At 39.2% G+C, this 72,089-nt stretch overlaps 3 protein-coding genes and 1 long non-coding RNA gene across 4 annotated transcripts in view; 3 read left to right on the top strand and 1 right to left on the bottom strand.

Moving 5' to 3' along the window:
• The window catches only part of LOC108681749, a 26,793-nt gene extending 16,961 nt beyond the window's left edge, over positions 1–9,832 (top strand). Inside the window, exons 3-9 of the mRNA XM_047879611.1 lie at positions 2,642–3,303; positions 4,316–4,333; positions 5,589–5,718; positions 7,069–7,178; positions 7,759–7,952; positions 8,550–8,689; positions 9,709–9,832. Of these exons, the coding sequence (XP_047735567.1) occupies positions 2,673–3,303; positions 4,316–4,333; positions 5,589–5,718; positions 7,069–7,178; positions 7,759–7,952; positions 8,550–8,689; positions 9,709–9,832 (1,347 nt within the window). The 5' untranslated portion in view covers positions 2,642–2,672. The remainder of the gene's footprint in view (positions 1–2,641; positions 3,304–4,315; positions 4,334–5,588; positions 5,719–7,068; positions 7,179–7,758; positions 7,953–8,549; positions 8,690–9,708) is intronic.
• A 3,149-nt stretch (positions 9,833–12,981) lies between these two features.
• LOC108681750 lies at positions 12,982–47,032 on the top strand. Its single transcript, XM_047879612.1, has 22 exons — positions 12,982–13,013; positions 13,351–13,532; positions 14,295–14,437; positions 14,624–14,726; positions 15,187–15,544; positions 16,767–16,858; positions 17,352–17,537; positions 18,020–18,139; positions 18,697–18,884; positions 23,159–23,182; positions 27,338–27,514; positions 28,683–28,880; positions 29,081–29,204; positions 29,797–29,912; positions 30,265–30,475; positions 31,366–31,637; positions 32,175–32,254; positions 32,702–35,281; positions 35,890–36,053; positions 39,224–39,247; positions 40,370–40,387; positions 43,275–47,032. Exons 1-22 carry the CDS (start codon positions 12,982–12,984, stop codon positions 47,030–47,032), a joined length of 9,150 nt encoding a protein of 3,049 aa, XP_047735568.1.
• A 6,336-nt stretch (positions 47,033–53,368) lies between these two features.
• On the top strand, positions 53,369–60,440 carry LOC108681756. Its single transcript, XR_001931523.2, has 4 exons — positions 53,369–53,390; positions 54,049–54,183; positions 57,382–57,482; positions 60,044–60,440. It is a non-coding gene; the product is annotated as an uncharacterized LOC108681756 (long non-coding RNA).
• Positions 60,441–69,509: 9,069 nt separating this feature from the next.
• LOC108681752 (helicase POLQ-like) overlaps positions 69,510–72,089 on the bottom strand; it is a 25,676-nt gene continuing 23,096 nt past the window's right edge. The window contains exons 18-19 of the mRNA XM_018170820.2: positions 71,989–72,089; positions 69,510–71,122 (exon numbers count right to left, since the gene is read on the bottom strand). The exon at positions 71,989–72,089 is cut by the window's right edge and continues 34 nt beyond it. Of these exons, the coding sequence (XP_018026309.1) occupies positions 71,015–71,122; positions 71,989–72,089 (209 nt within the window). The 3' untranslated portion in view covers positions 69,510–71,014. The remainder of the gene's footprint in view (positions 71,123–71,988) is intronic.

Below are 72,089 nucleotides of genomic sequence, written 5' to 3' on the forward strand. Positions count from 1 at the left end.
TTGTTATTAGTTACAAACTGCAACCTCAGCTCAGCTACAGTCATGGAAATATTTTTTTTACAGATTTCACGTGAATTCTTTTGTTCGTTTTCCAAATTCCACGCTTTGGGTTCATTAAATTTGTGTTCTCACTTCTGGTATAACGGAATTTTGTGTTCGTTTAGATAATTTCTGTGTAGGTTTTTATAGAATTTTGGGTGGTGGTTATAGAAAATTTCGTGCTGGATTTTGCTAAATTGGTTTGTCGATTTGCAGAAACTTTGCTCATAGTGTGAGCAGAATGCAATAGCGTTCATTGCTTACACTCAAACGTACGTGAATCGTGGTTACGCATTGAATTTTGTTATACACTCAAAAAAATAGAGAGACTTAGCAGTGATTCACTTGTTGCTCTCGAGTGGGTCATCCTAAACAAGTTTGGCCAAACGAAAAGCCGTATCAGTGCTACGTGCAGTAAATGCGTCACTATTCGGACATTATGACACATACATTTTTCTTATAATGTTTTTTCTCATACATCACTGTATGAGATGCGGGAGTTTATTAAGAATAAATCTGTATTTTCTGAATGTTGGTGCTGATGTAAGGAAATCAAAAGATGAAGAAGAAAATTCTGCATTAACAAATACAAAAAACATTCTGCGTGAAATGCACACACAGATTCTGCATGCTCAAGTAACTCCCGTCTAAAATTCTACACAAACTCAGACACTAACACAACACAAATAAATACAGAAACATATTCTCTACACAAATAACTCTACGTGTAGTGAGCATGACTTCGATTTTCTTTATAATATTGAATACCAAAAATATCTGTAGATTATTAAGTATAATTTAGAATAAATCGTTCTATATTAGATTCTTTTAATCTAGTCATATATTATTCATCCTTCATCAATACTTATTATCAATACTCTAACAATATTATATTATTCATTGCCAGCCGGTGAGATCAGGCGCACCTTAAATACATTACAATATTTATTCATTTTCAATTTTCAGTGTTCATTTTCTTTGTTTAAATTCCAAATTGATTTTTTGAATTAAAATTAATTTGATTTATTTGTTCTTCTCATTAGAGCTTCGCTACTAATTAACTTTGACCTTTCTTGTCACAATTTTTGTGTGTGTCTATTTTCGCTTGTATTTCTAGTTTTTTTTATCTATATTCTTATTTGTATAACAAGCTTTTCTTTACTTCGACTTATATTTTATTTAATATAATGATTTATTTCGTGTAATTTCGTCATACATTACTTGTCTATACTCGATAATTGTTCGAATTCATCTACTTTCCATTTTCGAATTCTTTTTCCGTGAGATTTTTAAACATTTTTTACAACTTCATTTGTCGTCACTTGCCTCACTGGTACTTTTCCCCTCTCCTTCACTCTCTTTCTCTCCTATGTCCCTCTCTATTTCTCTCTTCTCCCTCCCTCTTTTCTCTTCGCTCTACCTCTCTTTTTCTCCCCTCTCCCTCCCTCTCTTTTTCTCCCCTCTCCCTCCCTCTCTTTTTCTCCCCTCTCCCTCCCTCTCTTTTTCTCCCCTCTCCCTCCTTCTTTTCTCTCCCCCGCCACTCCCTCTCTTTCTCTCCCCCGCCCCTCCCTCTCTTTTTCCTCCCCATTCCCCCTCTCTCCCGCTCTCACATTGATTGCATTGAACACAAGGTCATCTACCCCTCCCCCCCTCCGTACGAACAACCCCCCCCATGCAACCCCTCCGATGCGCTATGCCCGTTACGTGCAACACCCGCGACATGTTTGTTGTCTATTTTTTATTTAATAATTTAAGTTTGTATTATTAGGTCTGCCTTTATACACGGTATTTATTTTATATTTACTGTTAATGTACGATATATTTACCCTTTATTTACTGTTTACTGTTACTGTATTTCGAGATTGTTTTCAGAGTCATTTTCCGTTTCAAAATTATTATTTATATATATATATCGATATATAAGGATACTATATTGTATTATTACTCATATTAATGTTTGTTCTCGAAACTCGTTGTCAATTCTATGTTCTTCAAAATTCTTCATCCTCATTATATGGATTCGGAATCTTCCATTCGATTTATTCTCTTTTGCTTGATATGTTTTATGATTAGTTATAGACAATTTGTTTGAGAATAATTTTTTTTGCAATCAACGTGTCTGTGAGAATAATGTAGTTATGTAGTTGCATTTTATCTATTACTCTGGTACATTACAAATTAAATTTCAAAGTTAACGTAATCTACATAGTGTCTTTTTCCAGTCTACAACGAACCAGCTGTTAGAAAAGCGGTTTTATTTATGAAAAATATTTATTGCCAGATATTTTTTTTTCTTAATTTATCACAAGTGTTCCCGCAGTTTCTGTTAAGAATCTCGATTGCGATCCCTTTACTCAAAGAAATGAGTTGGACTTTGTCCAATTCGCGATGTATTTTTTCCTCTTTTATGGGTTATGGGTAATTACCCATACCCATACCCAATGGGATTACCCTTTTATGGGTAATCCTGACAGGGTTTTGTACTTCAAAAGAGTGTATCAGAGCTACGTGTGTCATGATGTGGACAATATGGCCCGGTAATTTTTTTGAGTGATGGAAGAAATAAATTTTTACTTTTTCTCACTTGTTTATTTATTTGCAGGAAGGTTGGGACTGACGAAGAACATTTCGTCATGGCGATCCTCCGTACGACGGAAAATGTCTCCCACTTAGAAAATAACAGTAATAACAACGTAGATAACAGCTGCGATAACAACAACAACAGCTGCAATAACAACAGCAGCTTACCTGTTACCATTAACAGTGGATTGGTAACAGGAAACATCGGCGGTCATATGTTGAATGATGATCTAAACAGGAACAGTGAAGGAAATTTAGTCAACATGGACAACTACCGAAGAAATCCAAACAAAGAAACAATGAATGAAAAATTCAGAGAAAATATTTCAAGTCGCTGTAAAAAGATTAGAAAAAGTGACTCCGAAATAAATGAAATTTGTTCATCACTTCAAAGCGATCGTGTCAACTTGGCTGTCATAGATCGTGAAGCTAGAAGAAAAAAATTTGAAGATAACGATGAGAAAAGACGGGATGGTGAAAAAGGAGAAAATTGCAACAACCTGGATTGTGAAGGAGGAAAAAGAAATGGAAGTAGAGGTGAATGTGGAAGTAAGAAGGAAGTGAAGAACACGTTTAAGAAGGATTTAAGCGAAATGTTCTTCAGTAAAGATAGAACGAGAGGAACTCTACGCCTGCTGGTGCTTCTGCTGGTAGTTGTTCTGCCCAGGCCTGCCATCGCTGTCGGTGAGCTATCCCAAAAAATTTATATTTTCCAAATATTTTTATAATGAATTATTTATTGTTGCCGTCTTGTTTTTGTATGTAACAACTGCAATACTAATAATGTATGTATGAAACATGTTTGTGTACTAATAACGCATTAGCTTGTTTATTTTATCTGGATCGAATGAAAGATCTCAACCATTGCGAATGATTGGGCATACTTGTTTTGAGTTTAAACGTTGCTTGCAACGTACAAGCTTACCAATGAATTTCATTCACTTTCGAAAGATATTAATGTAATTAAAAATGATTCAGCTAATACAATTGACAATAGGAAAATTTACTGTTAGCCTTTTTTTCTATTTTATACATTCTAAAAATATTTTTATTTTAAGCGTGGCAATATATTGTATATTTTCAAAATAATTTTTTTCTCAAGCGTGAGATTTTCACACACATTTCACTAACGTGCAAAATTGATTAAAATTCACAACGCTTCGTGTGTTGAAACTCACGAATGCTTGCGCAATCAAATAAATGTCGGTCTCGGTTCAAGATTCCATAAACTTTTAGTCCGGGATTTAGGGTCGGTAATTCCATACAATTTGAACCCGAGTCATGATAAAAAAAAATTAAATTCCCGCGTCAGGGATAAAAAACTTTTCAGCCCTTGGTCAAGGGTTAAGAAAATTTTCTATGCCGGATCAATTGAGGACCAAAATTTCTTCAATACTAAATAAATTGTTAAATAACCTTCTTTATTAGTTCATGGTAAAAAATTTTAAATTCGATTCAGCTCAGGGATCAAAAACTTGTTAGTCCTTGGTTAGGGTAAAAATTTCCGTTGATTCAGGATTCACAGAAATTCATTCCCCCGTTAACTTTTTCTGTAATTGAGAACTTTAGGAACATAAAAGTTTTTTTGCCGTAACCTTGAATGTTTGCCAAAAAATTAGTTCGGTATAGAATTTGAATTAATTTTGAGGACTAACAAAAGCTTCCCTCCCTGCCCCCTCCCTCCCTGCCCCGCCAGTCTTCGAGAAGCTCGAAGGTGAGACTTCAGCACAAACTTTCTTGATCATTTCCTTATAATCTTTTCTGGACTTCTAATATTGTTAATAGTTCCTCCAAATGCCTTATTTCCCTATAATATTCATAATATTTCTTCCTAATTCTTTCCTTACTTCTGATATTTTATTCCAATTCCCTTCGTACTTCTAAAATATTTCTAATATTTCCTTATAATTCATTCTTAATTTCCTCATAATATTTCCTGTATAAGAAAATTGAATTAATCAAACTCCACTCAAAACGTTTTAATTTTTTTAACTTGAATTTCAGATCGGCTTTTCTTACCTTGAATAAAGATGAAGTAAAATGTAGAGCTCTATGTCAAGTTAGATATATTTGTTATTTATGATAAGCAATATCTGTTATGATAAAAAAATATCTAAAATGATCAGCAATATCGATCATAATAAGCAATATCTATTATGATAAGCAATATATATAAGGATAAGCAATATCAATAATGATAAGCAATATATATTATGATAAGCAATATATATCATGATAAACATTATGTAATGTGATAAGCAACATCTATTATGATGAGCTATTCCCCACAGTAAACCGTGCCTGACTGAACTTATTGTATTGATTTTATATAATTTAATATTGTGCTAGAATCCTCATGACCCCTCTTGACCCTCGTGACCCCCATGACCTATATGAACCTCAAGACCCCTCATGACCTAAGTAACCCTCATGACCCCTCATGACCTCTCATGACCTATATGAACCTCAAGACCCCTCATGACCCCTCATAACCCCTCGTGGCCTACAATGATCGTCATGACCCCTCATGATTCTAATAGCCCTTATGTCACACAGGGCCCCTCATAACCTATATGACCTTCTGGACTCCTCATGACCCTCAGGACCCCTCATGACCCTCATGACCCCTCATGACCTATATAACCCTCATAACCCCTCATGACCCTTCTTGAAACCTCATGACCCTCATGACCCTCATGACTCCTCATGACCCCTCATGACCCTCATGACCCTCATGACCCCTCATGACCCTCATGACCCCTCATGACCCTCATGACCCTCATGACCCCTCATGACCTATATAACCCTCATAACCCCTCATGACCCTTCTTGAAACCTCATGACCCTCATGACCCCTCATGACCCTCATGACCCCTCATGACCCTCATGACCCCTCATGACCCTCAGGACCCCTCATGACCCTCATGACCCCTCATGACCTATATAACCTTCATAACCCTCTTATACAGTGAGCATCCCGCCATCGCTGGTGGCGGGCCCGGCGGGGGGGGAGGTGCTGTACACCGTCAACCACGACCCCATGAAGGACCCCGACCCCCTGACCCTGCCCTGCCACGCCGACGGCATCCCAACCCCGCAGTGAGTGAAGAATTTTAGGCTTTTTACAATGAATGAATTTTTGAATTTATTACGCACGCTGGAATTCAATGAAAACGCTTTTCCGTTCAATCAGAAAAATGAAAAGCCCTTGTCCAGAAATCGATACCTTGTCACTTTTTTCAGTTATGTGGGTCATCCTGACCCACTTTGGCGCAGCAAAAGGGCGTTACAGTCCTAAGTGCAATAATGTGCGTTTAAAAAATACTTTTCAAAGAATACACTTCTAAAGAATCCAGTGTCACCGATGATGCACATGTACAATGAATTTATAATTTTATTTTCAAATGTTAAAAAAACAATTGTAATTTTTTTATATAAAAATTTTTAAAATTTCCAAATTATTTATTCTGTCAATAGATTCATGCGTTGTCTCCAACTTTACGCAAGTGTGCAAAATTTCAGGACGATTGGAAAGGTAGAAGTGTGTTAAATATTGATCCTAATATTTGTAGCAGACAGACAAACAAACAAGAAGAGAAGTTGAAGAGAAGTATTGAAATAAAGAGGATATCACTATTTGAACAATATTACTCATTCATTTTTCTGACTGGCAAAGAATATGCACTTATTATGCAGACCACAACACAACACATGAATTGTGACGTACATGTCACGCACTCATGCAGCACGCATGACGTCACGCACGCATTATCTGCAATCATGCAATTGTCGGCAATTACAGCGTTGGCAATTTTGCTGCTTACTGCCACAGTCCTCCTGCCCTTGCCACTGTGGCGTGATATAGCCACATTAACCGCTAGTTTCAATTAAGAATAGAAATAATAGGCTCAATTATTCCTAAATAACCTAATTGACAGATGTCAGTCGAAAATTGCAATGAAGCTCCCTCGAACTCTATAAATATGATAATAATTGCAGGTTTACGATTTCACTTAATTCAAAATCACTGAATATTACCATAACAGTATTGAAATTATTATATATATAGAGTTTCAGGCTTCATGGTAATTATCATATTTATTCCTACCTAAACTGTGTTCATGATTGTAGTAAACTAACAACAAACTTCTTTATAAGAAGTTAAGTAGTTATTTTCTTTTTTTGATTGGATTCTGCCGCCTATAATGCTATTCCTACCTAAACGGCTATACAACTGTCGCAGATATGAGTGGCTGAAAATCAGCGAGCTTTATAATGGATTTTTAAACATATATCTTGCCCTCAACATTGCTATTCCTACCGAAATTGCGTTAACTGCCAACAAAGGTTTATATAAGCCCCTGAATGTATAACGTTGTAAGATTTTTGAAGATGAATCCTGCCATTTACAATGCTATTCCTACCTAAACGGCGATTGAACTATCGCAGATATGCGTGGCTGAAAAATGGCGAGCCCTGGGAACCGCCGCCCGGAGCTGTCAACCGCACAGACGGTGTAGGCACGATCACTTTCCTGGACCCCCGACCTGAGGATGAAGGTACGCCGTACGAATAGCATTGATTAGGGGGGATGAAGGTACGCCGTACGAATAGCATTGATTAGGGGGGATGAAGGTACGCCGTACGAATAGCATTGAATAGGGGGATGAAGGTACGCCGTACGAATAGCATTGATTGTGGGGATGCAGGTACGCCGTACGAATAGCATTGAATAGGGGGATGAAGGCACGCCGTACGAATAGCATTGATAAGGGAGACGAAGGTACACCGTACGAATAGCATTGATTGGGGGGACGTAGGTACGCGGTACGAATAGAATTAAATAGCATATTTTCCTAAAATGACCCTTTTTTATACTTATGTTGGGTGACATCAGCTGTCCTAATGATGTCCTGCTGAAATAAATTTGAATGCATGTGAATAAATAATGAATAAATTTGAATGAAAATAATGAAATAAATTTGAATAAAAACAATGAAATAAATTTGAGTGAAAATAATGAAATAAAATTTCACTTGAGAACTCAATATAATGTTGAACGTTTTTGTTTGTTGCAAGTGAAAGAAATACAGCGCAATGTACACTCAGAAAAATGATTGGTACCGTCGTCACCCGCAGGCACGTACCAATGCGTGGCCAACAACAGCGCCGGGGTACTGTACACGGACGTGGCTGTGCTGCGACGTTCCCTGCTGGGGTACTTCCCCTCCCTCGACGCCCGCGTGGTCACCCTCAACCTGGGGGAACCTCTCACCCTCCCCTGCACTCCCCCAGTGGGCTACCCGCCCCCCTCCACCACCTGGCTGCTGCAGGTCAGTCCCCCAGTGGGCCACCCGCCCCCCTCCACCACCTGGCTGCTGCAGGTCAGTCCCCTAGTGGGCCACCCCCCCCCCTCCACCACCTGGCTGCTAGTCCCTTCATATATAATAAACTATTCATCATTTACTAAGTATAGCTAAATTCATCAATTCATAAATACTATTCATCATAATAAATTAATTAAAAGTATTGAATAGTTGTTAATTTTTAATTTATAGCTACTAAATCCACCGCAGTCGTATCTTCACTCAATTACCGAATAAAAAATTTTAAAATATTTTTTAATTGTTATTTATTATTTTCTGATTATTAATTGTTAATAATAATAATAAATAACATTATTAATGAATAATTACTGATTAATATGTAATTGTCTATTGTTAATTGAATAATTGATTTTTATTGATATCTAATAATATTTACTAATAATTTATTAACTGTTGGCTTATTAATTAATAATTTATTAATTATTAATCTATTAATTATTAATTTATTAACTATTAATTTATTAAGTATTAATTTATTGATTATTAATTTATTAATTATTAATTTATTACTTATTAATTTATTAATTATTAATGTTTATTCAGTCAGAGGACGGAGGGCTGCGTAACCTGGAGAACTCGCGTATCTCCATCGACGGCGCGGGTACGCTGCGCTTTGCGTACGTCGTCGCGTCTGACGCAACTGAAGACGCATTCTACGCCTGTGCCGCCTCATCTGCCACCAGGTACGTCGTGTTTGATTAACATTTATTTGATTGTTATTAGTTAATTATCAATATTTGATTATTAATTTATTGCAAATTGATTATAATGCGTCTGACGCAACTGATGACGCATTCTACGCCTGCGCCGCCTCATCTGCTACCAGGTACGTCGTGTTAATTAACATTTATTATTATTTGATTATTGTTAGTTAATTATCATTATTTGATTATTGTTTTTTTTACTAATTAATTATAATGTAATAAATGAGTCTAATTAATTATAATGAGACGCCACCGTGGACGCATCTTCTGCTACCACGTGTGTTGTGGTAATTATTATTATTTAACTATCATCAATACTTAATTATGGCTATTTAAGTATTAATTTATTAAGAAGTAATTATATTGCGTCGAACGCCACAGAGGATGCATGTGTGTTGCGTCAATAATAAAATATTATGTATAATTTTTCACGTTATTATAGCTGTTTATTTTTTTAAATGTTCATAGTTGTCTATGCTCTGAGAAAAAGAAATGGGTATTATTATCTAAATAGTTTACGTATGGGCAGCCTCCTCTGTTTTCAGGCCTGTAGCGTTAAACGGGAAATTATCTATGTAGTTAATGACAATGTGAATGTAAAGCATAGTTTTTAAGCATTTATTGCTGTCACCAGTTGAGAGGCAGTGCGTATTCCATTCATTGATTAAGTTATTTACACAATATCCTTAGAGTTATCGTCATATTTTTTATTTATATCAATTTTTTTGTGCCCCGATGGGGAGTTTACCTATTTCTATGTTTCACCCTAAGCGATGAATTATTAATTTATTTATATTAATAATTATATTATTATATATAATTATATATTTATATTGTCAACCTAGTGACACTTTCTTACCTACAGCACGAATAAAAAGCGGACGTCATTTTACCGGGCCAAACTAGGTCAGCGTGACCCACACAAGGGAAAAAATGCATAATTAAAGTATAAAACTAGCATTAAACTAAGTATTAAATGCATTAATAACGTTCACCAGCGCGCACGATTTGTACGTCGTGCGTGACGCTAAGGGCGACCTCAGCGTCACTGACGTCAAGCCTGCGGCCGACGGGAGCTGTGACGTCACTGATGATGACGTCACCTCCATCACCATCCCGTAACTAACGTTATATTTGTTGGTGACACCATTCTCTGTGTCACTACAAACGTTTGGTGATAATGGTTGTGGCGTATTGTGGCTAACACACATGTTGCACATGTGACGTATTGTGGCTAACTGTCACACTCATAACACGTTCCATTCGCGGTGGTAATACGTTAGCCGTGGTGGTAAACGGTTATGCGGCAGCTTTACATTTCTGCGTATTAATTTTTAACCCTCTACCGCCTGACATGAGTAACCGGAGCAATATTGCCACGCGCCTACTTCCCAAAAAGGATACGTTCTAGTGAGCGCAAAATAACTTGCACTGATGGTTTAAATGTTCTCTCTCTTTAAAATGTTATTTGTTGCGTACTAACGTCTTCAGGTTGCTACACTCAATAGATTACGTATAATTTGCCGCCACTTACGACAACTTTTAAATGTTCTCTTTTGCATACAAACGTCCTCAGGTTGCTACACTCAATAGTTAACGTATAATTTAAGTTGAAAGTTATGTTCCCGGAAAGTTACATACGGCGGTAAAGGGTTAAGGTTAACCGGTGGCTTCTTGAAAACTGTTTTGGTAGCTATGCGGTTTTAATGTAAGAATATACTTCTAATCTGGATATCGTTGTGTTTTTAACCTCAAAATATAGTTGTAATTTTGGTGGCGTTGTGGTTTTATTGTATGACTATTGTTATCTTCTTGACGTTGTGGTTTTATCGTAATAATATTATTTTAACCTTGGTGGCGTTATGGTTTCATTGTATATGAATAAGTATCTAACCTTGGTGGCGTGGTGGTTCTAATGTAAGAATATTCTTCTAACTTTGGTTGTATTTAATTTTAAACAGATAATATCATATTAATTATCCTGGTAGCATTTTGGTAACAGTTTTTCTAACTTTCTTCTCCCGCTTTTTACAGTTTAAGCCTTCGAAATACTGGTGAATTATTTGTTACTTACTTTAATATGAATATTTTTTTTTTGTGAGTGAGAATCAGGTAAGTTGTGATTCTTCAATAAATAACTTCCCATTTTGGTATTTGGCTGGAGACATTATCAATATTTATTTTGTGTGAAGAATTTTAACCTGGTCTCATGGTGCACATGTGATATGCCAAGTACATTCATCATATCTTCCTCAATGTGGTGACGATATCGATATCATCGGAAATGTTTCGGTGATCACATATATTATCAGTTCAAAACTTTTAAGATTACGATACAATCAATTGTATGTTTTTAATGCGGCAATGATTTGTAACCTAAATTTAGGTTACAATTTAGTGATTGTAACCTATATCTTACCCGGTCTTGTTGCCATTGGATAAGTTATTTTAGTTTTGTTCTTAGTTTTCCCCCAATGCTATTGGTTGATATAAATTTATATATCTAATGTCTTTGTGACGATCATAAAGAGTGTGTGTAGCATTAATTTTGTGTGTATTATGCTCTTTAATTATTTTTAAATTAATTTTGCCTAAATTTTTCGCTGTTTTCAGTTATTCTCACACAATGGATGACGAGATTTTGATTTAATCTTTTGTATTTAATTTATTAATTTTTTTGTTCCACCTGCTGGGGTATCGACGTCGTCCTCCCCACGAGTTCTTCCCTTCACTTTTCTTCCCCTCATTTCTTCATCACACTTTATTTTATGCTCCAATCATCTAATTTTCTCCTGCTTCTTCTCCTGTTTTATATTCGTTTTTCTTTCACTCATTCGAAAAACTCCCTTTTTATTTTTCATCCTTTTATTTCCTCCCACCCCTCTCCCCTTCTTTCCCCTGTGGGGATGTAGCAACGACCCCACGCTGTGGGAAGGCCTCACACTCAGGTGACACACTTATCCCTATAGTGTGTTAGGTGACACACTTATTTGCAGTCTCTTCCCCACTTGTTTCATTCCCCTGCTGATATACTCCCCAGCTGTTGTTCCTTAACTCATATTCCCCAACCTTATCCCCACCCAACTGACATGTTCCCCAGCTGTCATGTTCCCCAGCTGCCATCTTCCCCAACCTTATCTCCACCCAGCTACTTTGTTCCCCATCTGCCACATCCTTAACTGCTGCCTTCCCCAATCTAATTAGTCACAGGACAATCACCCCCACGTTGTGGGGGATTAGCGCGCCCCCCCCCCCCCNCCCCCCGCGATGTAAAGTCCATATCCTATCTCCATTTTTCCCATAAATATCGCCTGTACGATATCCAGTCCATATCCTATCTCCATATTTCCTGTACATACACTACGTCCCGATATCCAGTCCATATCCCATCTCCATATTTCCCATAAATATCGCTCGTACCGATATCCAGTCATATCCCATTTCCATATTTCCCATAAATATCGCTCGTATCGATATCCAGTCCATATCCTATCTCCATATTTCCTGTAAATATCGCACTTACCGATATCCAGTCAATAACACATGTCTCGATATTCATTGAAAATTATTTTCCAGGGCCTATACTTTCAAAATAAGTTAAGAGATCGTAAGTTCATCAGCCAATCATTGACGGCCTTTCAAGCCAAATCCACCAATCATAGACAAGAAAATAGAACGTAAGTACTTACGTCTACTTAGCGAGTTTTGAAAGTATGGCCCCTGGGCTTTCCTGCTCTCCCTTCATTTGCACTTTTACTCTTTATTTTTACGCGCTTGAATCCCTTAAAAAACAAATCGCATTTTTTTCCACTATTAAATTCCTCTAATTATTACGTTGCATACGTTTTCCTGATTTTCGTTTTATTTTTATTGATTTTGTTGTTTTTTTCTTTGATTATTAGTCTACTTTTTGACCAAGCGTTCAATTCTTTCCGTATTGTGTTCAGATTTACTTGCAGTTTCATTTCAATAGCGTTAATGTAAATGGAATATTTTTTATTGATTCAGTTACAATTATCACAGTGACGTACCATTATCACGGTGACGTACCATCATCATAGTGACGTACCATCATAATAGTAGCGTACCATTGTCATGGTGATGTTCAAATAGTGACGTACCATCCATTATCATAGTGACGTACCAATAGTAACGTACATTATCATGGTGACGTACCATCATCATAGTGACGTACCATTGTCATGGTGATGTTCATATAGTGACGTACCATCCATTATCATAGTGACGTACCAATAGTAACGTACATTATCATGGTGACGTACACCATCATCNACTCGGGCGTGTGAGTAGATTATTTATTATCTAGCTTCATTTTATCTACTGACGTTTGTCTTGTTGACTATTGTAACGATCACCTTCATCATAACCATTGCCATCATCATAACCATCATCATCATCATAACCATCACCATCACCTTAATCATGACCATTGCCATCATCATAACCATCACCATTACCATCATCATAACCATCACCATCATCATAACCATCACCATCACCATCACCATAACCATCACCATCATCATAACCATCACCTTCATCATAACCATCACCATCACCATAACCACCACCACAACCACAACCACCCTAACCACCACCATCACCACCACCACGACCAGGCCGACGCCGACGGTGCGGTGGACGGTGCAGGGGCGGGGGGGCGGGGCGCAAGTTCTGTCGTCCACGGAGTCTGTGCTGCGCGTGAGCCCCGTCGCCCCTGACGATGAGGGCGTCTACACGTGCCACGTCCACAACCCCGCGGGGGACGGCGGCACCCACGCCTTCAGGGTCAACGTGGAGGGTGAGTGGCGCCCACGTGGTCAGGGGGGTGAGTGGCGCCCACGTGGTCAGGGGGGTGAGTGGCGCCCTCGTGGTCGGGGGGTGAATGGCGCCCACGTGGTCGGGGGGTGAATGGCGCCCACGTGGTCAGGGGGTGAGTGGCGCCCAGGGTTAGGTTGTGGGGTTAGGTTGTGGGGTTAGGTTGTATGGTTAGGTTGTGGGGTTAGGTTGTATGGTTTGGTTGTATGGTTAGGTTGTATGGTTAGGTTGTGGGCTTAGGTTGTATCGTTAGGTTGTGGGGTTAGGTTGTGGGGTTAGGTTGTATGGTTAGGTTGCGGGGTTAGGTTGTATGGTTAGGTTGTGGAGTTAGGTTGTAGGGTTAGGTTGTATGGTTAGGTTGTAGGGTTAGGTTGTGGGGTTAGGTTGTATGGTTAGGTTGTATGGTTAGGTTGTATGGTTAGGTTGCGGCGTTAGGTTGTAGGGTTAGGTTGTATGGTTAGGTTGTGGAGTTAGGTTGCGGCGTTAGGTTGCGGGGTTAGGTTGTATGGTTAGGTTGTGGAGTTAGGTTGTAGGGTTAGGTTGTATGGTTAGGTTGTAGGGTTAGGTTGGGTCAAGTTATATTACACCAGAAGTTGGATTATGTCAGTTTAGCGCTTTGTAAATATTTTTGAGGAATTTGAAACGCTGCTGAATTTTCCGCTAATTACCGTGGGGTTATCCCAACGCCTCCCCCCCTCATTACCCTTACCCACTATCCCCACCCCCACCCTCGCTTTCCCCACAGCGGCCCCCGTGCTGGAGGAGGAGCTGCAGGACGTGAGCCTCCCCATGGGGGAGACGGCCTCCTTCACCTGTCGGGGACGCGGGGAGCCCAAGCCCTCCGTCAGCTGGACCAGGGACGGCGTCCCCTTCCCGGGGGGCGAGACGGTGGGGGTTGACGGTTGCGTTTTTTTATTTTATTTCTTAAATATGAAGCATTTCTTTACAGTGGACAAATTTGTAAAGCTTGATACTGTTTTAAACATAAGTTCTTTAATCAACTGTCTTTAAGTTTCATGAATAAATTTTGTGGGAAGAAAAATTTTCAAACCTGATAAATTTTCATGTTTTTAGATCGAGTTTACGTCGCTGAGGACGGAAGATAAGAGCGTGATTGCGTGCAACGTATCCAACGTACACGGCTACACGTACAGCACGGCCTTCCTCAACGTGCTTTGTACGTAGCGTGCACTCAGATAAATACATGGGTCATGTGTTGTCCAAATAGCGACACTCTTTCTTACCTTCAGCATCAGAAGAGAGCGGACGTAGCAATGTATTTTCGTCTGAGTAAAAAAGGGTCAGGATGACCTACATAAGCGCGAAAAAGTGCATCACTATTTGGACAAAGTCTCATTCATTTCTCATAGTGAGAAAGCACTATCATTAAAGAGTCTATATAAAGCAGGATGATAGTTTGATGATAATTCTAAACTTTCACGTAAAAGAATACTTTTGAATAAAATAGTCATGAAATATGTTTATCATTTGTTTTTGGTAGTAATAATCTTCAACTTTAGGTACGAAAAGCATTGACGACGGGGATAACAGATACTATCAACCCTATTCATTATTTTAATATACTTTTTTCAAGATATATTCCCCATAATTGTAAATTGAAATAACTTTTCCCCCAGCAATGCCCCCGGAGTTTGAGGAAAGTCCCGCGGACTCCCTAACCTTAGAGGGGAGTTCCGTCTCCCTCAAATGCGGGGCGTACGGCTCCCCTAAACCCGATATTGCGTGGTACAAAATCCCCCACGGGGATGACGAGAACGGCCACGGGGACGATGGGGATGACGGGGAAGTCCACGGGGACGATGGGGATCACGGGAACGGCCACGGGGGCGAGGGGGATGAAGGGGATGCCAAACACGACAAGGAAGAAGGGGAAGAACACGGGGATGAAGGGGAGGAGGAAGAAGATGGCGCTGAAGGGGAAGAGTTAATTACGAATGATCTGTACGAGATCAGCGATGGACAGCTTGTCATCAGGTTAGTCGGTTGTTGCCCCAGTAAAAACATTAACATTTTTGAAAACGCAGCTAGTTGTTCTCGAAGTAAATTTTTAGTTAATCTCATCTTATGACTATTTAGCGCATTTTCTCATTTATGGAAAAAATGCCTGTATTGTGCTCATCATGTCCGTCTGTCCGTCCGTCTGTCTGTCCGTCTGTCTGTCCGTCCGTGACCTCAAGTTTTCGTCGACGAGAAAATGCGCTCTCTGTCACTCACTGCAGTGACTGCTGAGTTATATTTTTAATCAGATTGATTTTACGTTCGTGGACAAGGATTTAGGCTGGATAAAACTCAGCTGTAATTATCCTTATGAACCTTTTTATCATTTATCAATTATCATTTATCAACTTTATATCTTAATACACTCTTCCCATGGCGCCGGTTTGCAGCGATAAATATCAAATTCTCTTCAGCATTTCGTTATCGCGGGTAGATATTTTTCGTTATCTCTCATACAATGCACATTTCTTAACTTTTAACACAATGCACATTTTCTTGCCTTGTTCCATTTCTTCATTCATGTGTCGTATCGAGGATATTTTGATAAACTTTTGTTCTAATAGTGCACATTTTTCCAATACTGCCAATTATGAATGATAATACAAATGATGATCTCCAAGAATATTTTTCTACGCATGAATAAAAGTGTTAATCCACATATATTGAGATATTCTTCATTTAAATGGTATAATTCTGTCAATCACACACGTCAATACAATTCTACGTATTAAAATTAGTCAATTTACGAGGTTTTTAGTATACAGCTGTATGAATTGTCTGGTCCATTTACGACCATAGTAGAATTTTCTGTATACTGCTGTATGAATTGTGTGGTCCATTTACGAATGTGGTAGAATTTTCAGTATACAGCTGTATGAATTGTGTGGTCCATTTATGACCATAATAGAATTTTTGGTATACAGCTGTATAAATTGTGTGGTCCATTTACGACCATAATAGAATTTTCGGTATACAGCTGTATAAATTGTGTGGTCCATTTACGACCATAATAGAATTTTCAGTATCCAGCTGTATGAATTGTGTGGTCTACTTATAATCTCCGGAACATTTTCTGTATAAAGTGTGTGGTCCATATACGACCACCGTAAAATTTTCTGTATAATGTGTGATGTCCACTTACGACTATCGTAAAGTTTTCAATATACAGCTGTATAAGTCATGTATCCTCCCCCCCGAGGTCTGTGTCGGCGGTCACCGAGGGCACCTACCGCTGTGTGGCCACCAACAAATATGGACAAGTGGCCGCCACTGCCGCCATCCACAGCAGAAGTGAGTTCTACACTCAAAAAAATTAATAGGTTTATTATCAAATATTTACACACCTTGTCACCAACAGCACGAGCAGAGAGAGCTCGTAGCACTGATACGCCCTTTTACCGGGTCAAACTGGGTCAGGATGACTCACATAAGAGCAGACGGGTGCACCGCTATTTGCATGGACAAAGTTGTGCATATTTTTCTGAGTGTACCGCGCCATATTGTAATCGAGTACCCTTTAGATGTCCGCGAATCGCAATTATAGCAAATATTTGCAATTTAAACTTTCATTGGACGCATTTATTTCACTCAGACTAACTTATTTTATTGAGTGCGTTTTTACAAATTTTTCTTACGCTAAAAGGCAAAGTATAATTTATTTACCCTAAAATGTGTCGCATTGTATTTTTACCCTAAAATGAGGTATTTTGTGTGTTTTGTACCTTAAAATATGAGGTATTATTAGTATTATTTACCCTAAAATGTGACGTATTCTATGCGGCAGCGCCAACGTCAGTGACGTTGACAGCAGAATCTGAGGTCGTGAAGGCTGGCAACGTCACACGTCTGACGTGCAACGTGACGCACGACCCTCGTCTCGACGTCGACGTCACGTGGAGCAAAGATGACGAGGAACTCAACGTGCACGACGATGACAGGATCCACGTCACCGACGAGACCTCAGAAGACGGTGAGATGTCATACCTGACGATCAAATTCAAAGTTGTAACTCACTTTTATTGACTTAGTTTCAATTATTCCTCGAAGAAATAGTCCTAAATTTAAATTCTGTACAATTCAATTCATCAAAAGCACTGTAATCGATTCTGTATAGTTCGATTTATTTCGCAGTACAGTACTTCGATGTAATGAAATAGTTTAAAATGCTGGATAACATCAATCCAAGTATTACCTTATCTGGACTTGTAAGCATTACAATTCTAGAACTTGTAGTCATTACAATATCAGAACTTGTGAGTATTACAATATCAGAACTTGTAGTCATTACAATATCAGAACTTGTAGGCATTACAATATCAGAACTTGTAAGCATTGCAATGTCAGAACTTGCAAGCATTGCAATGTCAGAACTTGCAAGCATTACAATATCAGAACTTGTAGTCATTACAATATCAGAACTTGTAGTCATTACANCCCCCCCCCCCCCAGCAGGGGAGGTCTCTGTGAGCCTCAGCATCAGCGCCTCCCACGGCCCCGACTCCGGCGTGTACAGCTGTGCTGCCGTCACCGCCGTCGACGACCGCCAGGACAACGCCATCGTCATGGTCGAGGGTACGTGACGGGTTCATCGTCATGGTCGAGGGTACGTGACGGGGTCATCGTCATGGTCGAGGGTACGTGACGGGTTCATCGTAATGGTCGAGGGTACGTGACGGGTACATCGTCATGGTTGAGGGTACGTGACTGGTTCATCGTCATGGTCGAGGGTACGTGACGGGTTCATCGTCATGGTCGAGGGTACGTGACGGGTTCATCGTCATGGTCGAGGGTACGTGACGGGTTCATCGTCATGGTCGAGGGTACGTGTATAAGGACTGGTATTGACGTGCATAATAATCTGGTCATCGTTGAATCATCGTCGGTTTGTGCTAAGACGTCTTAGCACTCTTAACACTGACCTCCATTTGCCTCTTCATACAAAAACGTACGAAGACAAGTATTGTCTTTTCATACAAAGACGTCTCTAACGTCCCAACACTGAAGTCCCCATTATATTTTCGAACAAAGACGTCCCCACTGCCCCAACACCGACGTCCTTCATTTTATTTTTGTAAATAGACATCCAAGACGCCCCTAAACTAACGTAAAACATATATGTTTCGCAATAGATGTACCCGCCGCCCCCACCCTCACGTCCCTAGACTGCGAGGGGGAGTCGGCGCTCCTGCAGTGGAGGGGGGCCGGGGAGCATCACGCCCCCATCCTCTCCTTCAAGATCCTGTACGACACCGACCTCCACCACGACCAGTGGAAGGAAGCCCAGGACGAACTGGACAGCGGCAGACACTCCGCCGAGGTTAATATGGACCATGTCTTATTTTTCTTGGTGTTGTTAGAGGAATATTTAGTTATCTATTCTCTCTTTAGATGAACCCTTTGTCAACTGACAGTAACTTTTTACTTTTCTTGGGGTTGTCAGAGGAATTCCTAGTTATCTGCAAATTCTCTAGCTCTAGCTGAACCCTTAGTTAATTTACAGTAACTCTAGTTACTATAGGGTTTTGGGTATATGAAAAGCGTTGTCGACGGTTACAGTATGCGTTGTCTGCTGACGCTGTTAAGGCTACGGACGAAGCCGTTCCCTACTGATGTCAAGTGTCTGATCTCGGTAATTTTTGTGACAATCATTGATGACAATTATTGGCTAGCAGAAGTGACAATTGGTTGAAACATTTAGTTAATAATAATCACCATGAACGAGAAGTGCCAACCTGCAGACGAGACAAAGTCATTTGAATTTTTCGTAAAAATCGGGATTGATGAGATTGATTTTACTTTTTAGAGCTATAAGTATTGATAGCATATGATGGATGCTACTTTCTATCGAATGAGAATTAAAAGTAATTGAGCATTCATTCAAAACTGGTTTATTTATACATATTTGTATGTTTATTTTTCAGTATAATAAAATATGATTTCAAAAACTATGTTCAACATTTAAATGATGCAAATTCGAGGCATACAAGACTACTATTCTCACAAACATTTTCCATATTCATTACATGTTTGAGAACATTTACTCGCATATATTGAGGGATGCTTGTAACTACATTCGCACAGTATAGACGAATTTTGGATTAATATATTTTTTATTCAATTTGTTTCAAAATTGTTAAACAGAACGGTAACGTTGATTTTTCGTAGGTGCACCGGGAAAATGTTACAGAAGAGAACGTCGTTTTTCTTATGCGAGTAATCATACCGAATTTGCTGAGTAAAGGGAGAGGCTATTGAACTGCTCGTTCTAGTTTGAATTTCTTCATATTTTGGAAACAGGATTTTGGAAGATAGCTTACTTGAACCGCGGTTTAACTGGGTTCTGGCTTGAACCCTTCAGAGGGATTAGTTAGTTATGTGCATGCCTTTTCATATTGCAATGTAATTTTATCCATTAGAATAGACGTGCATGCGGTTGCCTCTGCCCTATTTTTGTAGGGTCAGTTCCCAATTTAATCTTGAATGTGTCTCGAATTGATAATGATGTTGTACCCTTTTTTCAGTAGCATAATCCTAAAGTCAAACTTTTCATTTTAATTATTGTATTCGAGTCATATTTTGACATAGGGTAAGTAAACTTACGCTAGCAGTCTTCAAGTAGTTGAGTCTTATACAGATCCGTGTCTTCCGTAATTAATTCCAATATAGTCGCATGCCACTGCATCCCGTAACTCAGCGAGAACCAACCTGTAAAGATATCAATCAGTCGAGTGCGGTTGTCCACTTGAGGGATCCACGCCTATTTTGCCAATATCATTCAGTCTAGTGAGGTTGGAGCACCTGTCGGATCAACGTCTATTGTGTCAATATCATTCAGTCTAGTAAGGTTGGAGCACCTGTCGGATCAACGTCTATTGTGCCAATATCTGATCATTCAGTCGAGTATGGTTTTCCACTTGTGAGATTAACGCCTACTGTGCCTATAAACACCTAAAGGCTTTGAGCACCTGTCGGATTAACGTCGATTATGCCAATATCATTCAGACGAGTGCGGTTTTCCACTCGTGGGATCAACTCCTGTTTCGAATGACTGTCGAATACGATAAATGAGTTGTGATAGAATAGAATAAAAGTGTCGACATTGAAGAAATAGGCCTGTTGCCGATTCTTGAACTTCTCGTGACTTGATTCACAAGGGATCCGGCCTTTGGAACTCGATCTTTCCATAGCTGACGATTGATTGAGATAGCTGCTGGACTTATTGCTTGGTCCGTAAGTTGCTAGGCATTTTAAGACTGAACATATGCTCCTGCATAGCTTCGTCTAGTCTGTTTTTGAAGATGTTCATACTCGGAGCGTCAACGATGCTATCAGGGAGGCTGTTACAGAAAACATTCTTGGATGATGCGCAGTAATTGATTTTAAGAGGTTTGCTTATAGCTTATTCCATCTATCGATGTGATGGCAGCTGCGGTTTGAGTTCTTAGTTCATTCGCCGAAATATAACGAAACGAGGACATATAGTGAGCCGTTAATTTACATGCTAGGCGAGCCTATCGCGTCACCGTGCCAGAATCTGCTAGGCACGTTAATTGTGATAGGATCTGTACAAATGTTATTTTTTAAATATTATTTGTTTGCAAATGGAAAACTTGTTTGTTGAACAATTTTTCTCGACTTGTGAAATCTCCAAGGTTTCGCATGGTGGCAATTTTATTCCGCCATTTATTTTGATTTAAATGCACGAGTATAGTTAATTGTCATCAAAAATATTCTCGCCTGTCAAATACCCGTTAAGCCTAATTAATTTCCATCTTAATTTGTCCTTGAAGTTTCCTCTCATCCGCTTTCAGTTAGTCCTATTAATTTTGATTAGACTGAAAATAGCGCGTTTATTACACTTAAAATCCGTTTAAAATGGTAACCTTGAATTATTTCATTCCATTTACTGTCGAATTTGCCACAAAGTTGGAAACTTGTTTATTTTAGCAGAATAAATTTTGGTTACGTGACTTTGAAATCGGGTAATGATCATACATGCAATCATATTTTTTTCTTGACATTTTCCTTCTATAAATTAGATCAATTATCGAGAGAAGTCTCAAAGACTGATCCTTAACATTAGCTTGTCATAAAAAAATCGAACTGAATTCAGAACAAGATAGCAAAGTATCAATGCATAAAGTGGCAAAAATATTATTCGTATAAAGTCAGTGTATGTAAAAAAAAGTCGGTGTATTTTTCAATTGATAGAAACCACGGATATACTGTATGTAACATATAACGCAGTGCAAAATTATAGGTTGACTTCTTTCGGCTGTTAAGCTATTGTCGATAGGTCAGTGTCTTGAATACAAATAATGTGCTATCAATATAGAGGACTCGAGAACTTCTACTCTAGCGTTGTAGAGAACTCCTTCTCTAGCGATGTAGATGACTCGAGAACTCCGACTTTAGCGTTGTAGAGAATTCGCGAAACTCCTACTTTAGAGATGTAGATGACTCAAGAACCCCGACTCTAGCGTTGTCGAGAACTCCTACTCTAGCGTTGTAGATGACTCCTAGTCTGGCGATATAGAGAACTCGAGAACTCCTACTCTAGCGTTGCAGATGACTCCTAGTCTGGCGATGTAGAGAACTCGAGAGCTCCTACTCTAGCGTTGTAGATGACTCCTACTCTAGCGTTGTAGAGAACTCCTACTCTAGCGTTGTAGAGAACTTCGAATCTTGCTTGCTTGTACGAATTCTCAACGCTAGCGAGAATTTGGTTCAGGTATGAGCATCGTGATGACGCGTAAAATTATTATTTCAGATCTTTCAGGTTCAAACAACATAAAATATTACGGGATATATCCCGTTCTACGAGTTGATTGATTTGCTTAAATTTAGGTTGTAATACAAATAAAACACTTCTCTAGCAGGTTTCAGTATTGAGCAATCATAAAGCAGTTTTTTGAAAGTTTTTAAAACATCAAACACTAAAGAAGTTGTTACACTCCGAGAAATGAGTGAGACTTTTTTCGAATATCGATGCAATTTGTGCACGCGAGTGGCCCTTTCTGGCCCAGTTTAGACCGGAAATAGGACGTATCGCAGTGTTGCGTGCAGAAAAATTGTAAATATTTGAACAATACGACTCAGTCATTTATTTGAGTGTAGCCTATGATTTTGCAATATTTAGATTGATTTAACTTTCTCGTTTGTGTGACCAGTTTTCATCCTTATTCCAATACTATTATTATAAGAAACATTATCTAATATTCGCATCACACACCTTTGTGAAGCTCAAGGACATCAAAATGCGAAAGCTTAAAATTCATCCGTAAAATTACGAATACTACATTATTAGGGGTTGAATTATCCATCTTCATTTGGTGTTATTATTCCTAGAGCATTAACAATTTGGCGACTGATTATTGACTCTAAATGATAGTTTTGGTTTTTTCTATCACATTCCAATGAATTAAATATTAAATTGGTCCCTTTTACCTCACTCAGTTTAACGCTTATGATAATCCCCTCAAAACCTTTCGAGCATCCGGACCTCTTATTCAACCATCTAAAATTCTCACCCAAGCCTTAAAATTTTCTCAACTAACAACTTTACCCTCACCCTGTTCCTCCCTCATCAAGGCAAGGGTACACTCCACCGCAATCGTGAGTACCAACCCTCACTGTCCTCACCTTTGCTTGTCCACTCACCCTCTTTATTGGCCGTTCTCTTACCACTTCCGCCGTACTATTCTCCCTGCTGCCGTTATCCTACTACTTCTCTCTCTCTCTCTCTCCCTAAAATATGCCTTCCTCCCGTCACTTCTGCTGTTGAACCTTCGAATTTCTTCCGTGCACCCCTCCTTTCTGTTTTCTATACCTCCCTTCTGCCGTCTACCCTCCCTACTTATTCCCGTTAATTCTGTTGTCTTCCCCTCCCTTCTTTGTGCTTCTCTCCGCTTCTCCCCTCCTTTGTGCTGTCCTCTCATTTATGTTGTCTTTCCCCTGCTTCTGCTTGGTTTGAAAGGCTGCCGTGCACCCCTCCTTTCTGTTGTCTACTCTTCCTTATTCTTCCCGTCACATCTGCTGTCTTCCCTTCCGCATGTAGGGTTCTTACTTCTGCCTTCTATCATTGCCTCCTGCTGTCCTCTCTTCTGCCATGTATCCCTCTCTTTTCGTGTCTGTCTCTCTCTTCTGCTGTGTATTTCTCTTTTCTCCCTTTATCTCTCCCTTCTAATTTCAATCTCTCCCTTTTGCGTCTACCCACCCTTCAACCGTTCTCTCATTTCTGTAGTCCTTCCACGTTTGCCGTTTATCCCTCCCTTCTACTGTTTTCTCACTTACGCCGTCTACCCTTCCTCTCTGCCACCATCTCTCTTCTGCTGTATAACCATCTCTTCTGACCTCCTCTCTCTTCTGACGTTCTCTCACTTTTTCGATCCACCCCTATTTGCCATCATCTCATATCTGCCGTTTTCATCTCCTTTCTGCTGCCCTCTCCTCACTAACATCGCCCTCATGTTTTGCGCACTTTCTAACTTGTGCCGTCTTATTATCTCGTTATGCATCTATTGTCCTCTAGCCTGTCCATTTTTTTGTTTCTTTCCTGTCAAATCTTTTGTTTCTCATGTCCCCTTCAATTCTGTCCTTCAACCAGTCAACTTCTCTGTTACTTCCTTCAATTCTGTTCTCTTGCTTGATAAATCATTGGTTTCTCCCGTCAATTGTCTTAACACTTTTGTTCCGCCTGTCAATTTTTTTACACCTACGTTGCCAATTTTGTCCTCCGGCCAGTCAAGTCTTCACAAGCCAACAAATTCTATCCTCTCGCCCGTCAAGTCTCTTCAAGCGCCTGTCAATTTTGTCCTCCCACCCGTCACGTCTCTTCACACATCTGTCCAGTCTGTCCGCCCGCCTGTCCACTCTCTTCAATGGCCTGTCAATTCTGTCATACCACAAAAAAAAAAAAAAACTCGAGATGCCATATAATACTGTGATACCACAGTATTATATGGCATAGATTATAATACATGAAATCCATCTATAGTGATGTCCCTTTTAGCCACCCACACTGTAAATTATCAAGTCCCCCTCACTTAACACGTTGAGTGCGATACGACTCACTAGGGTTGCCAGATGACCTAAAAACAGGGAAGTCCGCGGAAAAAGGCCTTTAATTCTATATTTACTAGTAAATTTGTAGGTTCCGGTTCAAAAATTAAATTTTAATTTTTTCGTTATTTTATATTTATTAATGAAATACCGCCACCATGGATTTTTTGCCGGCCAACGCAATGGAATAAAACTAAATCATAGAATTTGTCTGAAAAAAAACAACCCTGTAACCCACCGGTGGTGTGCAGCACTCAACGTGTTAAATAGAACAGAAGTCGGTGTAACCGGACCGAGTTCTGCGTAGCGATGCACTTTAAACATAGAGCACGATTGCCTTTAACCGACACCAGTGCTATCGCATAAGGTATGGGATTATGAAGCTAATGTTGCTTTTTAGTATCCGATTCAGAAAGATTAATTTTGAGCTCAATTTACACAATTCGTGACGAATAACGCAGAAAAGATCAGTCACGTTACCCTTATGAGCGTTCACGTACTTAGCTGAAGTTAACAGACACACGTTGAATTTAGACAATATCAATGACCTTAGATAAGCACGATGGGACTTTGCAAGCGTGTCTAGATTTGGCACAAAAAGCGAGATAAAGCAAGCACGTCTAGATTTGACTAACATGCTATTAAGCTAGCCGACCGACATTTAGCACGCAGGCGGTTTTTGGGAATGCACACAGAAATTTGCTCAAGTTTGCTGATATTTGCCATGCAAGCGCAGTTTGGTCAAGTTAAGCGCAAGCACGCTGTTCCGTCATGTTTGCTGATATTTGGCAAGCACTCTGATTTTAGTCACGTCCGTATGAATTTGGCGCGTTTGCTTAGCTTTAGGACGTTCATTGAGATTCCTGCGTTTGTCAGGATTTGAGGATTATACGCTTTCTGAGATTATAAGCGTAAGCTAAGACTTGACGCATGTTCAAGTTTGGCTCGTCCGTAGAGTTTCGGCAGCCATGCTTAAGTTTTACGAATCTACTTAAATCGTAAAATTTTCCCTACATTTTTACGCAATAAACTTGGACAATGAGAAATTTATTGTTTGGTGGATTATTTTTAACAAGACGTTTTTTTCAATAATAGTAATAATAAAAAAAAAAATTTTTGGATGCGTTACATTTTGCGATTGTATTTTTAATTTTACATTTTCTTTTAACCTATTTTTGAAGGCACGAAGCTCCGCTGCACAAAAAATATTATTCTATTGTGAAACTTAAATTTTGGTACCCGAGTTGTACTTTTTCCAGAGCAAAAATACATTATTTTCGATTTCAATCTAATTTTTTCCATTTAAATTAATTTTTTTTATGATTGATCTTTAGAATCTCTAACTTTATCCAGTTTTTTCAGTACATATATCTGTTCACTTCCACGCTTATAATGTTGCTTGCTTTACAGTTTCATCTCAATACGATCGCCCTGCATTAGTGTATACTATTACTCAGCAATAAGAACAATTAATTACACCTCAATTGTCTCTGAAATTAGTGACACATTTTATCAATTTTTGTAGTTTTCATTGCATTGTTGCATTACATAAGCAATTGTATTGTCATTCTGCACTCTTCAGGAAAATGACTGCTTATGCATCACTTACATGTGCTCTGTGGTCTCTGTTACTTGCATGTGCTTATTCAATTCCTTATTTACTGTTGTTTATGCTGCATATTATGTCGAGCAGGTAAAAACATGTAAGTTTGGCAGTTACTAACATTTTATACGTGGTTATTTTTTACTGAATAATGTATTTCATGCAAAATTATTATTTGCTGTATTACGAATCGTTCAGCATGAAAAATAAATCAAAGAAAGGTATTTTTATTTTAATTGTATGTGAAAATGTCAATTCTTTGGGATTTGATTTTTCCTGGCTTTAACATATTCCAAGATGTCATAATTTTGGTTGTAAGGTTGTCTTCTTTTTAAATTGCGAGAATAATTGAAGTAAATTTAAATATCAAATATTATTTATAGCCATGTCACCCTTTTACAGTCAAATAAAATGTAGTCATGAATCAAATCTGTACAATTAAGATTTCAGTTCACATTAACAGCAACTAGTAAAATCAACTTCTGTTGCGACGACTGGAGTAAAACCAACGTCGCAATTACTGCATGCTAGAGTGAACATCGTTAATGTGTTTATTTGCATTATTATTATCTAAATTGTGATCAAAATCGAAATTTTCATGCATTTGGGGTCAGAAGATGCTCTCATTGTCGCCTCACTTGTAACATTTTTTAATTGGAGTTATTTTGGAAATCGTTGTATTAATAAATTTTGTTTTTATATGCAACCAAAATGAAACGATAGCCAGAAACTAGGGCGGCACTCGAGCGTGGCCTGGGACTGCTACGTTCGAAACGCTTATAAAAAATTCCGAGCATATAGAGCGATGTCGCTGAAATTGATTTTTTATTAAAATTAATCTCGAGAAATCTATATGCGCATAATGTCATTGTTTAAAATAATAGTAAACTAATGTACATACTTGTATGCATTTTTTGCACGAATAAAAGCATGCAGTTTCATTTTTGCTATGTTATTTTGTCAAAACTTATTTATAGTGAACAAATAGTTTCCAATCCCAAATTAAAAACATTTAATTACATTTTTAGGCACAATTTACTCCGTTATATATTCGTCTACCGTAACATTTGACCCTAAATAAATAGATTTGTCAATTCTTAACGCAGGTCTCGGTTCGCCCCGGCCGTGAGTACCGCTTCCGGGTGGTAGCAGTGAACCGCGTGGGGGAGTCGCCCCCAGGTGCGGTTCTGAACTGCACGACACCACCCGCTCCCCCTGCGGTCAACCCCGCGAACGTCACCCTTGAGGGTGCCGGGGCCACGTCACTCATGCTCAACTGGGAGGTGCGTCCAGAAGACTGGGGGACCAGTGGTCACTTACCTGCCATCTGACGTTGTAATAACGTTATTTAAGCGTTATTTCAACTGTTAGTCGTTTGACGTTGAAATAACGTTATTTAACCGTGGTAACGTTATTTAACCGTTATTTAACCGTTGCAACTGTCAATCTTCTGACCTTAAAATAACGTTGATTATGTCAAATCAATCGTTAATCTTCTGACGTTGAAATAACGTTGTATTTGCGTCGTTTCGACGAAACTTACTTTTAGTCAACGTTTTTTTCGATGTCATTTGCCTGGAGGGAGGGAGATATGGACAGGAGAATGGAGAGTCAACGGGCGAAGTACAGTGGACGGACGAAGTAGATTCAATGGACAGAGTAGATTGGACGGACGAAGTAGATTCAATGGACAGAGTAGATTGGACGGACTAGGTTGATTCAATGGACAGAGTAGATTGGAAGGACGAGGTAGATTCAATGGACAGAGTAGATTGGACGGACTAGGTAGATTCAATGGGCAGAGTAGATTGGACGGACGAGGTAGATTCAATGGGCAGAGTAGATTGGAAGGACGAGGTAGATTCAATGGACAGAGTAGATTGGACGGACTAGGTAGATTCAATGGAGGACGAGGTAGATTCAATGGGCAGAGTAGATTGGACGGACGAGGTAGATTCAATGGGCAGAGTAGATTGGAAGGACGAGGTAGATTCAATGGGCAGAGTAGATTGGAAGGACTAGGGGTAGTTTGGAGGGACGAAATAGATTGAACGGACATAGTAGATCAGATGGACGAAGTAAAGACAGCGGAGTCTCATCAGTCTCTTTCAAAACCCTGCAACAGTTTTTCGAAGAAGATTACCATGTGATAAGTGTAGATAACCTGTAAATAACCTGCAACCGTTGTACAAATTAGATTATCCTGTCGTAAATTTACATTTTTATATGATCATGTAACTTGTTAATATCCTGTATAAAATAACCTTCAGCCGGTGCCCGAAGGAGATTGTCATGCTACAAGGGTTGATAACCTGTTGATAACTTGTTTGATAACCTGATGATAATCTGTTGATAACCTGGTGATAATCTGTTGATAACCTGTTGATAACCTATTGATAACCTGTTGATAGCCTGTTGATAACCTGTTGATAACCTGTTCGTAACCTGCAGCCAGTGTCTGAAGAGGACCAGCAAGGACCAGGTTTTCAGTACGAGGTTCTGTGGCGGGAGGTTGAGGACGATGAAATGCACGTCTACGGTGACGAAGATGGTGATACGATCCCTGATGGAGATGACGGGCAAGACGAAGATGTTTCTGATGACGATGAAGAACAGTGGGAGAAGAAGGTCATCACTAATGGTGACGAGGTATGAATTGAATAAGTATTGATATTAGTGATCAAGATTTATGTAATTATATGAAAGTTGAACGCCTGTTGTTTGACGTTGAAAAGTTAGAAGTGTTGCATTGTCAGACGTGTTACATCGTATGATGTTGCATTATTTTCCATAATTTGCATTAATTTAAAAAGGCATATTTCCTAAGTTCCCTGTGTTTTTCCCAACAGTCCGAGGCTCGCGTGACAGGTCTGCTCCCCAACACCCACTACCTCGTCAAGCTGCGCGCTGTCAACGCCCTGGGGCTCAGCCCCGACCCCGTCCCCACCAGAGTGGCTACCACTGCCCCAGCTCGTGAGGAATTGCTTGACCCTGGGAATGGGGGGGGACCCTGGGGTAAAGGTAGTAGGAGACCCTGGGGCTAGCGGGAGACCCTGGGTCTAGAAGGAGTCCATGGGGCTTGATTGTGACCCTGGGGCTAGTTGGAGACATTGGGGCTAGTGAGAGACCCTGGGGCTAGTGGGAGACCCTGAGGCTTGTTTGTGACCCTGGGGCTATTGGGAGACCCTGGGTCTAATGGGGGACCCTGGGGCTTATTTGGGACCCTGGGGCTTGTGGGGGACCCTGGAGCTAGCGGGAGACCCGGGGTCTAGTGGGAGTCCCTGGGGCTAGTGGGAGACCCTGGGTCTGGTAGAAGTCCTTGGGCTTGTTTGAGACCCTGGTACTAGTAAGAGACCCTGGGTCTCGTGAGGGCTCTGGGGGCTAGTTGAAGACCATGGGGCTAATTCATAATTTTTCGGATTTAACTTGCTTCTTTTATCACTTCCTTCATGACACAATTAATTACCTAAACTACCTGCTGATCCACTTTTTGACCTTTTCATTGACCCATACTCTGACACACACGCTGACCAACTTGTTGACCCACTTGTTGACCCACTTTCAGCGCCCTCTGCAGCGCCGTTCCCCCTGCGGGCTGGGGAGGTGCGGGCCACTTCAGCCGTGCTGCTCTGGACGCCCCTGGACAATAAGCGCCTTAAGGGTCCACTTAAGGGGTACCATGTGAGTGTCTTAAAGTTAACGTTGCAGTTAACGTTGCAGTTAATGTTGTAGTTAACGTTGCAGTTAACGTTGCAGTTAGCGCTGCCGTTACCGTTCAGTTAATGTTGAAGTTAGCGTTGCAGTTAACGTTGCAGTTAACGTTGCAGTTAATGTTGTAGTTAACGTTGCAGTTAACGTTGCAGTTAATGTTGCAGTTAACGTTGCAGTTAGCGCTGCCGTTAACGTTCAGTTAATGTTGAAGTTAGCGTTGCAGTTAGCGTTGCAGTTAACGTTGCAGTTGACATTCAGTTAATGTTGCAGTTAACGTTGCAGTTAACGTTATTATAGCTATAATTTCTTTCACTTTTCCCAGCTGAAAGTTAATAGCCGTAACGCAGAACACGACGTTGATGACGACGCCAGTGACGAGGACGGTAACGACGTGTACGTCACGGGTGACGTCACGAGGGCGACCGTGACGGGGCTGTCACCCTACACGGAATATTACGTCAGAATTCGGGCGGATAATACGGCGTATGAAGGCGTATACGGAGAGCCTGAGTACTTCTGGACACGGCAAGCAAGTTAGTTAACCATTAGTAAATAGTTTATTTAAATAATATTGTCAGTTTACGAGTAGTGAATATGTTATCCTACTTGAATAATATTAATCAGTCAGTTTACGAGTTATGAATATTATAGCCTATTTAAATAACATTAAATAGTCTGTTAATGAGTAGGGAATATTTTAATATATTGAAATGTTATCATGAGATTAGGGATTGAGTTCGTTATCCAACAAGTTTAAAAATGAAAGCGCCAAGAACATTCATTATGCATACACTGAACGCTACTCAGTGAATGTGTAGTAAATGTTTTAATATATTCAAAAGATATTCTAGTATTAGGGATTAATATTATTTGTTTTTTATTATCTATAGGTTAAGATCATTGGTATCGCTAATGATTCACAATTATCAAACGTAAAAATTTTAAATTTAATTCCCATACTTCCACTAACAACGTTCCTGAAACAAGCTATACCAACAGTGCTCAGATTCATCATTCATTTCCATTTATCATTAATGAATGATCAGATTTCTCATCCATTGCCATTTATCACTAACAGAAAAATATCATAGAATTTCGATCACTCACATTTATTATCAAACAAAAAATTGCTCGCAATGGTCGCTGACGTGTACACGTCTGCAGAATCTTCGTCTGTCCTGTAACAAGATTCATCAATCATTATTATTAATCGAGGAATTATCAGATTAATAACTAATATTCATCAATAATTCAGTGCAGTTTTCATGGTCACTGACGTGTACACGTCTACAGAATCTTCAGCAGTCCTGAGCCTGGATTCATCACTATCATTATTAATCGTTGAATTATTGGATTAATAACTGACATTCATCAATATAATTCAGTGCAGTTTTCATGGTCACTGACGTGTACACGTCTACAGAACCATCGTCAGTCCTGAACCTGGAGTCAAAGCCCATCTCAGGGACGAGTGTGATCGTGAGATGGGACCCACCATCGTCCCCTAACGGCAAGATCACGTCATACCACGTCACCTACGCCCCTGCTCGGGACGGGGACGAGGAAGAGGGACAGGAGGACGAGGAACCAACCGAGATGGAAATAGATGACGTGACCATCGAGGCAAAGACTGACGACCACGGGCAGGACGACGAGGACATTCAGACCATCATCGTCGCGGCGCCAATTAGTTGCGTGAGTGTCAGCAATTATTTACTAATTGTTTTAGTAATTTAATATTGATCATCAGCAATTAGTTTTAATAATTTAGTATTAATCATTCAATCAGAGAAATGAGTGAGAAGTTGTCAAAACGATAAAATATATAATTTACATTTAAAATTGAATTTATTATACAAATATTTGTGATGTAAATGCCTTTAATAACCACAGACGCAGCTTTAAAATTAATGGTCATAAGTGCAATTATTAGTCTATCCCTACATAATCTATCCCTGCATAATTTATCCCGGCATAATCTATCCCTGCATAATCTATCCCTGCATAATCTATCCCTGCATAATCTATCCCTGCATAATCTATCCCTGCATAATCTATCCCTACATAATCTATCCCTGCATAATTTATCCCGGCATTAATCTATCCCTGCATAATCTATCCCTGCATAATCTATCCCTGCATAATCTATCCCTGCATAATCTATCCCTGCATAATCTATCCCTGCATATTCTATCCCTGCATAATCTATCCCAGCATATTCTATCCCTACAGGCCAAGATCGCAGACCTACAGGAAGGCGTTCGCTACAAGATCGCCGTGCAGGCTAAGAACGCTGCGGGACTCGGTAGCAAGTTAGTATTGCTTTATTTTAATTATTTAATTACGATCATTTATTACCTTTATACGCTCCTCTCATAATTCATAAATTAATCTCCAATGACTGTCGATCATAGATTCAATTTCATCACAATAGATTTAATTTTTCTCTGCTAATATAGATCGTGATTTGTTCTCATCATTACCTAATGAACGACAAATTGAATGAAAAATTTCTTTAGTTTCTCATAAACTCAAATTTTTGCCTCAAAAAATGTTTGCCATAAAGATAATTTTGTTGACAACCTCTATGGTAACATACATATTGCAAAACATTTCACAAATATAAATATTTAAAATATTCATGTAACCACAGAGGTGTCAAAAATGTTGCAAATAAGCCATGGTTGTTGCTGCTGTTGGTCACTATACTCAGAAAAATTAATGTGTCATATTGTCCAAATGTTGACCCACTTTTCCAGGAGCTTCCTGACCGCCGCTGGGGAGCACGTCGTCCCCGGGCTGCCGGTGCCGCCGCTCTTCTCGTGGGCGGTGGACGACGAGGACAAAGACGTGGACGGTGACGGTGACGCCGGTGACGACGACGACGTCGTTGACGTCGACGATGACGGCGACATAGACGAGGATGACGTACGCAACAGGCACGTCATTATTGGCGACACTGACGAAGATGGTGACGTTGACGAGGCTGACGTGCTGGATACGGACGGTGACGGCGACATTGACGACCATGACGTGGCTGTGGCGGACATCGATAATGACGGCGACGTTGACGAGGATGACGTAAAGGCCGCAGATCGCGACGGTGACGGTGACGTGGATATAGCTGACGTCGGTGACGAAGATGGCGACGGGGACTTCGACGGTGCTGACGTGCTGACCGCTGACGAAGACGGTGACGGCGATATTGACGCTGGTGACGATGATGAGGAACAGACGATACTGGAGGACCAAGATGGCGATGGTGACGTTGACATTCACGACGTAATTGACACTGACGGCGATGGTGACGTGGACGACGAAGATATTGCAGCGGCTGACATCGATAACGATGGTGACGTTGACGCTGACGATGTAAAAGCTGCTGATAAAGACGGCGATGGTGACGTGGACGCTGGTGACGTGATAGACGTTGATGGTGACGGGAACATCGATGGTGACGATGTAGAGGTGCGAGACCGTGACGGCGATGGTGACGTTGACCGTGAAGACTTCGTCTTACGTCAGACGTTCATTGGCGACACCGACCATGATGGCGACGTTGATGCAGAGGACGTGTTAGACGTTGACGGTGACGGTGATATCGATGAGGCTGATCGAAACGTCGCGGATATCGACAATGATGGTGACGTTGATAGTGACGACGTACGAGCGGCAGACAAGGATGGTGACGGCGACGTGGATGCTCTGGATATCGGTGACGAAGATGACGATGGTGACGTTGACGCTAAAGACGTCATTGCGGCAGACAAGGATCAGGATGGTGACATTGACGTGCAGGACGAGGATGACGAGAACGTCTTGCTGGAAGACGTTGATGGCGATGGCGTCGTTAACGCCGAAGACCTCGTCGATTTGGACGGCGACGGTGACGTTGATAGTGACGATTTGGACGTGTTCGACGTTGATGACGATGGCGACATCGACGAGCACGATATGAAAGTCATCGATAAGGACGGTGATGGTGACGTGGACGTCAAAGACGTGGTCGATTTTGACGGTGACGGTAAGATCGACGAGGACGATTTAGACGTGCGGGATCGTGACGCTGACGGCGACGTTGATGCGTCAGATTTCGCGATGCGTTCCGTATTTTTGGGCGACACGAACGACGATGGCGTCGTTGACGAGGACGACGTGCTTGACGTTGATGGCGACGGTGACGTCGATGCCGAAGACATCGCGGCCGCTGACGTTGACGACGATGGTGACGTTGACGCTGACGACGTACGCAAGGCAGACAGAGACAATGATGGTGACATAGACGGTGATGACGTGTCTGATCTCGATGGTGACGGGTTAATTGACGAGGCAGACGTCGAGGTGACGGACCGAGACGGCGATGGTGACGTAGACTACAGCGACTTCGTCAACAAACGCATCGTCCTTGGTGACACCGACGGTGATGGCGACGTTGACAAGGATGACGTGCTTGACACTGACGGTGATAATGACGTGGACTTGGAAGACTTCAACGTCGCTGACATCAACAAAGATGGCCGCGTTGACGCTAAAGACGTGCGCGCTGGCGATCGTGACGGTGATGGTGACGTGGACTTTGCTGACATCGGCGACGAAGATGGTGACGGTGACGTAGACGCAAAAGACGTAATTGCAGCTGACGAAGACAAAGACGGGGACATAGACGCTAAGGATGACGATGGCGATGACGTGATAATCGCTGACGTTGACGGTGACGGCGATATTGACCGAAACGACGTACGAGATCTTGACGAGGACGGCGACATAGACGACGATGATATCAAAATAGCAGACGTCAATAACGACGGAAAAGTTGACAGAAAAGACGTCAAGGCTGCAGACAAGGACGGTGACGGTGACGTTGACAGCGCAGACGTTGTTGACATGGACGGCGACGGTGACGTAGACGGCAATGACTTGCTGGCGTCAGACAGGGACGGTGACGGTGACGTTGACGGACGAGACGTGGCCGTTCGGTACGTCATCCTCAAAGACGTCAATAACGACGGGAAAATCAACCGAAAAGACGTGCTCGATACCGACGGTGACGGTGACGTTGACGAGGAAGACGTCGCAGTCGCTGATATCGACAACGACGGTGACGTTGACGTCGATGACGTGCATGCAGCTGACAGGGATGGTGACGGAGACGTTGACAACCACGACATAAGAGACGTTGATGACGATGGTGACGTTGACGGGGATGACGTGGTGGCGTCTGATCGTGACGGCGACGGCGATGTTGACGCTGCTGACGAAGGCCAAGGCGTTGATGTCAAAATAAACTGGAGGCCCGACTTTGAGAACCATCCCGGCACTGAGTTCTTCGTCCGGTACCGGTGAGTTCTTGGTCAGTGTTCATTAAAACGCTGACTTTATAGTAGATTTTTCAGGGCCACAGACTGAACAAATTATACTAATTATACTATAACAAAATTTAGATGCGGGCCCTAGTATTCATTTGTTCGAAGAGGAGATCGTTAAAGATCTAGAAGACTTGCTTTTCAATAAGTTAATGTTGAATAAGTTTAATATTGAATAAGTTTAAACTAGAATTCAACTAAATATTTAAGGGGGTGCTAAACTGGCGGTAGACTTCTTACTTAACGAGTGTTAACTATGAAATATTTTTGATTAATTAATATTTGTTACAGGCTTTCTCTAACATTTATTCTAAAGGTGAAGGGGATTCATTCTAAATGTCTCTCAAACTTATACCTATACTCATTCTTCACTAAGTTCTTAGCTCGGGGTGGGTCTGTTCTTGAAATGGTTTGAAATTTGCGGTGGACAAATGAGTTAGAAACATTCAGTGAGAGTTTTATTTGATTAATTATGAGTGGAAATTGGCGTCATGCCTTGAATTACTTAATTAACTTGATTTTCTTTTTGATGGTAATTATTTTTTATGTAAATAATTAATAATGGAAAGTGGACTTTCTTGCAGTCCCGAGGGCACGAACAAGTGGCGTAAGTCCCCCGTAGAAGAGAAGTCCCTTCAGCAGACCCTGCGCGGTCTCGACCCCTACAAGGTCTACGAAGTCCAAGTCGTAGCCAAGGACGGGGACTTTGAGACGCCTTCTGATATCACGAAAATTGGACCTTTCCGAAGTAAGTTTAGAATAGTTTCTGTTTAAATGTGTGTTTGGACAATTTCTTCACACGTTTTTTCAAATGACAGGGTTTGATTAGAATTGAATTTTTTCTATTTTTTTTGTTTTGATGAGAGGTTGATGTGAATAGAGAAGAAGAAAAATAAAAAAATAATTATTTTTACGTCAATCACTATTTTGGCTGGCAAACCATTTGCATAGTTGCGTGTTCTTAAGCTTTGGTCCGTACAAAATAGCAAATTTATTTTATCGGTTTTTATTTAAGAAAGGTTCTTGTAGAGCGGATTTTTCTAATATCTTCGTGAGCTCAAACTTTTTCAAAATTTAGTAGTCAGTTGAATATTTCATTCAAGATGGTTTTGATTTGATGAGCTATAGATTCATAATGGATATCATTCATTTAGAGTTCCTTGTTGACTAGGTTTATTGTTAAAAAATATGCCTCGCTAGTTGGACAAAGCCTCGCCAATTTCTCTTAGTGTAGCTGTGCAGCAATCACTTCAAGAATTTTTTTTTTTTAGTTCAAAAATTTGTTTGGAAAAACTAAAAATTATCTGTCAACGATTTTCAGCCGTCCCAACACTTCAACCATCAGATCCCAGCGACCCAGAGTTAGATTCAAACGGTAAAATTATTAGATGTTTTAATTAATAACGAATGAATTAAATAAACTGCTACTAACGTACGTATTTGTGGCAAATATTCAGCTGTACAAGCAGGTTAGCCTGGCGTTGCCAAAACTTGATAATTTTTGAAGTTTTGAAAACCAGTTAACACAATTCCCGTTTTTTCGTAATTACTAATCCCGGTAATAATAATGAAGTTGATGTGTTCTAATTAATAAAGAACCCTTTACAACCAATGTTTGACTTAGAAGATTGGACTAGTATTATTTACTTCAAAATATGGCAAAAGCCATTTGCATCTACACTTGCACTTTACCACTCTACCACCCCCCACCTCTACCACTCTACCACCACCCCACCTCTACCACTCTACCACCACCCCACCTCTACCACTCTACCACCACCCCACCTCTACCACTCTACCACCACCCCACATCTACCACTCTACCACCACCCCACCTCTACCACTCTACCACCACCCCACCTCTACCACTCTACCACCACCCCACCTCTACCACTCTACCACCACCCCACCTCTACCACTCTACCACCACCCCACCTCTACCACTCTACCACCACCCCACCTCTACCACTCTACCACCACCCCACCTCTACCACTCTACCACCACCCCACCTCTACCACTCTACCACCACCCCACCTCTACCACTCTACCACCACCCCACCTCTACCACTCTACCACCACCCCACCTCTACCACTCTACCACCACCCCACCTCTACCACTCTACCACCACCCCACCTCTACCACTCTACCACCACCCCACCTCTACCACTCTACCACCACCCCACCTCTACCACTCTACCACCACCCCACCTCTACCACTCTACCACCACCCCACCTCTACCACTCTACCACCACCCCACCTCTACCACTCTACCACCACCCCACCTCTACCACTCTACCACCACCCCACCTCTACCACTCTACCACCACCCCACCTCTACCACTCTACCACCACCCCACCTCTACCACTCTACCACNGGTATCTATAGTATCGCAACACTGGGTATCTATAGTATCGCAACACTGGGTATCTATAGTATCGCAACACTGGGTATCTATAGTTTCGCAACACTGGGTATCCATAGTATGGCAAGAACCAGGACGAGTATTGGCATAAGTATCGGTATTGACATCAGAATTTATTCAAGTGTACAACCTCCTGATGAAAGCATGAACGTGAAAATTGGTTCATTCAATAAAAATTCGTCTAATTTTTGTTTCCAAAAATAGATTATTTTTCTACAAATTAGGAACATGTTTAAGACATATATTTTTTAATTTACAGTGCACTTTTTTGCAGTAATCCGAATCACAATTAGAAATATTTAATTCCGATTAATATTCAAGTATTCAAGTTTTGCTTTAAATTAGAATTTTACTGAAGGAAACGCAATTTTGATACAAAACACGAAGAGTGTTCCGCTCGAAAAAGAATTTACCGGGACCAAAGATTGAGAAAGAAAAGACTAGAGCATTGAATAATCAGATGATTGTCTTGAATAATTAATATAAGTAACTATTTGAACAACACGGCAGGCTTGCTTTGTGTTAAACTCAAGTTTGAAAGGTAAGTTGGCTTGTGAGGATTGGCAGTTTCGTTAGAAACTTTTTCACTTTCAGTTTTTAAATTTATTAAGAAAAATGTCGAATTCGACATCTATGCTAAAAAGGCAACTTCTTGACTTATCGCGACTAATTATGATATTAAATGTTCTAAAACAATATTATAGGCAATCTCATTTTTAGAAACTATCTTAAATAATTAGTAAGTTTATTTAATAATTTACTTATTAGGATTAAGGAAATGAGACATAACTGATGCGCATATTAAGTCACGTTGTCTAGCAGAGATAACTCAGAGAAATGAGTCAGACTTTGTCCAAATAATGATGCACATCTTTCCCTGTGTGGGTCATCCTGACCCATTTTAGCCCAACAAAAAGGCGTATCATTGGTACGTTCAGGAAGTGTATCTCTATTTTGACAATCTGACCCATTCGTTTTTTTTATTTAACACACATTTCACGAAGATTTATGATTCGAAAATTTCATAGAAATCGAACCTGTATTAATTTGTGCCAATTACAGATCATTTGTGAAATTTTCTGTCGTTAAATTAACATGAAGAAAATTTCTTCGTTTTTGTTAATTCGCTACCTACAATGAAAAATTTTTCGAATTTCATTAATTTCTTGCCAACCCTAATAACAAATTATCCTAAGGCGTCAGTTATTATATAAAAGATACGATGTTAGTCATTGAGTTGTCGCAACAATAATCATTAATCAATCCAGTCACGAAGTGATGCTTCAGAGTGATCAATTAATTATTTGGTATAACTAATTTTGTATTTCTTACTCTTTTAAAACTTTTAACTTTCATGAAAAGTTATTATAGCAATTGATTTTGAATTAATACCTTTAATTCAACTATTCACACATGAGTTTACGATTGTAACTATTTAACCGTGTGTGTTTTGAGTGTCACTAACCCTTTGCTTTCCCGTTTTTCATCTCAGAACGACGACAAGGGCCCGCCATCGGTAAGTGATTATCTTTATTATTCTTATCATTTATTTAAAATAAATTCTTTAAATTTAATTCCATCGAAAATTGTTGGATGTCTAACCATTCAGCTGTATATATGAAAGTTGAATTGTATCTTGCCGTATATTTATTTAATTTTTTTAATTTTCTCTTTATTAATGCAAAAGTTTGAAACTATTTTTTCCTGACGAATTTACTGTCGTTCCGGACATTTTAGCATGTTTAATAGATAATTACATATTCAAAAGATAATTACATATTCAGTAGATAATTACATGTTCAGTAGATAATTACATATTCAATAGAGAATTACATATTCAGTAGGTCGCAACACGGTGTAGATAATTATTGTAGATAATTTATTCATTAGATAATTACATATTCAGCAGATAATTACATGTTCAGTAGATAATTACATCAACTTTAAGTAGTTATATGCTGTGCATCATTATTTTTTCTACCATTAACAATGCAATGTGTAGCTTCATGCCAAGTAAATATTTTACGAAGATTTAACGGCTGGAATTATTTTCTGGAACGGCGGAAGTTTTCTGACGCTATTTGATGCGATGAAATTAAAAAAATGGATATAATTCTCTTCTAAAAGAAATATGTGTAGAAATTTTTTTATCTATTATAAAATCTCAGTACAATGCGTTATAAAGAAATTCTAATGCGTGCACAATTAGTAACGATACATAACGTTATCAGTAGGTACCTCGATAACTGGTAACTAAAGAAAGCTGCTGAAATTGTAAAAGACTGTTATATGCTTTCAAAGACTAAGCTGTTATCTATGAATTGAACATCAATTTCACTAAATACATTAAGTAATGGACCAGTTCGTTGTTTATTCAAAAGAATTTGGTCGTTTTGAAAAGACAAAGTCTAGTCTACTTTTTTAGTAATTTAAAGCGCGATTTACTCTGACAATTCAGCCCTCTAATTTCTTTTTTAGGAAGAACCCAAAGTTGATTTTCGGTTCAAAAAAATTTGTTTGGTAGTTCTTTTCTATGTAGAGCTGAGACAAACTGTGTCTATTACCGATGTTGAAATAGTTTATCAACGCTTTATCAACCCATCCTGAATATTTCTTTTCGTTTTCTGCGACCAAACAGCGGAAATTCAACAGTCAGGTACTGTTCATCGAGTTTAACTCAATTTTTAGTTGCTAGCACAACACATTTCTTGGTGCTTCATCTTGGGTACTCACTGTAGCAATAACGTTCATTGTTTTCACCATCTTTCAAGTTAAGTATATTTCTGATCAATGAACTGCAATGCTTAAAAGTTTTTGCGAAATCAATCTTTAATTTAAACTTCTTTGTGATAATGAATTGAATATAGAAAATTATTTTTGCGATTCTTGGTGACTGAAAAAAATACACAACGCATTAAAAAGACGAATTTTTAAATTTTTATTCCTAAAAATATATAATATTATATATATTAATAAGCATTTGAATTACTGAATTGTCTTCTTGATTGGAAGGTAAAAAGCTTCTTAATTTCTTTTGCACTGCAAGTCACATACGATGCATATCAACACGCAATTTTCCAACACACTAACTTTAGTTGAACTCAACACTTTCATTCTCTACTCGCCGCACTCACTCAAATGTAAAATGAATTTCACTGCCTTCAAAATGACGCTTATAAAGATTTCCTTAATTTATACAATATGTGTTGAATGTGTTGTTTCGTTGTTAACGATATTCGTTGTTGATGATATTAATCTTCTGCTCTTCTTTATATTTTAATTCAAGTTTTAAATACTCGCAGTTTAACAAATTTATTTAACTATTTACCTAATTTTATGATTGTGTACTCCCTATTTTATCGTCACTTCTTTCACTTTCATATCTTTTGATTTCATTCAAATTCTTAAAGCACACGTATATCATTTCTTATTTATTTTGAGCTAAAAATTAATTAATAATTATTGCAATCGTTGGAATAGTTTTCAATGAACGCTTTAAATTTTCATAATTGTTTTAATTTAAATGGTATGAGGGGGATTTACCGTGATACTAAAGATGTCTGCAAACCAATCTTTCAAGTAAATGCTTAAACTTAATGTTTGTATTACGCGTTCTACGCAAGCTTTCAATTCTCTCGTATACTCAAGCAATTTTATGTTAAGGATTAAACGAATTTTTTTGTTTGAAAGTACGTTTTTCCTGAATTTTTCTATTTGAACATTGAGCGCTTCTGGTTCCAGTAAACTTTTTTCACGAATAAATATTCGCGTCTTCAAAGTGTACGATATAAAATTCTTTAAGCTTTGTTTTACGATCGAAAAGCCATACGACCATTGTTGTCATAGTAATAATTAACAGTTAAAATCTTAAACAATAATAATATTTAGGCCATCGCTTTCCTTATTCTCTCGACTATTTTTAGGTTTTTCAGGATTTGAAAAGAAAATTTTCAATCTACTTACTTTCCAGAGCCTAATTTTCATTGCATTTTAATATTTATTTAACAAAATTAGCTAAAGATTTTGCTTATTAAGGAACAATTTTTTGTCGAGTTCGGTGAAAAGATCCCAATAGATGAAGTTCGGGAAGTGTAAGAATTTTTTATACGAAAAAACTAAATTCCTTGAAACCAGCCAGCGCAAACTTCGAAAGAATCCTTTCCTGTATTTTTATTAATATTAATAAATATTTACAAATTATCCTAAAAAAGAATGGCGCAGGGATTTGGCAGGAATTGCATCTAAGTCTACTCGTTCCTGATACCGAGTTATCGATATTTCTTTTTCTAAGTGTCTATCGCAATTTTTGTGACGTTGATTATGGTGAAATGGCCTTAAAGATCTGAACTAATTTTCCTGAGCTTTTTAGATTCCTTTAGAATAGAATAATACATAGAATAATATAATGATACGTATTCTGTCGAACACTAGAGTCCTTTGCTCCTAGCATGCTCAATGTGTTCTATGGCTCAATGATTTTGTGTCATCATTTATCAGTTAATGAACGATATCATGTGCATTTTTCAACGTAATCATTTCACTTTGAGACCTCTTAATCATGTCATACATTTATCATGCTGAATCATCAATATAAATTTATTATAAAATTGAATTGGCAATTGATTATTTCGATTCTGATTCGTTCGCAAATCTCGAAAATTGCCGCGAAGTCCATGGAAAATAATTTTTAAATTCTCCACTGCGTAAATTGTTCACCTGCGAAAAAAATACGCGCTTTTTTTTTAAATTAAGTAGTTGATTAGTAGGTAAATTATGTGGGAAGATTCGGTTCTAATTTTCAAATAAATCGATTAAAATCTCCTTAAGATCTTATTAATGTTTTCCAAAAAGCCAAGGATTTGTTATTAACGGCATTAAAATTTTTGGAACACATTTTTTAATGCTGCAGTGTTTGCACAATTTTCATGATTTTCAATCAAGATGAACCTGTCGTAAGTTTTTTTCGAAAGAAAAGTTTAAACAAAGGTTAAAACTCTGAAATTCACTCAGTTTTTTCGTTTGTGTTTCCTCGTCGATGAGTTTTTAGTTTGGTAAAAATTTTATTCATCAACTTAGTTTCGATTCCGACTTCAGTTGCTTATATTTGATAGAATTCACACGTTTAATTAACACCGGACTAGGAAAATACAGCCTTGGCCACCATTCACCAAATTTCCATGCAGTCATCCAAACCAAGAGTAATTTGTTGTTAGTTTTAAAAATAGAGCTGAAGTTTGAATGAACCAAACAAAACTAGTAAATTTCTGTTTGGTATCTTTTGATACATAATCGAAGATTCATCTAATATTAGTTATGTACGGATTAAAGAGTCCTATGCAGCCGTTTGTTCCCAGTTGTTCAAGTTCTGCATGCACTTTCAAGGATGTGGCTTTCAGAAATGATTACCTAGAATCAAATATTAGAACAATTTATGTGTTTTTATTCAATTCTGTTTGGTCACACTCAGAACGGCAGTCCTCATGGCTCTAATAAAGGTTCTGTTATGAAACAATTAGTAACTTATCGTAACGACTTTAACACAGATACATCAAGTGTCGAAGATGGAGGCTTCGTTCATCCCTTTGATAATGATGATGGCAGCGACGAACTGAATGGATCAGCGAATTTCCAGGAATCTAACGAATCCAAAATTCCAGGAAATATCGAAACTTGGGACGGTTTTAATTCACTAAGCACATCTGCCCCTACAGAGACTGTTAGTAGTGAGTTTGATACTTCGAGTATGGATATAGCTGGAAAAGTTGAACTCGACGATATCGAAGAACCTGAAACTTTTTTGGGGGTAACGGTTATAGCTTCGAAAAACCATGAAGGTGTTAAAGTCCCTGAAACAAACGGTGTTGTGCTACATAATGTGGAAGAAGAAAGTGACGCTTTTGGCGCTTTGAAAAACAATGGAACTGGTAGTGAGAATGAAAGTCAAGTTCCATTTGAATCGAATCGTTCCGATGGTGACGCATTAGAATATGATTCAACAGCAGAAGAAAAGGACGGTGATGGCGAGGGAGATGTTTTTGATGTCGTTCCGTACGATGACATCACTGACTATATTCCAGCCGCCTATGACTATTTCAACTACACCACAGATGACCACTACCCTACCTTGTATGGAGGACAACTGACTGGTGGCAGATCCAGAAAACCAAATGCAACTGTAACTCCCCTAGTAGTCGAAATTGCGACCGAGGATGAAGCCGAAACGAATGTATACTCAACACACAAGCCAAATGTAGAAAGTGCACCTGCCGGAGGTATTGCCGGTGACTCGTACGATGAATACGAGTATTTGGACTTTGACAATGAGACTGAATACGATTTAACGTATTTCCCAGACCCTATAATAATTAGCGATAATAGAACAGATGAGGATAAAGCTTTGTCGGGAACTGATGTTCGACTCGAACAGGAGGAATCAGTGCTTAAAGAAAAACTAAGACAATTGGAAGATCAGTTAAATGGTTTACGAGAAGCAGAAATTAACCTGGAGTCTACTGGAAAAGTTCCGGAGGAGTCTTTGGAGTTTGGAGGACCACTTGCAAACATGACTGTGAGTGAAATTTCTGATGATTTTCCAAAATCGAAAAGCGAAGAATTGATTCCCAGAGAAAATGAAGATGCGTCAGAAAAACAAAGTCACGAGACAGAAGGCAGTGGATCTCCTGCTATCATTGAAACTATTGATGACATTTTAGACTACTTGAACCATACTGAAGACGTGTTGGGTTTCAAGAGAGTCCAAACAGAAGTAGGGGGTGTACTTACTGGAAGGCCTATGAAAGAAATTGAAGGAAATTATAGCTCAATTCAAGCTCAATTAGAAAAAGTAAGAGAAGAAATATCTATAGTTGAAAATGAAAAGCAAAAAATCGAAATTGCTTTGATCAACATTGAGAATGCAAAGCTCGATAAAAAAGTTGACTTGCTCCATGAAGTTGAAGAAGTCGTAAATGAATTGGATAAGGCAATCGTCCAAGGGAAAAGAGTGGTGGAGGAAGATACGGAAGAACTGGATGTGAAAGAAAAAGATATGTTCGATGAAGAAAACATGATGGGGGTTCTGAAGAACGTGACGGACGAAGGCATCCAAAAAGTTGAAGAAGAAAGAGAGGACATTATTGGAAGAGAAGAGAAGCTAGAAGAAGAGCAAGAGACCTTGGAGGAAGAACAAACGGTGTTGTTGAGAAAGGAAGAACAATTGAAAGAGAAAGAAAGAGAAATTGAACAGGCAATAGGTGGTATCGAGGCAGAGCGTGACGATGTCATTGATAAAGAAATTGCGATCGCCGTTGAAGAAACCGAGCTAGAAACAAAGAAAAATCAGCTTGAGATGAAGAAAGCTACACTTGGGGCAAAAGAAAGTGATATGCAAAGCAGTTTGGAAGAACTACAGGAAAAACAAATAGAATTGGACCGAGAACTGGCAATGATTGACGAAAATCAAGAAAAGCTTCTAGAAGAGCGACGTCAGTTAGAAGATGAAGAAATGATTCTAGAGGAAAATGAGCTGATATTGGCAGGCCAGAGGGAAGACTTGCAAACAATACTGGATGAAATAGACTCGCAAGAAGACAATCTCATACTGGAGAAAAGCCAGGTTGATCTAAAAATCAAAGCCACCAAGGATGAACTCGACACACTAGATGCCTTGGAGAATGGCATCCGTCTCAGAAACGAAAGCCTTACGCACGAAAAAGAAATTCTAGAAGAACGACACGACATGATGGAGACGGAGAGAAATAAAACTTCAGAAGCGGAAGATGAGCTTTCTTTTATTCGAGAAGGTTTGGATGACGAAGAAGAACGCTTGCTGGGAGAAAGGGTAGAACTCGCCGAAATAGAAGAAACCATTCATGAAGAGCGCAAAGACATTTCAGAAGTTAAAACTCCCGTCATTGAAGGCGAAAGGGATCTGGAGAAAGAAGCGGTTACTGACAGCGCAGAAACCAGCGAAGAAAGCTCTGGCATAGGACTGATTGACGGTGAAACAGATTCTTCTCGAACAAGTCTTGAAGGCTCGCTCTTAGAGGACTCGGATCGGCATGAAGGTAACAAAGCATCTGGCGATGGACCTGAATATTCCATTGAAGAAATTGATCCGAGACTAAGAAATGTCGAGATTTCTTTGTCTACGGATGAGTCAGCGCCCGATTATTTTGATGGTACCATCGACTTTTTTTCCGGGGAGGCTAAGACAGAATCATTGGAGGCAACTAATGCCACAGTATCGGGAACAAATGACACAGATTTGGGATTCGACTCTGATAGTGAAGAATTAACTACTTATTTAACTGTTACATCAAGTACATCAGCAAAATCAGTTTACCCTCCAGTGCCAACGGGAGTTTTCGCATCTGGTCATGAATATTCTGATGGAAGTGGGTCAGGAAGTCCGGCATCTGACCTTGTAGGCTTTGGCGAAGATGGGTCAGGAAGTCTGTCATTTGATTATGCAGCTTCTGGTGAAGACGGGTCAAGAAGTGTGTCATCTGATATAACAGGTTCTGGGGAGGAGGTAATAGGAAGTGTGGTATCTGATATTGCAGGTTCTGATGAAGATGGGTCAGGAAGTCAAACAACTGATAATATTCTCTCAGGAGTTTCTAGATTCCAAACGTCGCCTACTATTGGTGAAGATGATGGTAGCGGTTTTGGTGCCAATATTCGTGAGCCCCTAACTGATGATGATAGTTTAGGAGTACCTCGTATCGAAGGTTCAGGGACTGAAATTTCGGGTATTAAGGATTCTGGCTTACTTTTTGGACTGGATATCGCATCAAGTGCAGATATGGTTCAGCCTATTGAGGATGTAGCAACCGTGCACCGAACTGATTCTCAAGACACGCAAATCGAAGTTCCCATTGGCTCCGATGAAGAAGATTTTGAATTAGTCCAAGTTGACCTTACTACAGAGTCTGGGGATGACGATGAGGTGGTAGTTAGGACAACCACTTCTACCGGTGCTGGTGCATCCACATTGCTCCATATTGATTCTAATATCACAACTTCATCGTCTGACGTAAGTTCCATGCCAACTTTTATTGCCGCTTCTGATCATACTATCGCAGTCACTGATGATGAGGCTTCTGCTGATGATGTCGCAATCACCGATTTTGGAGATGACGAACCCACACTGGTTGCTATTAATCCTGATGTCTCACTCACTAATGATGGAGACGCCGAGGAGACATCGCCGGTTTCAGTTGATCCCAGTATCATGGCCCCTCTTGATGGTGGAGACAAACCTACACGTCCTGCTATAATCTCATACGGTAAATTTTGAAGAATGGTGAACGAAAGGATTGGTAGTGCGTTGGTGTAAGTGTTGTCCATTGCTGGCTGTCGCCCTGCTCGAAATGATCCTTGCTACAAAAATGCATGTCACGTCTACCAAAATAAAAAAATCGCTTCTCTTGGCCGTCATCAGGAGTGCATGGCAAAAAATTCTACATCGAGTAGCAGCTGAATTCAGTAACTTTTTATCAGTTTGCTTATTTTGATTCTAATTTCCATGAATTGTATCCAGTGATGCAATTAGTATATAGTTACAATTTTACGGTTCCATGAACAATTTATCGGAATTTATTGTATATTATCTACATATTTTGTCCGAAATAATTTTTAACTGCCGCTGTGAGGACGGATGGTGGGAGGAGCATTTACGACTTAATTTTTTATCGTACCTTGCCACGAGTCGAGTTCAGTTTACACTTTGCAGGCAGGCAACATACCCGAATAAATTTTTCTGGGGAATTTTACGAACTTACGTTTCGTTGTACGAATTAGCTTAATAAGGTTTGAGGCTTTTATACTCTCTCTGCATTGGTACTTCACGTTTTCTAAAAAAAAATCTGTTTATATTGATCTAAGAAATTATTACGACGCTTTGTTGGAGGAGTTACCTGAATAAAGATGTGCACATTTATCAGTCATCGAATAATGTTGTGAAAAATTGACAGTCGTGAAATTTACAGAAAGTGTAGCCATAGAACACGCAAGAACATTTTTTCCTTAGCAGTTGGAAACTGGTGATGCTTCCAGAGATATTAATTATAGACTAAGACTTCTCATCGGGGATATTGTAAAAATACGTGAAACTTTAATTGAAATTGAACATTGATCTTTTCTCATGCCTGTCTGCGAAGCTATTAACTTCAATAAAATTTTTTGCTGCATTCAAGTCATCAATACAAAATTTTAACATTCATACATTTCATTAATTCATCAAATACTAATTCATACTCCCGCTTCATCACAATTTTCAAGTCGTAGGGGTATCACAATCTGGCGCTTTTCACCTTCACTCGATCACTGAATTCATGATGACGGCATTCATAATGGACATTCATGCCCCGTTGCTCGCTCCCTAAACATCGTCTTGCCTATTCATTCACTAGCGATAGTCGTATTTTTCAATGTTTTCATGTCTTCTTATTTATTAGTTGTCACCCATTCAACCCATTACCCTATTAGAACCATTGCAAAAAACAAGTCGCCGCACGTTCGTTCTTTGTAGCAACTGTACACTGAACGTTCGATCCCTGTTGTCCCCGTACGTCTGTACTTTGTAGCAGCTGTACACTGAACGTTCGATCCTTGCTGTCCCCGTACGTCTGTACTTTGTAGCAGCTGTACACTGAACGTTCGATCCTTGCTGTCACCGTACGTCTGTACTTTGTAGCAACTGTACACTGAACGTTCGATCCTTGTTTTCCCCGTACGTCTGTACTTTGTAGCAACATGTCCCTGTACGTCTGTACTTTGTAGCAACTGTACACTGATCATTGTTGTACCAATATTCTCTGTCACTACATTACTGTTCAAATTCGTTTCATTATACGGCATTTCTTGTTCAACTCCATTGGCTTAATTTTCTACGACTCTGGCATCGTATTTGTACGTCATATATTCAGTTATTCAATTATTCAGTTCAACTATTTTAATTCTTACTCGTATATTAAATTTTCTATATGAAACTTCATTTTTACGTCTGTGAGTATTATTGTTAAAATCCTTGACGTTTTCGTTTAAGTGTGGTAGATAGTTATATTAAGACGTTCAACTCAATATTTACTACTCCTTAGACTTTCTCAGCCTTGATTTCCTATCTTTGTGCATGAAACAAGTTTCAGTATTTAAAAACACTGACTTCAAGTCCCCGGCAAATCTATTAAACTGCATTAAACTGTTATTAAACTGTTTAAAAACAGTTTGCCACCACAGGTATATTGAGGTGCTTATACACGTGGACAGTAGTGGCGGCCAGTAAAACTTTGATACACGTAGACAGTAGTGGCGGCCAGTAAAACTTTGATGCACGTGGACAGAAGTGGCGGCCAGTAAAATTTTGGTACACGGGGACAGTAATGGCGGCTACTGAAACTTTCAAACACTAACCGCCACTATTTACCGCGCTATTGGCCTCGTGTATATAGGCTCTACTGGCCACGTCAGGACCCAGTAACCCTGTATATGAAGCCAGCAGCATGATAATTAATGGCCGTTAATATTTGCAAAATTATGCTGGCCACCACCGCCTTAATTGCTTGAAAATGAGGAATATTTTATACTACAATCTTACACTAATCAGTAATCAAATAAAGATTCTCAATGCATATGATATAAATTTATCGCCTCCTTAAATCATGTGTAATTTTGTTGACTAATTATTTCCCTAAATAATGAAAGTTTTACTTCCTGTGTTCGTGTTTGTTTATATTAAATTGTTTATTACTTTTTCATTTTTCTAATTCCTAAGTATGAGAAAGTAAATTTTTTATACAACGCTAAGTGATAGCATGTCCTGCAATAAAATCTCGACCGTTTGTTTTTCTTTCGCTAAAATTATAACGTATTTTTTTGATCTGTTTACTTTTGGCTTATTACGTCTTCAAACTTTACACTGCACATCTTCGCCTTCATTACCAGGCATTGCACAGCATTTCTCTGCACATTTCGCCACTGTACAGTGCACAACTTTTCACCAACTTCCCTATTATAATAATAAATATTAATCACCTTGTATCTCTATTAAATTAGTAATAATATCCACGTACAATTAGGTATCTATTACTTCTTTATGATTTTTGTATTATATTTTTTGTAGATAATTAGTAATGCATAATTTCTTTTTGAAACAGCATCATTGTCACGGGTTGTCCATGTCCTGGAATTTATATTGTAAATAAATTGTTATATTGTAAATATTTTGTAATATTGTGAATACTCTAATTGAATGCCTATTGAATTTATAAAAACTTCACTGGGTTAGTGTACATTTCTTGATTGTTGATTAGTATGCATTTGTGGATGCTTGAAGGAAAATTGAACTCAAATTCAAACATAATTATCTAATCTGTTCTGTTTTGTTGTTAAAACAACTCGTGACAAAAAGGTTAAATGCTCTTCTTCAGGTTTGCAGTTTTCTTCTTTACGTCTTTCCATGAAATTGCTATAATCTTGATAGTGTTGTTGAATCTATATTTTGTCAGAGATCAAAATTGTCTGAAAAAGAATTAATTAATTTTCGATCGTTATTTAAGTTGTTGCAGTTCCTTGCTATATCGAGATTGTGCTTGCCAGGATTATTATAATTTTCTAATATGCAATCAAAGTCGTTAACTTCAATTGACAATGAGTGCCAGATTTATTTCCTTAGTGATCGTTATTTCTTATATCTTCCTACTCCTCATATTTGTCGTTGGAAACTCATTCCTACTTCCTTACACCTTGCTCATTTTTTACCTTCCTAACCTTCTTCATACTTCCTAACCTTCTTCATACTTCCTAACCTTCTTCCTGCTTCCTAAACTTCTTTCTACTTTCTAACCTTCTTCTTATTCCTAACCTTTTTCTTATTTCCTAGGCGTCTTACTACCTTTCCTGCCCACTCTCGTTTAAAGCTATAAGCTTTGTGAGTGATTAAATGTGATTTCGTATCATAAACTAAACTTACCTGAAATAATTTTAGATTTATTTTCGCAATTTCTCCTATTTTTCGGTTTTGCCTTGATCATGACATTTACGCTGAAGCTCCATTGAAAAATTGGCACTGTTTTTAAGACATTCGTAATAATATCGCTTACACATGGCATGATAATATTGCTTACACATGGCATGATAATATCGCTTACACATGGCATGATAATATCGCTTACACATGGCATGATAATGTCGCTTACACATGGCATGATCCTGTATGAAGAATTGCAGCTCTTTCTTTCTATTGTTTGTATATTGGAAAACAATGTTCCCTTATACGCTTTTCATTGTAAACAGGTTACAATGTAAACAATATCCCCATATACTCATATTGTACACTCAATAGTACTTATGTCTGGTAAAAGACCGTTAAATTGAATAATATTAATTTATTATATATTCGCTTATTATAAATTTCATTTTCTTAATTGAATTTAGAGTTTTAATAAAGGTTAAATTAAGTTATTCAGGAAATTCAATGCATACTGACGGGCACAATTGTGTGAACGTAAACAGGCCTTGTAACGGCCGCTATAAATAAAAGTTCAGACGCTGCCAAGTCAAGCACAGCCATCATGTCTCACGCTGCACGCTAGCCATCATGTCTCACACTGCATGCTAGCCATCATGTCTCACACTGCACGCTAGCCATCATGTCTCACGCTGCACGCTAGCCATCATGTCTCACGAGTCATTCCACTGATTTTCAAGTAAAATTCCTAACCCTCATCAAAACCCGTTACTTGGTCTTATAATTTCGGTATTATTTTATTCTATTATATTCATTATCTTATTTTACATCATATTGCATTTAATTTTTTATGTTCTTTGCACACTATCAGTTCTGCTTGGACGTTTGGTTTCGGTTGAGTATTTGGACGCTTTTCATTATTCCTCATTTGTTAATAATATTCACAATCTTGCAAATTATTATGTTTTATTTTTCTTCTTCTGCCAAGTCTGACCATATTTTGTTGTCGCCTTCTGCTCATTTATTTCCACTTGTATGCAACTTCATTTCATCGTGCTTTCTTTCTCTTCTGTTACCGCGTTTGTAACTCCCTTTTAGGATTCACTCTGCTAATTTATCCAACAGTTATCTAGATAATATTAGTGGTAATATGCTATTCCACCTGTATAAAAATATATATTTCAGCGGCATCCACTCTATTCAACCCTTTTCCACCCTAATCCATCCCTGTCTCCAAAATTTCGCATTTTTACCACTTTTTACCTTTATTCACTTTTTGCTTAGAATATCCACCTAATTTAACGTTTATCCACCTAATTCAACCTTTATCCACCTAATTCAACCTTCATCCACCTAAAACAACATTTATCCACCTAATACAACCTTTATCCACCTAATTCAACCTTAATCCACCTAATTCAACCTTCATCCACCTAATACAACCTTTATCCACCTAATACAACCTTTATCCACCTAATTCAACCTTTATCCACCTAATACAACATTTATCCACCTAATACAACCTTTATCCACCTAATACAACCTTTATCCACCTAATACAGCCTTCATCCACCTAAAACAACATTTATCCACCTAATACAACCTTTATCCACCTAATTCAACCTTAATCCACCTAATACACCCTTTATCCACCTAATACAAGTCTCTTATACACATCTAGATGTGTATAAGAGACAGGCTGTNCCTATCATCACAGGTGAGGCATGCAACGCTATCATCACAGGTGAGGCATGTGGGCCTATCATCACAGGTGAGGCATGCAACGCTATCATCACAGGTGAGGCATGTGGGCCTATCATCACAGGTGAGGCATGCAACGCTATCATCACAGGTGAGGCATGTGGGCCTATCATCACAGGTGAGGCATGCAACGCTATCATCACAGGTGAGGCATGTGGGCCTATCATCACAGGTGAGGCATGCAACGCTATCATCACAGGTGAGGCATGTGGGCCTATCATCACAGGTGAGGCATGCAACGCTATCATCACAGGTGAGGCATGTGGGCCTATCATCACAGGTGAGGCATGCAACGCTATCATCACAGGTGAGGCATGTGGGCCTATCATCACAGGTGAGGCATGCAACGCTATCATCACAGGTGAGGCATGTGGGCCTATCATCACAGGTGAGGCATGCAACGCTATCATCACAGGTGAGGCATGTGGGCCTATCATCACAGGTGAGGCATGCAACGCTATCATCACAGGTGAGGCATGTGGGCCTATCATCACAGGTGAGGCATGCAACGCTATCATCACAGGTGAGGCATGTGGGCCTATCATCACAGGTGAGGCATGCAACGCTATCATCACAGGTGAGGCATGTGGGCCTATCATCACAGGTGAGGCATGCAACGCTATCATCACAGGTGAGGCATGTGGGCCTATCATCACAGGTGAGGCATGCAACGCTATCATCACAGGTGAGGCATGTGGGCCTATCATCACAGGTGAGGCATGCAACGCTATCATCACAGGTGAGGCATGTGGGCCTATCATCACAGGTGAGGCATGCAACGCTATCATCACAGGTGAGGCATGTGGGCCTATCATCACAGGTGAGGCATGCAACGCTATCATCACAGGTGAGGCATGTGGGCCTATCATCACAGGTGAGGCATGCAACGCTATCATCACAGGTGAGGCATGTGGGCCTATCATCACAGGTGAGGCATGCGGTGCTATCATCACATGTGAGGCATGCAGTGCCATCATCACAGGTGAGGCGTGCAGTGCTGTCATCACAGGTGAGGCATGCAGCGCTATCATCACATGTGAGGCATGCAACGCTATCATCACAGGTGAGGCGTGCAGTGCTATCATCACAGGTGAGGCATGCAGTGCTATCATCACAGGTGAGGCATGCAGTGCTATCATCACAGGTGAGGCATGCGGTGCTATCATCACATGTGAGGCATGCAGTGCTATCATCACAGGTGAGGCGTGCAGTGCTGTCATCACAGGTGAGGCATGAGGGCTTATCATTTGTGGTGAAATAATAATGCTGTAAGTTACTGCAAGCAATATAGTTTACGCTTACATTATCATTTACATATCATTGATGCAATGATAGTTTATATTTTGATACACCGATAAGATGCATTATAATGCTTTGACAATTCACATAATCATTAATAATAAAGATCAAGAAATAAATGTATGTTTGCATAGCACTCGTAGTTTAGAGTGTCATTATCATTCACATCACTTACATCATCAATTACATCATCATTTACATTATAATCTGCATTACCATTTACATTATCGCTTACATCATCGTCTACATTATCATTAATGCGATGATAATTAACATTGTTATCGTAGGTTATCGCGAATCGCTGAGCTGCGCGCTAAGCTGTACGAGGGGCGGCCGCCCCCCGCCGCAGCGGCGGCCGCCGGCGACGTGGAGGCGGGAGGGGGAGGGGAGGACGAGCCCATGACCGCGCAGGCGCAGAGACAGTGAGTCAATTTGACCCACTTTTCCGTATATTAGTATATTATATAGTATATTCTTGTAAATAATTGGTTATTTACTGAATCTGGTTATTTAATTATTTTGTTATGAACAGATTTTGTCATATTGCTATACCAGGAATGTTGCTCACTGACGATTGAAATTTGAAATGTTTCGACTCTTCTATAGTTTTTATGAATAATAATTTCTTTGGTCGATATCAGACGCTGTATTTTCAGGTCGACTTTGTTTGGTTTATAATTTTTGATGTAGTCATTTGATTTTTGAATAGAAGGGTCTGAGTATTGGTTTGGAAAATGCTTGCTGATGCAAGGATATAACAAAGTAAACAGGATATTATATATTATAGAAAGAAGAAATACACTACTAGATTTCTGACAACAGTATTGTAAACGGCAATTTTAAACGATCAAATTTGCCTCAATAAAAAAGTTCAAGGTAGGCAAACAGCTTATCCGTGAAAAAGACTATGCGAAACGTTGTGCATTTTCCTGCCTCAAACTAAAATAATTTGTTATTGTTTTGTCGCTACCCAAGGGATGCGAATTCTGTGGATCGCTATTCTTGGTACCGCGTGTAAGTAACCTGCTTATGACCAACGGAACCCACTTTGAACATCTTCCCACGAGGCATTTGACGTTGAGACAACGCTCATTAAGCGTTTTTAACGTTAAAATAACGTCGATTAAACGTTAATTTCGCGTCATTTGCCTGGAGGGTTATCCTGCTCTGTTGAACTTTAAAAAATTCGTGCATATTTATATTTTATTTTATATTACAATGGTGCCTTAAAATTAGATGAAAACCGTTCTCTGATGAGGGTCGAATAAGTAAAAGCTGATGATTTCTCAATCAAATTGATTTGAATCGCACAAAGGAACGAAAATTGCGCAAAAAGAACAAATGCATCGCTAAACTTAAAAAAATTCGTCTTTGTTTCTGTACCAGTCAATACTAAGTTAGTGGCCCAGAGGTCGACTGTAATGCCCTTAAGGAAGATCATGGGATGATGAAACGGTCGACTTCCGAAGCGAATTGCTTTGCGTGTGAAAAATTGCTTATTAAATTGTGCCGCGTCCAGTACGCGTGCGACATATACTTTTAGTTTGTAGCCTTACGGCGTAGCGCGTAGCTGGATTCGGGGTCGCAGCCACCTGCCATTCATTACAGTTTTGATGTTCCTAGGAGTTAAGTTTCCGCTGAAAGCTTCCGCTGAATTAATCTTTAGGTCAATTTGCTATAATTGTCATATTGTCTTGTTCATGTTATAGTAGTTATAGTTTATAGTTCTCCAGTGTGAAGTAAAATCGTTTTCTTTCTTTTGACAGAGTAAAGTAAAATTAAATTTCGTTCACAATTTAGAATTTAAAAACTTGGGCCCATCCATTCACTTAAGTTCTAGTGATTGTATCTGTTGACACGTTCATATTTATTTTAGCCAGGAGTTGTGCGATACTGATATATTGGTTCTTTAATTACTTGGTATACTTGGTATAAATCTTCAGTTTTATATTTTCATTTGTTCTGATGTGCGGTATTTGTCCCGCAGTTTTACAAGAAGAATAAGGAGGCACGGAATGACTATACTACTTTCCTTATAATTGTCCTGCCTGGCTCGATGAGGTGGCCGTTTGTAATTTAGCCAGGACAAATTGCTATACGCAAAAAGTGTAGCAGAAACTTGAGCGTTCGTACACCGACTGATTAATGCAGCAGATGTACGCCAACCAGCGGCAAGTTTTTGTGATAATTTTCAAGACAGTCGCCCCGGGTTGACACGATCGACTGAACACATGAGGAACTGTTCAATCGGTGCTAGCGTGGGGGAACTCGTGTATATAGTAAAATTGTTCCATTGATTTCATTTAAAAGTATCTTTCGGTTACATGACATTACCTAGCGTTTGGATGTTTATCCATGAAGTTTGGAGTGAAATTTTATTTTTATTGTATCTACCGCAAAATTTTTCATAGAGCATTCGGATATTGTCAAAGTGGGTCTCAGAATATTATAGTGATTTTTTATTTATTTATATGCGTCTTCTTTAATGTTCTCGCTTATAGTTGTTGTAATTAATGTTGAATCTTCATTGCTGCTTGTTGTTCTATCTGCTAAGGTTGTTCGTGGTGTTCCACCTGCTTTGGATGTTCAGCATATTTTTGGTGTTCCATTTGCTGTGACTTTTCTTCCTGTTCTTGTTGTTCCTCTGCTGTGGCTGCTCCTCCTGTTCCTGGTTCTTGTTCTCTGCGCTAGCTGTTTTTACTGTTCTCTGTGTCCCTAACAGTGTTTGTCAGCTCTCATCCATCATGATCAGGACAAATAACTGCGAACTCTCAGAGAAGTTATTTTACTGGAAATAAGAAATACTGGTTATTTTCATGCTCATTTCTTGCTTCTATGACTATTGCTGATAATTTGCCTCTTACTTTGCTCGATGTTCTTTACTGTTCACTTTCTCATTACTTGTAATGATTTTCCCTGAAGCTTGTTTGTTCTCCTCTCTTCTTGATGTTTACGGCAGCGAATGTTCCCGATGTTCAAAAGCTCGGTGAAAATACTCCAGTAATGAACATCGCTTGCATTAAGTTGATTCTTAGTGTAAATCTGCCCTATATCGCTGCCATGTTGATTTTTGGAAGCACCTCGACGTAGATAAATACTTTTTTCTGAACGATCACGTTCTGTGTAAAACAAATTTGCCAAGAACAGACAAGTGAGCTCATTGAGTTATTGCAAAAAATTCCACTTACAAATAATATTACGACTACAGTACTAACTCTTTTTAAAATGTGAAAGCGTGTCGTTAAAAAGTTTCGCAGTGTGCTGGACCCATCGAACTTGAACTTGGTGGCCACAAGTAAAACCAATGGCAAATGTAACCGACCGCTAGAATAGAGACGAAATAAGTATGGGGACGAGACTAGGCTCGGAACTATGGCATGTGGGGATGAAACTAGGTACGAAATTTGGAGTCCCTTTCACGAAATGATTGACTTTTTACCTGTTGTTACTGATGATGTCCCGACAATTGGAAAATATATTAGCGTTTATTTTGGCTATTATTAATAATAATAGTTGGTTACGATAGTTGGATGGAATTTTTGACGTTTTGGGGGGCTTTTCTAAATAGCGATATCCTGCAGACAAATGGCGGCCATTTTCTAAATAGCGATATCCTACAGACAAATGGCGGCCATGATGAGTCGCCAGGAGACGATCCACAGCGTTGACTCCTTCGCCTCACACGACGATGACTTCGCTGAGTATGGCGATGAGTCCATGGGTGAGTAATCCATCATTATTTTTAACGTGTTATTCGTATTAATTATTCTTCTTAATACATCCTGATGGCGACGTTTGTTCTCTGTGACATTCTTCTCTGAATTTCATACACGAGGAATCCCTTCTTTTACAGTATAGAGGTTTTCGTTGTTGAGACCTAATGTCATGACGTACGTATTTCAACTAGTGAATTTCTTTGACAATTGAAATTTGCCGTGAAATTTTTACGAATTTTTTGGGTAAATTACCGTGAACATCCAAAGTGGCAATGTGGTAAACTGACGTGAATTTTCCAAGCCCAAATAATGAAGCAGCAATGATTTCGCATTTCAATTTTTATCGAAAGTCTAAGATTTAAAGTGTTTTGCCTTAGTTTTTGATTAATTTACAAAATTCTTCTCTCGGTCCAATCGGAGTTTTTAACCGAACAGACTTTTTTCATCGTTGAAAAAATGTTCTTATATGTTTTGCTATTAACGACTAGGCAATATAACACATATATTGAAATCACATGTTGATTTATGCATTCAAAACGGAATAGAATGTTTTCATTAGGGTGATCGCGAACCCATGAACTTCAGAACTACCTATTTGAGGTCACAAGCAATTAATCAGTTAATTGGATTAACCCATTAATATTAGGAGTCAGTTGATGGGAGCATCTCATTAACTGAACACATGAAATCTATTTAATTCTATGGTCGGTTATTTAATTAGTCTCATTATGTACTGTGCAAGTATTGGGTGAGATAAGTGGCAGGGAGATTATCCACAGTTTTGTTTTCGCCGTTTTGTTTATCCCAAATATCAGACGTACATTTCTTCAAGTAGGAATTTTAGTTCATATTCGATGAGTGTTCAAATTTTCCGCAGTTGGTCTGCCATTCAAATGAATCGACTCCTATATAAATCTCCACATTAGATAGAAATTCTTTTTTTAATCGCTCGTTAACGATTTATTTCCCTTGAAAAGAAATTATTATTCTGAAAAGGTATATTCTGAATCTGCCAAGTTATCAGTAAAATTCTCAGTATCAGTAAAATCAGCAGAGAATTAGTTGCCTGATTTACAAAAGTGACAAATGTTCTGTATGACTTTTATCAGTTCTTTCTTTATTGTCTAGCGTTAGACTCTTTGGTTGTGATCTTGATATGTCAACAGGATGAAAAATTAATGCAACAATATTATTGAATGACATATTTTGTGATATAGAATGTGTTCATGAAATTCTTGTCCAACTTCCGAATGCTTTAATTGAATGATTGTTTGTTTTTTCAAAGGCAAAGTTCAATTTAACCCCGAACTACTTAATCATCAAAGATATTATCATATCCCACTTCTTAAAAGCAATGTATTTATTTCATTTATTGATATTCGCGAAAATTTTTACAAGAGACGGCCACAAAAAATTATCCTTAATACCTACAGTTTAGCAGCTGACTCAATTAAAAATTTCCATTGAACTAAAAAGCATTAATCTGGGCAACATATCCAGATTCTAATCTTGTGTATGTCAAATGTTTTCCTCTTTTTGAACCCACAAAACGAAATAACTCCGAATATTTTGGTTCATACCAATTTAAAAAGCTATCCCAGAAATTCCTATATGTCAAGATCGTTTTATCCAATTTTCTCAATAGCCTGCAATACGAAATTTCATGTTAAAGATTACTAACCTGATTGTAAAATTGAAAAATTTTAGATACAAAATATTTTTGGCTCATAATATCTTTGTTGATGACATTTTTACGTTGAGATTGTTGAATGTGTTTGTGGTAGCCGCTGCAAGGTTTACTGAGGTGTGGTAATGAAGGTTTTCTTCAAAACTAACTGCAAAAATTCCTTTTCCTTCTTCATTTCTCATCTCATTGTGGTGTCTCTTTTTACTTCTTCTCTTTGAAGCCTCTTTATTTCTTTTGATATTCCACGTTATTAAGAGAACGTTAATTTGAGGGTTACACCTATTTTTAGTTTTTTTATTTATAATTTTTTTTGTTGCAGGTTTCATTCAATCGAATCAGTTAATATGTTTAAGAACACGTTTAAGTAAACGTTTAATTATTCCCTCGCAGTAAGCAATTTATGGATACTGGTATCTTCGAATACAAACTTTCACAAACAAATAATATAGTGGCTAGGTGAACCATGTTATACATATATATGTATAATATCCAATATAAAATATATCCCGATTGCTCGCATTACGTTGAGAGAATCACGAATGAATCAGAATATTATGAATCTTTCAGTTTCTTTCATAAATCACGTCCGAAAGCTCAGTGCAAGGTTCATCCATCTTTTTTGCTTGCCCCGTGGTTAGTCCATTTACCCACCGTACATTAATTAGTGAACCACTTTTATTATTTCGCTAGCGGATGCGAATTCACTTTCCACACAAAGTTTAGTTTAAAAGTCAGAAAGTTTTGATGCCAAGTTCGTCCAGAGCCTTTTATTAGTTTAATAGTTTCCTCAATGTCGGTGATTCGTAACGATTATTTATTTAAAGGTTTAGAAATGATTAACCAATTAGTTTCCACTTGGATTCGTTCTTTGCGTTTCAGAATTTTTGGATGGCGACTCAGCGTCTCTGACGAACATAAATCTCTGGTGCAGGGACAGAGCCAGCGGCCGATGGGTGCCTCTGTAATCTCTTACTGCCTGCCTTATCAGTGCAAAATTCTGCCTTATCATTGGAAATCGAACGGTCTTTATAATTGCATCGAACGATCTTTATCGTTGCGAAATTTCTTTATCAGTGCCGAACTTCCTTATCAGTGCAAAACTTTCTTATCTGCGTGGAAATCTAAATTGCCATCAATGCTGAAATTTGAATTGTAACGGTGAATATTATTAACTTCATCATCTCCTCGGAAATCGTACTTTATTTTCACTACAGAAATCGAACTTTCTTATCAGGACTGAAATCGAACTTCTTTATAACTTAGGAAACCGAAATTTCTTATCTTATGACCTTATGACCTTATGATGAGTTTAGGACGTCGCAGTCCACGGTCACGCTGATGCGCCGCCTTCGTCGTCCTCCGTCTCCGAGTCGTCGTCGGATGTAACGTTGAACGTGTTCCGTCTATTAGCCCTCATTTGGGCAAGTTGATGCAAGATGCTGTTGCTTGTCGCTTGCTGATGGTAGTTTCCCATAACTGGACAGTCCGGGATCTTGCTCAACCACTTGTCCAGTTGTCTCTTGAATGTTGCAAGGGTAAACTCCCCTCCTCTCAGCTCTTTTGGCAAGGCATTAAAGCTGTCTCTTATACACATCTACAGTGATCCCTCACGAAGAGTCTGTACTCTGGCCGCGGCTCGGTTATTAAATGGGGGAATCCTGCACAGTCTCCCCCTTCTTTCGTTGTAATATGTCCTTATTTTGGAGGTCTCACTCTCAAAGTTGGGAGCCAGTCCGTTTATCATCTTCCAAGTGTACAGTATGATATACCTTTCCCTTCTTCTCTCCAGTGAGTACAGTTCCAGGTGTTTCAGCCTTCCCCAGTAGTTCAGGTTCAGCTCCCTCATGCCGCTGATCCTGTACGTGAAGGTACGCTGCACTGCCTCCAGTTTCCGCACCGCACCCGCCTTGAGTGGCGACCAAAGCTGGCAGCAATACTCAAGATTGGGGAGCACGAGGGATCTGAAGAGTGTAATCATTGGTGCTGCTTGAATACTAGCTAAATAAATTAAAATGTGAGGAAAAGAAAAAGTATCACGTAAAAATGTGTGTAATAATGCATAAGAATAAAGAAGGTTGAAGAAAACATAATTAAAACGTATCACGTCCGTTTGCTGACACCAGTACGCGTACCAAATACTGTATATTGCGGCAGCTTCTGTTCAAATGATTAAGCTTAAAATATTTGCTAGAAAATTAGTTAATAAGACGTTTTTAAATATTAGTGGCAGTAAAATAGTGTTGGCGTATGCACAATGTAAGGAACGTCTTTATTGAAGATGGCTGAAAACTACTAAATCGTTCATCAATGTAAAGTTCATAAATACTATCGCTCCTGCATTAATCATAAAGAATAAACAATTTATTATCAATGATGACATGCATGTTCATGCTTATTTGTCACATTGTTCAAGATACCATTCTTTCAATTAATTATGCAATTGCAAAAAATACGGGCCATTGCCAACAATATTATTATTCTTACTTCCAAATAAATAGCTATCGGTGATGATCACCACACTCAGAAAACTAAATTGGTCATATTGTCCGAATAGTGACACACAATTGCTGCGTGTAGCACTGATTTGTACGTAATTTTTAGCACAATTTCTCATTTATGGAAAAAAAGGCGCTATTGTGCTCGTCATGTCCATCCGTCCGTCCGTCTGTCTGTCCGTATGTTCCGTGACTTCAAGTTTTCGTCGTCGATAAAATGCTCTCTCTGTCGCTCACTGCAGTGATTACTGAGTTAAATTTTTTCGAGCTAAACTGGGTCTGGATGACCCACATGTATGAGAGCCAAAGTGCTTCGTTGTTTAGACAAAGATGAGACAGACTCTGAGATGCCCACGCTGTTACGTGTTTACGTATTGATCAAATTAGAGTAGAACTACTATATAGTGTCAATAGTAGGTCATGTAAGGCCAGCAAGCCTTAGTCCTTCAGTTGTAAACCAGATTCTACCAAATACAGTTCCCCAAACCTATAGTCTCGTCTCTGACCATCTTCCTCCTTAGCTAGCTTGGACTTAGAAGTCATACGACTAGCAAACGTAACACACGCAATCCCTAATTTGAGTGCAAAGATTAATGAGTCTACAGATGGCGAGTTGAATTAATCTAGAACTCATTAGTTTAGGAAGTCGCTGGCGGGGGTTAACTTAATATGACATTAGGCATACGAGGCAGACCGGGCTTAATGACACAACAGCTTCAGCTCAGGCTTACTTCAATAATACGAGCTAATATTGTCGTCATTCGTACAGCAAAAATCTGCCTTGTTAGAAATAAAAATAATTTTATTCATAAGCCATTTGTTTGAAATGATTCTCAAATATGAAAATTATTGTCTCTTCATACCGAAAAATTTTTAGATCAAGTATTTTCCTAGAGAATTAGACAATCAGGCAAGATTGGTGAAGTCTTCACACCGGACCAAACACTGATAATTATATATAATTTTGAGCTTTCACTCAGAGATATAAGTGACATTGGGCTGCAATTTCTGGGAAATCTGGCTGCAATGCATGTCCAAATGGGCTGCAATTTCTTGATGATGTTTTATCAAAGTGCACTTCCCTTAAATTGGTTTCAAATCGGGTAATGAAGATTATTAAATAATTAACAACATACTAATTGAAATTATTCCTTTTAAGCGTATATTATTTAAATATTTTCAACCAGCGATTAATTCGGAAATGTATAGATGTTAGGCGTATTCATTAAGAGTTTAACTTAGATCTGCATATTACATGAAATAGTTATACGCAACAATTAAATATGTAACTTTTAAACATGCCATTTTCAGCGCATTTTCTCATTTATGGAAAAAATGCACTATTGTGCTAGCCATATCCGTCCGTCCGTCTGTCTGTCCGTCCGTCTGTCCGTGACCTCAAGTTTTCGTCGACGAGAAAATTCGCTCTCTGTCACTCACTGCAGTGAGTACTGAGTTATATTTTTATATCTTACTTTTGTATGGAAAAATTTAATATGCGCTATTAAGTGTTCATTGATATCTGTTCAAATCCATTGTAATAAACAATAATGAGATGCTCCATTGTATAGACTATAGATAATCTAAAGTATTTATTCAAATTAAAACACTAGTTTCAAAACAGTAGCAAAGCATCAGCAAGACCGTTCATAATGCAAGCCGGTATTGCCTGAAGTTCTTCATTAAACTGGGTTTTGTTGCGCTAATCCAGCGATATTGCGTCTCAACAATAGCGGTGCTTCGCGTCAGCATTGTAGAGTTCTTGAACGCTTGTGTTCGCAAGGCTTAATATATACTTATCGTGTAAAAAACATAGAGCTGCTCAAAATAATAACCTTCGTAATATCTTGAGAATTGGTTGCAATCAATAGGCGAATATCTTGCCCGTAGTTCTGTTCTCGATCGTCGAACAAATATTTCCACTCGTATTTGTACTCTGCATAACTTAATGATAACATTATTCGTTAAACATCGGTCCTTATTGACAACATCGGTCATAATTTGGATGACTAAAGAGAGAGAGGTCATCATGAGAGCTACGGTTAATGTATGTGATCTTACAGCTCACACATCCAGCTCATGTACAGTATGACGCTCATATATAGTTCACACGCATTCAGCTCACACATCCAGCTCATATATGATGCATATATATAGTTCTCACGCATTCAGATCACACATCCAGCTCACATATGATGCTCATATATAGTTCTCACGCATTCAGATCACACATCCAGCTCACATATAATGCTTGTGCATAGTTCACACGCATTCAGCTCATATAGAGGATGCTCACACATCCAGCTCACATATAATGCCCTACATAGTTCTCACTCATCCATCATACACACACACAGTTCATCAAGGTCACACGAGTAATATTTTCTGTCCTTCTCCGTTGTTAGGATGAGCAGCAATTTTCATCGCATTCTACGACGTATTTCAAATTATTGCAATTTCCGGTTTAATGAAGCTACGAAAAATCGTTTCAAACTTCTTTTTATTTTGCCCCTGTAATTGAGTTGGAGAAGTTACTGGTTGAGACAAATGTAAGATATACTGAATATTATCATTTTGAAATCATTCATGTCTAAATTAACAGTACGCACGTTAATATTGTGACCAATCTGTAATGATAAAAAATATAACTCAGTACTCACTGCAATGAGTGACAGAGAGCGCATTTTCTCGTCGACGAAAACGTGAAGTCACGGACGGACAGACAGGCGGACAGGCAGACGGATATGGCGAGCACAATAGTGCATTTTTTCATAAATGAGAAAATGCGCTAAAAACTGCAAGCCCTGCGACACTCCCAAATTGTGTAAGCAATAGCTTGTCCGGAGCTTACAGAGAGCATGGCGGTCTAACAGACTTGATATGAGAGCAGCAGCCTGCAACTTTAGCATCTTAATGCAAATACAGGACTGAAGAAACTTGGAAACTTGAGCAGTTCCAAGTTAGCTCGAGAGTCCTCGGTAGCGGCTGCCGCAGCCAGCAAGTTATCAGACGGGGCTACACTTGTGGAAGTCAACCCACCAGAGAGGAGCTCAGGAGTTAGCTCATTCCGAACATATTACATCATGAATATCAGTTGGACCACATATCTAGCCGCATAAATAGTATTTATCCAGCAAGACAATCACACATCGGTCTCAAATCAACAACTTCAGGAGAGCAAGCAACGAGGGCTACCCATACTGTATATGTTGTAATAAGATTTTGTATGAAAACAATAATTAAGTAAAATTAAATTATTGAGGCAGACAACACAAACAATTGGTATTGACCATACAATGCACGAACTATTGTTTAGTTTAGTACGTAATGAACATAATATGAATCTATTTCCTTTTTGTCGCGACAGTTGCTTCCAAACTTGAGGTTATAAGATTCGTATCGTGGGTAACAAAATATCTTTTGCGGCTTAAGGTGATAATGATTTCACAGCAAAATCTAACATACATCAGCAAAAAAACATTACTCCTTTCTAAAAACCATAACGAGCTTGAGAATAATAAGAATACAAAAGAATACTACGTATATCTGGCCATCATTGGAAAAATTATAAAGAACTTGCAATAATTCCGACGTCACTTGGGTTGCGCAACGTCAGAATATTTTCAATGTCAGATTTTCGGGTTGCAGAACTCACAAAAAAGTTGAATGCTGTACGGCTAATAACTCATACAAAACATATCGAGAATATCACACGTCATTTCACGTCATCTACGACACGCTCCGTCCTGAGATTTTTCGAGAAGGTCTGATGGTTCATCACTTGTTCCACGAAAAAGTTCGGTCTGATTCTTGCTCATAGTCAGAGACATATCAACATGCAAGACATTTTGAACATCTTCAGGTTTTTCAGCAGACATTATTGGGTTAACATTACAGGCACTGTCCCCTGAGCCTTTAAATCGATTATTTTCGCGTTCATTCATAGGAGAGATGCAAGTTTGTGGTATTTGACAACTTGCAGGTTCACCACAAACCGCGTCGCTTTGAGTGACGTCGTTCCCAACGTCATCTTCCGGAGCTTCGCCGCTATCACTGATAAAAGTGTGGCCGTCATCCACACACTTGGAACGATCATCTATGTTCCTACACCTATCATCCGCACCCTCAGCCCCAGCATTCCCACTCTTGGCCCCATCATCCATGTCTCTCCACCCATCATCCGCCCCCTTGGCCCCATCAGCAAGATAAGAGCCCATCAGAGCTCCATCATTCCCACCCTTGGCCCTATCATCCGCGCCTATGCACCTATCATCCACACCCTTGGACTCATCATTCATGTCCCTGCACCCATCATCCACATCCTTGGCCCAATCATTCCCACCCTTGGCCCTATCATCTTCGCCTATGCACCCATCACGCCCGCCCTTGGCCCCATCAGCCAGGCCTGCCCCTAGGGCGGCGACGTGGGCCCCACACTGAGCGAGGGTCTTGGCCGTGCGCTTGCCGAGGCAGGGGACGGGGGCGAGTCTGTAGCGCCGCTCCTTGCTCTCGTGCACCACAGCCCCGTGGGACAACTGCCACGTGGACGGTGTTATTATTATTATAATTATTAATATTATTATTATTAGTAGTAGTAGCAGTACGGTAGTAGTACTAGTAGTAGTATTAGTATTGTTATTATTATCATTTTTATTATTATTATTATTAACATCGCGGCTTCGTGATAAGACCAACAGTCATATACAGTTCAAAATAATAATAATTATTATTAGGGTATTATTAATATCGCGACTTCGTGATAAGACCAAAGGTCATATTGAGTTCAAAATAATAATAATAATTATTATTAATATCGCGACTTTGTGATAAGACCAACAATCATATTGAGTTCAAAATTAAATAAAATTTCTCTCTCAGTAACAAGGCAAGTAATTCATGACATAAAAGTAATAAGAAGCACCTGGTGCTGGCAGAGGGCAGTGAGGGGGCGCACGAGGGCGGTGTAGATGTGAGGGCGACCCTCGAGGGCGGCGAGGGCGAGCGCCGCGCACTCGACGGTACTGACGGCGGCGTCGCTGGGCTGCGTCCTGATCACGTAGTGGCTCACTACATCACTACGCACCACTACCTGCTGGTGAAACAGGACGATGCTGTCCGCGCACGTCAGCTCGGGCACCTCGTCACGGCTGAACTTCTTCCCTGAAATATGTTAAATACTTTGTACAAATAATCGCCGTGAATAAAAATAATATTAAACTATAACTATCATGCTATACTTTCGCACGCACTCATTACAGAAATTAATTAAAATGACAATAGCAAAATTCACTAAGAAACAAAAAATATTTTATAATTGGATTGCTTTGTCATAAAAATGGAATGAAGCGCGCGAGTAACTCACCCTTGAGCACGGTGCAGTGAGGCAGTGCGTGCTGCAGCATGGGTGCAGTGACTCACCCTTGAGCACGGTGCAGTGAGGCAGTGCATGCTGCAGCATGGGTGCAGTGACTCACCCTTGAGCACGGTGCAGTGAGGCAGTGCGTGCTGCAGCATGGGTGCAGTGCGTAAGCACCGCTTCTCCTCGTGCGGATGCTGCAGCACCAGCACCTTGCACCGCACGTCTTGCAGTGCAGAGCTGTCCACTGCACAGCACCAGCACGCTGACGCTGGGCGGCTGTAACAAAGATCATCCGATTAACGAACGATTACCGGCTGCAGGATAATAAATTTATCCTGCAGCCGTTATAATTTAATAATAAACTAATTTAATAAATTTATCCGTGGCTTGATAAATTTATGCCTCGTATTTAACTGCTGAAAAGTGATTTGACCAGTAATGGGCACAAGTAACGAGCGGTATTTTGGGAACGGTTAGGTGACAATTCTTGCACGAGATGCACGTGGGACGGTAATGGGTCATGTCTTACTTGCACGAGACGCACGTGGGACGGTAATGGGTCATGTCTTACTTGCACGAGATGCACGTGGGACGGTAATGGGTCAACTTAATGTAAGGAATCCTACCTACATAATAACTTAATGTAAGGAATCCTACCTACATAATAACTTAATGTAAGGTATCCTACCTACATAATAACCTAATGTAGGATATCCTACCGACATAATAACTTAATGTAAGGAATCCTACCTACATAATAACTTAATGTAAGGTATCCTACCTACATAATAGCTTAATGTAAGGTATCCTACCTACATAATAACTTAACCCCACAACTGAGACTTGCAGTCAGACACCGTGAGCTCAGCGGTGAGGCGCTCAGGAACAATCCCCCTAGGAGCGCGAAATCCCATAGGACTTCTGACGAGCACAGACACCCGTCAGAAGTCCCCCCTGAGGGGTGTTGGGGAGATATTTCAGGATATTCAAGACTTTACGATTAGAAGAAATACGTATAAAGATATTAATGTCGAGGAAGATAGTCACTTTCCCCTCGTTGTTCCGCGCAACGGAGTGCAGTCATCAAGAAAAATTTAAAAGATTTTTGAATACAGATATTGAATAGAATTTTCATCATTCGCTTATTTGCGAATATCACATAAAAAGTGTTACTAGAAGCTTAAGTCAATGGTCAAGCAACTTTTACGTATTCTATTTAACGAATAAACTTTTTCTTCGACGCCGATATAAGCCTTTTGGGTTGAACACCATTAAGTTAAAGGAAAGATACATGCAACACACTCGCAAATAATTTGCCTATATTTTAGAAGGATTTTTAATATTATGTCCAAATTAACGTCAATCAAAAACTACAAGACACATCAAAGTTAGCTTTATTCGTTTGCTCGACGGTAATCGCTTAACTAGTTTCTGTTCTACGTACAATCCGAATTTTGTAGGCTAATTTCAAAACCTGAATTGAGAGTAGCTGATAGATTTCAGCTTTGTTTTGGCCAACCTGCGATGGAGACTTCAATCATTCTTAAAACCGATACAAGTTTTTTCACGCAATCGTTCCGCAGAATTTCTAGTGGGGCCAATGCTATACCTATATATTCGCTACGTTCTATCTAAATGCGACTTATTAAAAAAACTGCACTCGTATATTAAGGCAAATTTATCAATAAAAATAAAGTAAATCAAAGATTGAACGCGGCAGGCGGACTGACAACGGAAATCAGCAAACCGTCTTTCCGTTCATTTGGTATCCGAGGTTAAGATTGTTGTTATCTCTTGAATATCAAATAATAACATGAAGCTCAAAAAATAACTCAGTACTCACTGCAGTGAGTGACAGAGAGCGCATTTTCTCGTCGACGACAACGTGAAGTCACGGACGGACAGCCGGACAGACAGACGGACGGACATTGCAAGCACAATAGTGCATTTTTTACATAAATGAAAAAATGCGCTAAAAAGAAAGCTACAATGGATAAATTTTACGATGCACCCAAGGCTCAGTATAAGGGAGGGGTGGCTAGGCCCCTGGGGCGGCAGAACAACGCTCATGAAAGGGATATATATAATATCCCTAGTTTTATATAATAAATAAAAAACGAGGATAATAAATAGGAAAAATGAACTTCTTGACTGCCGCCCTTTTGCCCTGCCTTTACAGCCTTCAACTTAGCGCCCTCAATAATGAATAATAATAATTAATGATATTATTAGTCAATGATTCAATATTTAATAATTAATATTAATTACCTCTATTAATGTTAATTATTTGCCTGGATTTTTCAATATGGTGCTCAATTTACCGGTACATATCACATTTACAACATATGAATAAAAAGTAGATTTTTATCCACGAGGAAAGTAATCAAATATAATTGGTATAATCTTTGATAATTATGTAAATTTGACTGAATTGATCTTTTTTTCTGCAAATTTTCGTACTTGTAGATAGTGGAATTAAAACGAGAAGCGCATCAGTTCATGAGAGTTTAATAAGAGTTTCCTGTGGAATATACAACGAACACAGTTACAATCAACACAAATACAGAGAACACATTTATATACAAGATGAATACACATACACAAATGCCAACAGAGATGAAGACTTCATTAAGATAAATGTAAACACAGACCACAGAGAAACAGATACAAAATCAATGATACGTAAATCCAAGACACTTCTTCTACCACTGATGTCCAGATTTATCGAGTGTAAAAATACGTACCTTAATCTGATATCACAGTCAGCAAACGTTTAATGTCCTATTGTAACACAACATGAGATTAGAAGTTAGAATAGAGATTTGGAATGATAATTCGGTGATTATATCCACGATATAAACTTGACAGAACACATCATGACGGAAGTATAAAAATCTTACTTCCAAAAAATACCTATTTTATAGGTCCTGTAACCTCGTTGATCACTACTTTTTTGCTCAATAAAATAACGCGTTTGGAATAAGAATAGTACTTTTTACCCTATTCTCGCAAGGGTACTACAAGATCTGAAGGAAAAACATGGAATCACAGCTGCAGAAGTGCGGAGCAGACAAACAGCGTTCGAAATCAAAGTTTACTTTCCACTAGCCTAAGGAAAACTAGTCTGTAATATAAAACATTTATCCATATTCCTCATCCATGTCCATTCAAGTGCCAACTCTCGAAATTGGGGTAAAGGTCACCTTTTCGGTAAACCATTTCTAAATTTCGGTGAACCTTTATTCTAAATTCCCCAAATGCAAACAAATTTCGCTTTGATGTACTGAGTCCAACGTGCCGATGGCCGGATAGATTGCATATGAATTATTTTCAGCAAACTCAAGAAAAGGATGCAAAGCAGTCGCAGTTATAGAATTGCATGTTAAGCCACTTTTTTAATTTACCAATAACTTGCGAAAATAATTTTTTGACTTTTCCAATAAACATTACAAAATGCCTAGTAGTAACTTTCAGCTCAGATTAATATTTCCTACGAAACATATCACATTTATCAGGAGCTTCACAATTTCCTGCCACTGTTACTCCGATTAGATGAGCTGTATAGTGCAGTCAGAGCAACATTATGATAAAATGCTACCGGCATCGCAATAAAAAAATGAAATGGATCACTTGCGATTCACACTCCTTGTCATACAAATTCCAAACTCTAAATCGCAATTCATTTCCTGCACTTGAATTGCATTGCTTGAACGTGCAAAAAAAAAAGTAAAATAAAATATCTGTATTCTTGCAAAGAAGACAAATGGCCAATCCAAGCGTTCTTCGCTTATACATCGACCAATCAAAAGTTGACATTCAAACCTAAGCGTTTAGGTTACTATGGCCAGCGACCAATTCGAGCCGAATTTTTTATGTACGACTTGAAAAATGGCAGCCAGACGAATCGAACCAAAAAACACTCATGAAAGCATGAAAGTACAAATAAGTTTTTTTCGTTGCCTAACAAGAAAATATCAAAGAGCGAAAAATCTTCCATTAAAACACAGAAGAAGAAGAACTACCGGGGTGGGAGAAATCGGTGAGACCCAAGAGAACTTGCTCGGCCTCCTCCTGCAGCGCCTCGGCCTTCTCCAGCAGCACCGCCTGTATGGTGATGATAGTGAGGGCCTTAATGTGTGGTGATGATAGTGAGGCACTCAATGGTTGTGTGGTGATGATAGTGAGATAAAATAATCGTATTTTATCGTATTTGCTATCCATTCCTGTAGGATGATGATATTGAGGTACTTAATGGTTGTGTGGTGATGATAGTGAGGGCCTTAATGGTTGTGTGGTGATGATAGTGAGGGCCTTAATGGTTGTGTGGTGATGATAGTGAGACACTCAATGGCTGTGTGGTGATGATAGTGAGTTACAGTGGTGCCTGAGGGGTTGGTGCGTTTATTACGAAACCTTTAGTGGTGAAACACAATGTTCTACTCATAACACAAGTGATAACGCCAAAGAGAAAAGAGTACATAAACAAAATAACCTAAATAATAAATAAATAACATAAATAATAAATAAATAACCTCAATAATAAATAAATAACCTAAATAATATATAACTAAATAACCTATAACCTAAAACTCCCGAGACATGATCAAAAGCCTTATTATTAAAATTAGTTAATTAACTTAATCAGGCGATCACCCACAACTTTTGAAGCTAAACCAACCAAGCGAGAAATTTTATAGAATATATAAGATGATACGTATATTGGCCACTAGGTGTACTTAAGCTATTTATCTTAGTAATCATAGTACTACTCGGGTAGTGTTATTAGTCATAGTACTACTTGGGTAGTGTTACTAGTCATAGTACTACTTGGGTAGTGTTACTAGTCACAGTACTCAGGTAGTCAGAACCACTAGTGCCGTACCTACCTTGGCACTAAGAACTACTCAGGTAGTCAGAACCACTAGTTCCGTAAGTACCTTGGCACTAAGAACTACTAGTTCCATGCGTACCTTGGCACTAAGTACGATGTGCGCGGCGGTAGCAAGGGGCAAGTGGTGTACCGCCCTCACGATGGCCTCAGGCTCGGCGTTAGCGACGCTGTGCAGGTTAG

Source organism: Hyalella azteca, unplaced genomic scaffold (genome assembly GCF_000764305.2).
Source record: "Hyalella azteca isolate HAZT.00-mixed unplaced genomic scaffold, Hazt_2.0.2 contig3411, whole genome shotgun sequence".
NCBI lineage: Eukaryota > Metazoa > Arthropoda > Malacostraca > Amphipoda > Hyalellidae > Hyalella > Hyalella azteca.